General features: G+C 37.8%; 1 protein-coding gene and 1 pseudogene across 1 annotated transcript; both read left to right on the plus strand.

Moving 5' to 3' along the window:
* The first annotated feature begins 5,909 nt into the window (after positions 1-5,909).
* LOC132281942 (putative Peroxidase 48) lies at positions 5,910-13,644 on the plus strand (annotated as a pseudogene).
* A 5,172-nt stretch (positions 13,645-18,816) lies between these two features.
* Positions 18,817-30,381, plus strand: LOC132281943 (uncharacterized). The gene is made up of 2 exons (XM_059783590.1): positions 18,817-19,357; positions 29,516-30,381. The coding sequence occupies exons 1-2, from the start codon at positions 18,817-18,819 to the stop codon at positions 30,379-30,381; spliced, it is 1,407 nt and encodes a 468-aa protein (XP_059639573.1).
* The last annotated feature ends 41,708 nt before the right edge of the window (positions 30,382-72,089 follow it).

Here is a 72,089-nt window from a genome sequence, read left to right on the forward strand (position 1 = left end):
TTGCCCACTTAGTTATCATTCCGGACAAGTCTGGCTTGGAAAGAATAACTTACATGTGGTAGTTGGTTAAGACTGCGATGCCATAAGACTCAAAATAGTGCCGAAGCTTCCTCTTTGCATACACTAATGCTAGTATGATCTTTTCTACTTTGTTGTACCGTATCTCGGTCGTCTTACTTGTGTAAAAGACTATGTACTGATTCTTTCCTTCTTCTCTAATCAGTATGGCATTAGTGGCTATGCCAGAAATTACCAAGTACATGATGAGAGTTTCACCAGACTTTGAAGCGGACAAAATTAGAGGTTCAGCTATGTAACATTTCAATTAATTAAGAGCCATTTGCTACTGAGGTCCCTATATATCTTTGTTCTTGGATCTTATGGCATCAAAGAATGGTTTGCACTTATCTAATAATCGAGATATGAAGCAGTTGAGAGCTGCGATTTGGCTAGTCAAAACCTGTACTACCCTGCGAGTTTTTGGTTCCTGATTTTGTATGAGGGCCTGAGCCTGAGTCGGGCTTATTTCTATTCCTCTCTTATTGACAATATAACCAAGGAACTGCCCTGAAGAAACTGCAAAGGAACACTTAGAAGGATTCAGCTTCATGTTATACCTTCTCAAAGTGTCAAAGACTTCTTGGTGGTGCTTGGGATGATCCTCCTTCTTCACGCTTTTAACCACCATGTCATCGATATAAGCTTCGACCGTCCTTCCCAGCATCTCGTCAAAGATCTTGTTAATGAGACGTTGGTAAATTGCCCTAGCATTCTTCAGTCTTAAGGGCATGACTTTGTAACAGTAGATGTCTTTCTCTATTATGAAGGTAGTTTTCTCTTCATCTTCTAGATTCATAGGGATCTGGTTATACCCGGAATACGTATTGAGGAATGTGAGTCTCTCATAGCCAGCGGTAGCGTCGACCATCTGATCTATCTTGGGTAGTGAAAAACTATCCTTAAAGCATGCCTTGTTGAGATTGGTAAAATCTATGCACACTCTCCATTTTTCATTCTTCTTCTGAACTACCACCACGTTCGAGAGCCATTGTGGATAGTGCACTTCTCGAATGAAGCTTGCTTGAAGCAGTTTGCATACTTCTTCATCAATGATTCAATTGTGCTCTGGAGTAAACCTTCTGTGTCTTTGCTTAACTGGTTTGAACGTTGGATCAACCTTCAGGCTATGGCATGAGATTGAAAGGCTGATTCTTACCATGTCCGAATGATCCCAGGCAAACGCATTTGCGTTCCGTCGAATGACATCAACTAACGCTTCTTTATCTTCAGTTGTGGGGGAAGAACCCATATAAGTGATTTTTCGTGGATCGCCGATAACAACTTTAACAGCTTCAAGAGATTCCTCGGTAGGCTTCGTAGTTTTGGCTTCTTCCTCTGGTTTCAGATACTTGAGTGAAGGGCTCTGTAATTACTATTTGGAAGTACCTCTGGGGATTCCATCTGGCTGGGACTGCTTAATCATCTTCTTTACTTCATTCAGTATCAGCATGTAGCATTCTTTGGTTGCGACCTGATCTCCCCAAAGATTAATAACCTCCTTATCGTCTGGGGACAAGCATCACATCACCTGATAAAGGGTGGACGGGACCCCGTTCATTTGATGGATCCAACCTCTTCTCATAATGAGATTAAAAGAAGGGTGGATGTCTGTTAGAACAAATTTTTCCTTTAATGTCCTTTTTTGCTACAGTGACAGATAGATTAATTACCCTGGGGTCCACCTTTGTGCCATCGAACCCCATCAAAGGACTAGAGGTGGGTCGAATTGATGATGACGGGATCTCCAATTGCTCAAAGATCACCTTTGTGATAATATTGGCACTGCTACCTGGGTCTACCAATACTCTTTATTCTTGTAATTTGCCACCAGAAGACTGATGACTAGCGGATTCTCGTAGAGAAACTGAACTCTGGATAAATCTCCATCGCTGAACCTAATAGTGATACTACCTGAAGTGATAGTGTTTACCGAGGATAGCTTCCTTAGCTCGTGAGAAGTCCTCAGTCTGGATTGGTACACCTCTTCTGACTCTTGGTCGTCTTCTAACCTCCCATGTATTGCATGGATAACCTTTACTTGATTTCCCTCTACTTTTCGAGGATTGACCTCCCGAGGCTTCATGTACTCTTTTGGTGTGAGGTAGTCTGCCAACTCACCTTTGGTTATCATGTTTTCCACTTGCCTCCTAAGGGATCTACAATCATTGGTTATATGCCCGTAATCCTTATGGTAGGCGCAGTGCTTGCTCTTGTCCCTTTGCTCCAAGGGTTACCTCATTGGCTGAGGGGCTGCCCTCTTCTCAGGTACCTGAGCGATCGGTGCTGAGGCATGCTGCCTTCTTTGACTTTTCAAACTTGAAGCTTTTTCCCAAGGCTTATTTTTTACTGTGACGAGGGTGGCATGCTGTACTCGATGGGCTACATTCTCCTCAAGTCGAATGTAGATATGTGCCCTAGCATTGAGAGTCTGCATGTCTGGAGGGGAATATTTGACTAGGGAGGTATGGAACTTGGTACCCTGAATCATACTGATCTTAAATGTCTCTATAGCAGTCTCAAGATGATAATCTGTTATTTCTAAGGCCTCTATGTTAAATCTGGATAGGTATTGTGCTAAGAACATAGCGCATAAGGTTTTGTAGTTTGCGATGGATTTGTGTGGCCTATTATTGAACCATTCCAATGCAGCTCCCGTTAAACTAGTCGAAAAAACCTTACACATGAACGCATCATTGTGATTGTCTAATGCCATCTTCTGTAAGTAATGATCGAGATGACGGGAAGGATCTCATGTGTCATCAAACTGAGTGAAGGAAGGCATAATGAATTTCTTTGGTCTGTCAGTATGGTATATATCATCGGTGAACGGAGTTTTCACCAGAAAGTTCTTATGCTCTCTGGCCATCTCGTCTGAACCCTTAGGAGCCTTTCTCATCAAAGGCCTCCTATATGCCAGCACCATCCAAAATACCATTAGTCCATACCGTAAGCTTACGGCTGGACTCGGCCTGTTCGTCCTGCATGCAATGATGATGATTGTTCGTAGCGAGCACCTTAGTCTTTGTCATCTGCTCTTGCTGAACTTCGTTAGGCCGAACGTTATTAAGCCGTGCCTCATTAGCCTGAGGCTCGTTAACTGGAGGAATGTTTTGATTGGGGGAGGTGCTGTCGCATCACTTGGTGATGGCTGCGGTGCTAACTGAGCCATCGCCGTTTGAAGGGCATCGTTTTAATATTGAAGCAATGCAATCTGAGCTGTGCTAGCTTGTTCACCTGACAAAGTGTTTCGAATTGGTGCAAGAATTATTCTCGCATCTTTTGCATCAACTCCATCTGTTGATCATCTATTACTACGGATCCTCCGATTGACATTCCAGATCGTAGTAGCATAAAAGAATTGAATCAATTGTGGGAGTATATTTTTATACGTTCCCACAGACGGTGCCAAAGTGTAGGTGCAAAATTTCAATCAACTAAAATAGTTAAAAGGAAAAAATACAACTCACCTAAAGAAAATAATAGACAGCAATAATTATTTAGAGAAAAACGTATATTGCTCAATGATCTTTATTGGAGGTCTAGGCCTCTATTTATATACAAAAAGATGGTAGAATTATAGTAGGACTCGCATTGCTTGCCCTCTAATACATTCCATATACAGTGTTCTTTCCTATAATGTCGTTTCCTTCTATATTTCTTTCCATGCCAGATTTCTCCTTTTGTAGAACTTCCTTATATGAAGGATCCATTATTTGGTAGGACTAGTTCTGTCTTTAAATGAATCTGGGCCGAATACAACTTGGTCCAACTGACTTTATTAACGGGCTGAAAGTTCAACATTGGTGATCTTGGGCCGTTAGTGATTTTATCTGGGCTTGAATAGGGCTAGGCTTTTGTAACCCGCCAAGAGATAAAAAATAAAACTTCTGTTGTGGCTACGTGGCTGGCTTTTATTGGAGGGGGATTTTTCCCTCCACACTTAGCATTATGTAGGGAAAGTTAGGGTTGATCCTAATTGCATAATAGATGGAATACAATATACTATTCAGAAGGATCTTGACTATATTGTGAGTAGATTGAAAGTGGGAATGGCAAAGAAGATGGCTTTAAAAATTATTAAGGGTAACCATAAAGAACAGTTTGCAAGAGCTAGACATTATTGTAAGTTGATTCTTAAAACAAATCCTGGAAGCGTTGCTCATGTAAGAACAATGTCATATAGTGATGAAGGTTGTTCATTCTATAGGATGTTTTTGTCCTTAGAAGCAATGTGGAGATGATTCTAAGAAGGATGTAAACCATTTATTGGTCTGGATGGATGTTTCCTTAAGGGACCCTATCAGGGCCACCTGTTGTGTGCAGTTGGTAGGGATGCCAACAATGGTTTCTTCCCTATTGTAATTACTTGTGTTGGGTCAGAATGTAGAGACACTTGGGAATGGTTCTTAAATGAACTGATGGGTTTGGTTGGCAACTATGAAGACTTCAGATTTATCTCAGATAGACAGAAGGTATCCAACTTGTTTTCATATCATATATTTTTAATATCATATAGTTTTAATATCATATATTATATTCTTGCATATATTTATTTATTGATTTATGTTTTTTTAGGGACTGGTTGAAACATTTGAAAACAGGTACCCTGGAGCAGATCTTAGGTTTTGCCTGAAGCATTTGTATGATAATTTCAAACTCAGATTTAGAGGTGGTGCAAAACTAAGGACTTTGTATTAGAATGCAAACACTGTATACACTGACTCTTAGTTTGAGCTTACAATGCAAGAAAAGAAGGATGTTGACAAGAATGCATTTGACTGGTTAATGAAAGTATCTAAGGAGGTGTGGGCAAGGTCATCATATACTGGGAAGAGTAAAAACAGTTTATGTGTTAACAACATGTGTGAGTCTTTCAACAATTACATCGGCAAAGCAAGGTTGAAACCCTTAGTGTATATGTTTGAAAATATTAGAAAAGAACTAATGATAAGGTTTGAAAAAAATAAATAGCTGATGGATAAGGTAAATTAATTGTTATGCCTAAGGATTGTGGAAAAGTTATAAAAGAATTCAGAAGATATAAAAAGATTGCATGTTGAGGCTGCTGGAAATGGCAAGTATCAGGTGGAAAACATTTCATACCTAGATGCAGGGGTTAGTGATTACATAAATGTCTTAGATAAAACCTGTTCATGTAAGTATTGGGATATTAGTGGCATACCATGCCCCCATGCAATTGCTGTGGCAGTATTTAGAAGGGATGATCCACAAACATATGTTAACCCTTACTACTATAAGGATTCTTACTTCAAGTGTTATGGTCATGTGATAACACCAGTCTCATTGAGGAATACGAGAAGAGAAGTTGGCACTTCCCGTATATTGCCACCACCTATTAAGCCTCAACCAGGAAGACCTAAAAAAAATAGAAATAGAGGTCCAACTGAGGGCCCTAAAACTAATGTTGTAGGGAAGAAAAAGGAAAAATTGTGGTGCACTAGATGTCTTCAAAAGGGGCACAATGTAAGAACTGGTAAGTTAGCTGAACCTGTGAAAAGACCACGTAAAAGTAATGGTGGAACACCCCCACTTCTGAGGTATACAGGTGGTATAGGTGGTGGTAGGGATGAGACTCTTAGTACTAGGGTTGGAAGAGGTGGTGCCAGTGTTGCAAGTGACTCTGTTGGTACTAGTATGGGTGGTAGAGGTGCTAGTAAAGATAAAGGTAAAGGCCTTGCTAGGGGTGGCAAAAGTAGAAGTGGTGTTGTTGCCACTACTGCAGGGATTTTGATGCTACTAGAGCTGTAGCTAGGGTTGCAAGTGATAAGGCAGGTGCTTTTAGGGCTGCAAGTGGTTTCATGGCTGCTGCTAGGAATGCAGGTTAATTTATGGATGCTACAAGGGCTACAAGTGATATTATGGCTACTGTTAGGGCTGCAGGTGGTTTAAGGGTAGCAAGAGGTGGTTCTAGCATAAGATATCATGTTGGTGATCATTCACAGGTATATAAATTCTGTAACTATCAACTTCTTTATCATAAGATATGATAACTATTAACTTGTTTGATAACTATTAACTTGTTCTAGTAGGCATCATCATGTTCTATCAAATCTGTAACTATCAACTTGTTCTAGCAGGCATCATCATGTTCTATCAAATCTGTAACTTTCAACTTGTTCTATAATTTTTTTTTTTTAATAGGCATCATCATCTAGCCGCCAACATCAAGTGGTTGAAATAGATTTCCCATCAACACAAGGCACACAAGATTGATTGGTGATTAAGAAAATTTTTGTGAATGAGGTAAGTAAGTGGCTTAAGACAAATCTATTTTTTCAAGTTGTTGTTGATGGAACATCAACTGATGGCTGCCTTTAATTTTTTTGCAGGTTGATGGATCTTAAACTCATACTTGCAAGTGAACCTCAATATTTTTATAAGATAGACCTCATACTTTTTGTTTATGGACTTCTTTATTGATTGATGTAATATTTGTAAGAGGATCTTAAAGTAATGGTTGTAACTTTGCAATTGATGATGTTATTTTTATGGACCTCATAGGTGGTTGTAAATTTGCAATGGATGATGTTATTTTTGTGGACCTCATAGGTGGTTGTAACTTTGCAATGGATGATGGTTGTAACTTTGCAATGAATGATGGTTGTAACTTTGCAATAGATGGAGATGATTTTTGTATGATGCATAGTCCTTTTAAGCAGTAGGTTATTGTAATGTGAATGGAATGCAATGTTATTATCATATTGTCCTTTTGAGCAGCAGGTTATTGCAATGTGGATGGAATGCAGAGCAGGTTATTGCAATGTGGATGGAATGCAGTGTTATTATCATATTGTAAATAGGTTATTGCAATGTGAATGAAACAATGCCATATGCAATGTGAATGGAACAATGCCATATTCAATGTAAATGGTTCAATTACAACATAATGCAACCATTTCATTCCACCTCTTACATTCATAAAACATGAAACACAATACAAAAACAGAAGTTCCACCACTTAATAAAACAGAAGCACCAGATAAACAAAACAACTCTTTATCTCCTTAACAAAGAACACACCACAGCAAAAACACATAAGATGATACAGGCTGCAATAAGAACCATCATAAATTTCACTCTTTCTTCCATAGCTTCTACATACAACCTCAACTAAGTAAGATCATATTCTAATACCCTTTCAACATGTTGTCGAGTCTCAAATAAGTTGCCTTCAATTTAAATGGTTTCTGGTGAAATTGGATAACACCATCTCTAAAATCCACATTCTTTGTTGCGACATTTATAGTACAGCTTTCCCAAATTGTTATTATCGTTCTTCCCTGTTACCAATACTTCAGCTAATTCCCGACAATCACAATAAAGATTCTTATACCTCAAATTTTGACTACCACCAGATCGAATGCTCGAGGCTGACATTATGTGATTAAAATCTACAAATCATACCAAAATTGAATTTTTATATATGAATATATATAAATATTATGCATTGAGAATAAATTTTTGTACCAAAAATTACAAATCCTACCAAAATTGAATTTAAATATATGAATATATATAAATAGTATGCATTGAGAATAAATTTTTGTACCTTCAATTGTGGTGTTGAATGCTACGAAGATGGATTACAAGGCTTTCTTTCTAGGCCTTCGATTGCAGAGAGTAAAAAGAAAGTTGGACTTACTGCTTTCCTTTCCTTTTAGGGCTTCGATTGCACCCAGTAAAAGGGAATGATTGCACACAGTAAAAGGATTTCCTTTCCTTTTAGGGCTTCGGAGCTTCGCGGCCTCCCCCTTCCCTTTCCATTTAGGGCTTCAGAGATTAGGGCTTAAGAGATTTGCACACATGACAGTACACAAGTTTATATATATACATATATATACATAGTGCACACGCTTATATATATAATATAACACAGAGGACAGGGGAAGGGGTATTTTAGGGGAAAAAAAATTTTTGATAAGCTCGTGTTGGTCACGCGCTACTATCCAAACAGTTGGTTAACGGGTTTGAACGAAAAGGGAGCAATGTGATGATGGTTTATAGTTGAAGGGGATATTTAATTTTAGTGGGGGCATTTTGGACGAAAACATTAGTACAAGGGAATTATGTGATTTTTCCCCCTTTTTTTTTTTTCTCATTATGTTTCTCTCTCTAATATTTCAAGCATTCTAAAGAAACAAAAAGTGGTGAACGATCTGGTTGGTGTTGCCGGCGGTAGGGGAGTTCAATTTGGGTCTCTCTCTTAGTCTCTTTTTCTTTCTCACAAGATGAAGACCCATTTTTCCGTACAAAACAAAGAAGGGTAAAGTGGAACAGGAGAGGGAAAAGGGTGGTGAATGGTGGATCCGAGAAAAGCGAACGGAATCAAAGAGGTAAATAAACAAGTCGTCGGAGCAGAGGAGGACCGCTGGTTGGGAAGCTGATGAAAACAAAGATGGGTTGTTGGCTGGAGATTCAACCAATTATATGTATTGTGTGAAAAGAGAAGATGATTTTAATTGATAAGAAGTAATTGCAGTAGATGAAATATTGAAACAGAGAAGAGAAGAAAACAGAAGGAATACAGCACTTAGAATTTTCAGACAACCAGCATATACATGGACTACAACCCACCTTCCTATATTTATACAATGACTTGTCTTCCGATTTTCAAAGTACCCTTTACTGTTCTAACATTGGCAACTCAAACACGACAATAATGAGGTCTAGCACTAGGACTCTACACATACAAAGGCTATCAAATCATCTGCTGATGTACAACACACAATTTATTCAACATTTAGCCTACAAAGTCCTCTTTACTGTTCAACTCAAACATGGACTTTGAACTTCTAATTTTGCACTAATCAATAACAGCCATCATTCAATGTAGACTTTTTATTTTTCATTTCAACATTTTAACACGGTCCCGTGTTAATATGGAGATTGCCGGACAGATAAGGGTTTTGCCAAGGCTTGAGAGCTCGCGCCGTTGCTTGAGGGCTCGTTGGATTGAGCTTAGTCGTGGTTGCTTCGAGCTACGCGGTTGGGTCAGTTGAAATTAGGTCCGGTGTTGCTCTGCTCTGGTTTTGATCTGCCTGAACTTCCTCTATCGTCTCGTTTAAGCTTTTCCGGTTGTCAATGGAGCATACATTGCTCGTCAATACATATGTATACATATTCAGGCCATAGACACCACATATTCAAACTTGTTTCACCGCCGAACACTTTGCCGTCGCCTTAATACAGACCGCCGTCCGCCGTTCTGTTCATCCATGTTCGCTGCCAATTCTGTTATTTTTATTCTTGTTCGCCGGTTCTGTCAATCCGCGCTTCTCGCCCTTCAGACCTTTATAATCGGCGTCGCTGCCAGTATCGAAGCTGTCTTCTGGGTCTAGCTCACTAATTGAGTATCGACCCTGGACCCATCTTTCCTTGCTCGCCGAACAATCCTGCCGCCTTCTTCACCGCCGTTCAGTCGCTTAATCGGTCAGTTCAATCTCACCGTCCAGCTTGCCGTTTCTCATTATTTCTTGCAGGTAAAACAGCTTCAAGACCGGCGAGGGCGGGCCACGGTCGGGGCTTGACGAGAAAGTGTTGATGCATCAGGTGTTATGGGTTTGTTGATATGAGAGCATCATTGTCCTTTCTGGGTTTGGGTGGTGTTCTCTGAGATTTAGAGAGAGGAGAAAAAGAGAGGAGAGAGGAAAAGATTCCAAAACTTTAACAAGTGGACTGTCACGTAATAAACCACGATTCTGCCCAGAAGATCGGTCTAAATTGTCTGCCTGCTTACCACGACCCATAAAATTATGACCTTCAATACTCTTCAATGTGACCACTTTCTTCAATCTTCATCGCTTTCCTTCTCGACTCCACTTAATTGTTAAATCTTATAATCGTCTATATGTGTGTGTGTGTGTATATATATATAGGGAGATTCATATACTCCATATATGAATCAGTCGAGATCTAGGGTTTAACGGAATTGCATGTGTTGCTTCGGTTCCAAATCCATTTATTTAAAGAACAATAATATTGTACATCTAGAAGGGCTGCAAATTACCTAAGCGGAGCCTTAGGTTATTAATTAACCAAAATTTTAAATAAGGCAGACGATGAGATGAATGAAACGATAGAGAGGAAAAGGAAACAGTTGTAAAAGATTAGTATTAGGTAGTAGAAGATAAGTTTGGTAGCTTAGCTTAGGTAAAATATTTATTTATTGTATGATCATTATATACGCTATATATAGCTTCAAATATAAGCTATATATATATATATATATGTATGTATTCTTCAAATAAGTTATATATTAATCAACTAAGGATACAAATTCCCTCGCCAAGGCAAATGTTAATGAAGGGACGAAGATGGAAGAAAAGTTTGACATTGAAGATGTCGAAGGGCTTTAATTTTAGTGATTTCAAGACATCTCCTCACTAAAATTAAATCCCTTCAACGTCTTCACTTTCTTTAATATATCCTGCCAATTCCATCAATATCATCCAGTTAAGTACTTTCTTTCTTTTGTTTGGCCTCGCCTGCATATATATATATAGTATATTGTGTAGGATTATATATACATGCTTCTTCGATTTCTTCATAAAAGTCGTGATATTATATATATAATTAATATGTTTGCATGTCGAGGCATAAACTTTTTTTTTCCTAATCAATTCATCCAGCTACTTAATTATATCCTCAATTAATTGATTCAGACTTTCTTCAATTATTATTATTTATCAGCTTCTCGATCGACTCGTTGGAAGATGGGTACGTTCATTAATTAATATTTTTGTGTTTTGATGATCGATTATTTTCAATTGTACCAATTCATATTATTATTTTTTTGATAAGTAATTGTACCAATTCTTATTAAAAGCTGATCGAGATGGTTTTGTTTAATTTTCTTATTTCATTGGTTATTTATTTGATTAATGCAAAGACAAACAAATTTTGATTTTTTTTTTTTATTTTTATTTTTCTTCTAAGTATGTGGAAAGTAAGACGAGAATTAAGCCAAAGAAGATAAATTATAGGCTCGGATAAGCTAGCTGGACATTTTCAAATTAGTTTCTTTTTCTTTTTCCTTAAAGCTATTGTTCTTAGGTTTTGAATTCCTCTATATTGATATGGGTATTGAGTTGTTCTTGATTATTTGGGTTTTGTTCTTTATTTTCTTCTGGTATTGATTGAATTGTTCTTTAAGTCTGTGGTTTTTATTTACGTTTCAGGGTTGTGATGCTTCAGTTCTATTAGATGACAGGAATGGGAATAAGAATCACTCGATGGAAAAGAATGCAATTCCGAACACGACGTTCAAGGGATTTAATTATGTAAAATTGTAAATATCATCAAAGAGGACCTGCCCAGGCGTTGTTTCTTGTGCTGACACTCTAGTTCTGGCTACTAGAGATGGTGTTGTTATGGTGTGCACCACCCTTAGGCTAGTTTGGTGTGCAGGAATGAAATAGGGTGGGAATGAAATGAAGTTGAGAATAGAATGAGAATGAGAATGGAATGGGAATAACCATTCCATTCTAGTGTTTGGGTGCAAACATGGGATGCTGTAAATATGGAATGATGATTCTAATTCCCGTGTTTGGTTGAACCAATTTAAAAGTTAGAATGAAATTAATTTAACTTAAAAAAGAAAATAAAATAAATTTAACAAAAAAAATTAATTGTAAGAAAAGAAATTGGGGCAAGCAAGATTAGGGCAAAAGACGCCGTTGAGAAGAAGCATGGAAAGGGAATAAAGAAATTTAACTTATAAATAAATAAATTTATCAAAAAAATTAACAGTGGCGGGGTTGTGATGATGACGATAGCAGCGAGCAAGGGTTGTGATGATGGTGGCTGCGGAGCAAGGGTTGTGATGATGGCGGTAGCTGGGTTGTGATGATGATGATGGCAGCCGGAGTAAGGAGATGATGATGGCGGCGGAGCAAGGGTTGTGATGATGGCGGCGGCTGGATTGTGATGATGATGATGGCGGCCGGAGCAAGGAGATGATGATGATGGCGGCGGCTGGGTTGTGATGGGTTGGAAGATGATGTTGGGTGGGAAGAGGACGATGTTTATAAAAGAGATAATAATATGTTTTTTAATTTTAGGCATAATTTTTTTAATCCTAGTGGGGATGGAATGCTCATTCCGTTGGTAGAAAGATGGAATGATTTAGGTGGAATGACCATTCTCTGAGAATGGTGAAGAATGATGATTCCACTTTTAATAGCCCACACCAAACACAAGAATGGAAAGAAAAGCATTCTATTCCCTCTTATTTGATTCCATTCAACCACACCAAACATGGCCTTAATCTTTTATTTTTTCTTTATTCCATTCATTTATGGGATTCTGTAAAGTATATAACCACTTCTAAAATGCCGAATCACACTGTTTTTGTTTCAGCTTTATTTGTTCTTTAATGAAGTTTTTTGGTTCCTTTACATACATTTGCTGTTTTGTAATGTCTATTATTACTCTAATTGTTATTTCTAACGTCCAGCTATCTTATCCTAGCCTAAAATTTATCTTGATCAATTTTCAGAATATTTTAGTACTGCTGTTTTGCTTGTTTAGTTCTCTGATTTCGATCTTCTGATTTTCTACTTAATTATATTCTCTGTTATTCAGTTCTGATTCCTGCTGCTAAGTTTTTGTTGGAAATTATAGGCAGGGGGTCTACACCATCCCGTGCTGATGGGAAGGAGAGATAGTGACCAGTCCTACTTTGCAAGGGCCATGGCCGAAATTCCAAGGCCAGATGGGAATATAACAGAAACAATGCGGTTGTTTGCCCTAAGAGGATTTAGTGAAAGGGAAACTGTTGCACTTCTAGGTATTTACTAAAAAGACTTTATGGTTTTCAAATGCTCAAAAGTGTATTCTCTTGAGCAAAATGATTATGGTTGAATTGGTTCTTTTGTTTGTTAAAGGTTTGGCAAAATTGGCTGTCAATACATTCAACCTAGATTGAACAACTTCTTGGGGACTGGACAGCCATATCCATCCATTGCCATTGATTACATTGACGTTGTGAGATCTAAATGTGAAGACGGTAACAGCAGTGCCAGGAATGGTGCTCCTTCGCCCATTGAATCAAGGCTATGAGTGAGTTGACTGGGGGAGGTTTGACTTATTATCAGCAGCTGTTATCTTCTATCCCTTCTGGATCAGGGTTCGGCTCTCATTATTATCAGAGTGAGTTTGCTTAGAGGGAGAGGACTCCTCTTTGCAGACCAGCAACTTATGGCAAACGAGAAGACAGCTGAAGTTGTTAGAGACTACGCTTCTTCTGATGCAACCATATTTAGGATGGATTTTGCCAGGGCCATGGTGAAGTTGTCAAACCTCAGAGTGCTTACTGGATCTCAAGGACAGGTCCGACTCAATTGCTCATTGCTGTACTTTCTAAGAAGTAGAACCAACCAATATAAACCGTATATATTGGTGGCCATTTAGTACGCTTCAGATATACTCCTCTCTCTCTTGATGTCTGATAGAAAAAACATATAACACGTAAATGCTATTTTCATGCCTACCATGTTGGTTGCCATTTAGTACCAACTTGTGAATTATTGATGGATGTTTTGCCATTTAGTACTACTGGATTATTGATGGATGTTTGGTCAAAGAATATGAAAATGAGAATACGAGTCTCTAATCAATAGAAGTAGAGAATTACTGGTTTCTATCTTTCTGTATCTTTCTTACTCACACAATAACATCTTTTTCTTACATATGTATGATTTGTAATGTGTTTGCTAAATCTAGATTTGTATAATGTCTGCATGTAGATGATATATAATATATGTCTACATTATATATATTGAATACATAGATGGGATCTGTAGACTGTAGCTATGAATTATCCCTTACTGGTTGGTGTATAACATTAATTCGTCGTGATTACGTGCCCTTTGTTTAGGCTGAGCATTTCGAATTTGGGGGTTTTATAGTTTTTACCTAAACTAAGAAGGTTTTCATGATAAAAATTCTGTATATGAATTGATTACTGATGTTGGTTCTACCACTAATGTTATGATTTACAGATTTGCATATATCAGTTTGTTGTTTACACTTATGTTTGGGGGAGTACCTTCTGCTAAAACATTAGTTCATAACTTCTCAGCTTCTCTGTGGCCTCACGTACATCTATCTGTAGTTCTGTACTCCTACTAAGTGTGGCCTCTCACACAACATGCAAATTAGCTTAATACCTCATCTAGGCAGAGAGAGTCATATGAAACAATTAATTAGAGTCTCATATTACATTTGATCAAGTTTGTTGTGTAATGCAATGTTACAAGAGACCAAGTAGTTATTGTTTCTAAATATAATGATCATGTGCAATACATGCCCATGCTAGAGTTTGAATAGTTGGACTAAGCAGAAATGACAAGACTCAACTCAATAGATCATGTTTTTTCATTGCTGTTCAATCCATAGTTCTATTTAAGCCATGTTCTTAACCATCTTAAACCTTGTTCATTTTGATCTTCCCCTTCTCATTATTCTCCTTATTTATTTATTTATTTTATCTTTTCACTTGTGTACTTATTGATTTGTAGTGTATATTGCTAAACCAACTAGTTGGTTTTTCTCTCGTTTTGTCCTCAATTTGTGCTAATTTTACTGTTCCATGAATGTTTTCATACATATGTTGTCTTTATTTATTTAGTTATTTTGTGCTACATACCAAAAAAACAACGTCAGCATTTCTTACACGCATTTTGTGAACATATATAGAACGTTTGAAAACCCTCTTCTTTGCCCCTCCCAGGCTCTCACATGACACTCCATTTTATTTTATCACATTTTCTCTCTAATTAATTTCTAACTAGTCCCAAGATATACTATCCAAAAGACGTCTGTTTTTTTTTTTTTTTTTACTTCACATGTACTTTTCTTCCACACTTTGGCTCGAGCCCCTTTCATTCTCGAGGTTATACCATTAGGTTAGATACCTTTGGTTAATTCCTCCTACTTTCTTTTACTTCCATTTGTAAATTCTCCTCCTTAACCTATAAGGAAATCTTTGTTGGAAAGGTTTTTAACTATTAAAATGAAATACCTCTGGTCTTAGGAGTCATGTAACAGACCAGTTTTTTTATGTAAAATTTCCTTAATTAGAAGTTCCCTGTTTGACAGACGAAACCAATTAATTCCATTGTCACAGGACAGAACATAAAAAATTGGATCATAAAACAATTGCCAATAAGCAATTAGTTATCATCAAAGACATCCATGTGGATCAAAACTTAAATCGTCATGCATCTAATGACAATATACATCATACGAAATATTCCTTTGCTACACAACAGAACATCAATAATGGATCATAAAACAAAACAACTTAAGATTTGTACTATATGACACACAACACCAAGTGAACCTCAAAACACAATCCTAAATATTCAATCAAAAGAAAGACATGCATATGCTATGTTTGAGAGTATCAAATTTAAGCTGTATGACAATGAAACATTCATTCATTCATTATAATCTGACCACCTTAAAGAAAAGAAGCAGCAAGCAAGCATATATATATATAATCTTACAGACTATATTATAAAATAACCAAATATGCAGGAAAAGAAAAGATAATCATACCAAAGAATATGGTACCCTTAATTTGATGATGGTGATGGAATAGCCACAATTAAGAAGTGAGAAAGTGAAGACCCAAGGGATTTAATTTAATTGATATGATCAAGGCCGGCCCTGAGATCGATCAATAAATTAAATCCTTGAGGGTCTTCAATGTCACACTTTTCTTCAATCTTCAATGGCTTAATTTCATCAATTTCTTCTCTCTCTTGCACGTAGTATTTGCCTCCGACGGCAGGTATTCCGGCCCATGAACACCTTGCCCAATTTTATTTCATCGCCTCTTTATATACATACATAGGTGTAGGGTTTACGTTTCCTCTCAGCCTATATTTGAAGCTATATATACACACCGATTATAAATATACATATACATTCATATATGGCGTAGGTTTTACGTTTCCACTTAGCCTATATCTGAAGTACAATACTTACCTACTCACTGGTGACTAGAAAGTAGATGGTTACCCATGATATCATGGACAAAAATTAGTAAAACACGTGTCCTTACAATATAAAATAATAAAAATTAAAAGATTTAAGAGGTTATTTAGATTAAACCCAATGTGATCCAATTCAAACTCTCTTCCCCTCTCTCAACGCTACTCATTTTGTCCGGGAGTGAATGAGAAGGGGATTTTATCGAAAAAAAACATTTTAAGTTAAAATTCTTAAATAAAATAATATTAGAAGATACAAACAAAACTCTGAATGATAAATAAAAAGAATAATTATAAATGTAATAATACATAGATATTTGCTTTCTGCCAAAAGAAAAAAAAAGATCATAAATAAGTAATAACAATCTATATGAAATCATGTGAATAAGAATTTATGTAATTTAGTGTACTTTAGATAAAAATAATTGATAAGTATATATAAGAATTATCTATTAAATACCACTATTAACAGATTAAGGTTTTGGCGGAATAGTTTAAGAAAGAGAAAGAGATGGAGAGTTAAATTAGAATTTGATTTGCATCCAAACATCCATTTGGATTGAGCGGATAAGCATTCAAATTTTTTAATTTTTATTATTTTCTATTTTAGGGACACTTGTCACATTACCTTTGCGCTACATCAGGAGGAGTAAGCATGTACTTCCTACTCACAAGTATTGTCCATATTTGAAGCTATATATGCTTGTATATATGTAACGTAGCGTATTAAATACATAATCATACAATAACAGCTATTAAACTTATGATTTATCTACAACTGTTTCCTAATTTTCCTCCATCCTTTCCCTATCCCTCTTTGCCAGGTAAAAAAATAAATAAATAATTAACACAATTATTATATTAATTTGTATTTATTATTAATACTGTCATTATAATACATTAATGCAGGAAATTAATATATAATATGATATTAATAGTGAGTAGATCATGTTTACAAAATTACATAAAGAAGGATAAAGTGGGAAAAAATTAAAAACCTCAAACCCAATATAACATTACTTTAATACTTCGGACCGTCAAATCTCATGATAAAGCAAATGTAACAACCCCATCCTAGCTAGACACAATATTATCCGTTTTTGGCTCACCCAAATCAGAGATTTTTCACGGGTCACTATCCTGGTACTACTCATCTAGGTTAAGCAAACTAAAATAGATGGATGAGTTATATTCTCTAATACTTAAACAAAATTCTAATACAAAACTCTGACTTTCCATTTCAAAAAAATTTAATTTCTAAATATTTTTTTTTATTATTCCATAGTAATATATTAAATATTTTTAATATTCAAATATTAAATATCTAATCACACACAAACTAATCTTTTTATTTCTTAGTGTTTATTGAAACATTACTTACACAACATGTCACATTTTTCTTCCACAAAAACAAAAACAAAGAAAAAAGAAAAAGAAAACATGTCACAATAAAATCATATTTGTTTTTCATTCTTGAGGGCCATTTTGGTCAATTAATAGGAAGTTATAAAGGTAATTTAATGAATCACATAGGTCCATTCAAAATTCAAATGGCAAGTATGTACTTCTATCATGGTTAGAGTGATTTTATCAAACCTAGAGGTGTCATTGTATAAAAAGTGATTAAGTTGTAGATGACTCTTTAATTCAAACCTGAGGGATGTCAATACAATTTACCCAAAAACAAAATTAAATAAATAAGGTTAACCGAGGACAAATTTTCAACATGATGACACTTGCTAGGGGTTGCCCATTTGCTCTCCTATGCTTGTGGATCAAATTGTTAGGTTACAGATTTATATTTATGATGATTATAATTTAATTACCCGTGGATAGGGGAAGATCGTTAAAGTAACGCGCTATCTCATAAGATTGAGATAGGCTCTACAGACTAAGATAAAGACTACGACTAAGATAAGGGTTACAGATTACGATAAGAATTACAGAATACGATAAGGATTAGGCCAACAGATTATGATAAGGATTAAGGACGACGTGGATGTTACGTAACATCCTGACCCAAGTCCTATAAATAGGGAGGGCTAATCGACGTTTGGAGGTACGCAAAAAACCCTAACTCAAGTTCTTGATTTCTCTTAAGAGATTAGTTCACACATTGACTTATTCATCGGAGCATACTCCACCGGTAACACACCGGTGCTTATAGGATCTCATTTTCTTCTCTCTGTTCAGGAAGTTAGATCAGATCCGGGTTGCGCAGAATCCATCTTCAACAGTTGGCGCCGTCTGTGGGAACTTATTTTTGTTCTCTAAACAAAGCATGGTTCTATTACGATCTGGTCTGGCTGCTGGCGAGGGCGAAGGGTTGCAGGCTTCTGATGCAGGGACTTCAACGGGGCAACCCCCCGTCGTCCCAAATGATCAGGAACGCGTCGCAGCGTTGGAACAACTGGTGAACCAGTTAGTCCAGCAAAATGCGATGATTCTGCAACGCTTAGCCGCCCCCAACGAGGAGAGAAACAGTGAAGTACCCAACGATGACTCCCGTAGGGTTAACAACGATGTTGAGCTTAGTCAAATAGGGGGTCAACAGAGGAGCCATCACCATCGGTCCCCTGAATGGAATACCACCAGGCTCCGTGGAGATACTTCTAGTTATGTTGGAGACAAGACTGAGGACGCCACTCAGTTCGATCTAGAGTTGCAGGATCTGAAAGCCAAGGTTGACGATGTCATGTAAGCGATAAAAGGGAAGGGCCAGGCTGCAGTGAACGATATGGTACAAAAGACTAACCTAGCTTTTAGCCCAGCTGTTATGAGTTGTCCTCTACCTAAAAAATTCAAGATGCCAACTCTTGAGAGCTTCGATGGGACGCGGGACCCTCTCGACCATTTGGAGACCTACAAAGCTCTTATGTATTTGCAAGCCGTACCGGACGATATTATGTGCAAGGCTTTCCCTACCACACTCAAGGGTTGGGCTCGTCTTTGGTTCAATAAATTAAAGCCAGGCTCCATTGAAAACTTTGAAGAGTTGAGCAAACAATTCATAGGACACTTCATTGCTGGGCAGAAACACAGGAGACCAGCAACACATTTACTTAATGTGAAGCAGCAGAAGGGAGAGTCCCTTCGTGATTACATAAGTCATTTTAACACTGAAATGCTGCAAGTTGAAGAGGTGGACGACAAGGTTGCCCTCACAGCCTTTATGGGAGGACTACAAACTTCTAAGTTCCTATTTTCCTTATCAAAGGAAGCCCCTACAAGCATGACAGAGTTGATGGTTAGAGCGCGGAAGCACATGAACGCTGACTGTAACACCCCCACATTTTCCACGCATAAGTTGATCAGGCTTATACACGAAAAACGAGGGATATCAAAAAACAATTGGCAATATACAAGCATGGAATACAAAATGATGATAATAAAAGAATTTAGACAGGAAAGGAACACTAAATAATACAACATCCATCCATCCTTTATTTAAATACAGTACTCCATTACAACTTGGAAATCCTATGTCAAGGATCCCTAAATATAAACCTGAGGGTTCAACGTCAAAAGCAAATAAAAACTGAAACTGAAGTAATACGTAAAACTTCTACCCTGAACTGGATCGTAAGAGTAGATGAGTTCGGATGGTGGTCCCACACTGCTAACCTCAACCTTGGAACGGGTACTGACCGTATCCTGAAATAACAACAATGGTGGGTCAACCCCACGAGCAAGTCCTCTCTACTATGACCCAAATCAGAGAATCAAATAAATTAATCACTATGAATCGGATGAGTACTATATCTGTATACATCCTAAGGGAACTATCCAATGTATAACATGACCTCAACCAGAATAGACGGTGATCACTTAGACTCACACTAGGTGGTTAAGTGTCGCCTTTCCCTACCCGGGAAATCAGCAATTATACATGGTGCACGGTACTGACAACACAGACTATAACGAACTACACAGTGATAACACCTCCCAAAGTACTGATGAATATACTGAGCGTATCAATTGGGCAACACATGCCAACAATATTAATAAATATACCGAGTATGTCAGTTAGGCAACACATGCCAATAATATTAAACCACATACCCCGACAGCCACACATCTGTCTATAGCAACGAATGCATAAGGTATAAATGAGTCTAAACTTATTAGCCAGCTCACATGGTTCTATATGGCAACACATCCATATAATATAAATGCGACATAATTTAAACAGTCCATTTATTCTCTGAAATGCACACAGCATAATAATCATGGTTTATATACGATTAACAATATAACTATTCCATAATATATAATGGATCATTTATATGAATGAAACCAAGCACTAATTAACTTAACATTAATGGTTTATTACAGTTTAAATAAATAATAATACCATTTATAGTCGTTTAACTTCATTACATACGTTTACTAGCGATTCACCCTTTAATTGATACAATTAATATTTAGAAATATTAATCGGACCATTATAATAGTTAACGAGAAATAAAATAATAATATAATGTCTCGTTAATTCCAAAAATGCCAACCCGAGGCCCAAAATGTATAGTGAAGGTCCTGGTAATGACAAAACAGTCCCTAGGGGTATTCTGGACTTTTTCAGCAACTGCAGAGGCCCTTCACGCGCCCCCACGCGCCTCCCAGAGCTCCCCACACGCGCCGCCAAGCTTTTCCACTCTCCCACGCGCTCACACGCGCTTCCACGCGCGTTTGGAGAGTTCCACGCTCGCGCACGCGCTCCCACGCGCGTCTGGAATTAGTCACGCGCGCGCACGCGCTGCCACGCGCGCACTAATGGTTCCTTGCTAACGCAGCGACCTCCGGTTGGTTGGCTGCATCATCTTTCCTACATGCGCGCCACACAGGATCAATCCACCTACCTTCCCTCCATCCAACGCTCACGGATCCGGGTGTACCGCGGTAACATGGACCGCGGTGCACCGGATCAATCGCTGCTATTTAATGGTCCAGATGCGCGCGTATACCCTCCTATGGTGTGCCGCATCACACCGGATCACTCCGGTCATCTCCCCCATTGCCAGCGACCGGAAAACTCGCCGGAAGGTCGCCGGAAATTGCAGAAAAGCCCCGAAAAAATCTAGAAAATTCTAGAAAAATCCCTAAAGCTTTATTTAATTATTTTCGGCCATGATTAATTTCATAGGATATTAAATAAATATATACCATCCTATATAATTAAAATTTCATTAATTTAATAAGATAAAATTTATAATTTATTAATCTACTAACCTTGGCTCTATGCATACAAATAAACTAAACAATTAATTTATTAATTCAAAGGGGAAAAGTAGATAATAACTTGCCTTTTTGGATTTAAAATAAATCCGCCGGTTGCGCGTAATCGGGTAAATTCCCTACACCGGTCCAGGCTCCTTTCTTTCTCTCTTTTCCTTTCGGTCTTATACAAGAACTCACTTTTATTATTTCCTTCTTCAACTTATGTGAATCCTCAACTAAAGGGCTAACTTCTATATATACATAACTTATATAATTTAAATATTACAAATATCTATTTTTGCATTTAATTAACCACATTCCCAACCATAAGGCTTTAAGGCTAGCAAGCCAAGTCAAGCAAGATGTCCTAAGGTAAATCCTATCCTAAGATTTAATTTCTTCATCATTACATTGATTTAATACTATTATTATTTATTATAAATATTATTATTATTTTTATTATTAATAAACTGTTATAATTATTACTATTATAAATATTATTATTATTAAATACAAATTAAATAATATTAATTAATCTAAAACATAACCAATAAAATGTCTAAACTAATCATTATAATATATAGAACAAAAAAATCAATATTACATGCACAAATAAATAAAATTAATTAACTAATTTAACATATATAATTAAAAGGTGAATAAATTTACACATTAAAGAATTAACCTAACACAAAATTAATTTAAATAAACTCTTTAAAATTACGGTGTATTACATTCTCCCCCCCCCCCCCTAATAAAGGAATTTCGTCCCCGAAATTCACTACATACCTGTATTAAAAAGCTCTGGATACTTGGCACGGATAATATCTTCCCGTTCCCAAGTAGACTCTGTAGCACTATGATGACTCCACTGTACACGTACTAATGGAATAGTCTTCGTGCGCAGTATCTGATTCCTACGATCGAGAATACAGTAAGGTTGTTCCAAATAGGTTGCATCGGGTTGCAACTCAATTTCACCCACATCTATGTGTTGATATCGATCTTCTTTCCGTAGAAATTTTCGCAGCATAGATACATGAAAAACATTATGTACCCTATGAAGATTATCTGGTAGAGCCAGACGATAAGCTACTGCCCCAATCCAATCTGTAATCATAAAAGGACCCACAAAACGAGGCGATAACTTACCCTTTGACCCAAACCGCATTACTCCCTTCAGGGGAGAAACCTTAAGCAAAACCTGATCTCCAATCTTAAACTCCAAAGCACGAGTTCGACAGTCAGCATAACTTTTCTATCTGCTTTGAGCTGTACGCATCCGATCCCTAATGATAGCGATCTTTTCTGACGTGTCCTTAATAAATTCAGGACCCAAAAAGCTGTTCTCACCAACTCCAAGCCAACAGACAGGAGACCTACACGGTCTACCGTACAAAGCCTCAAATGGTGCCATACCAATAGTTTTCTGATAACTATTGTTATAAGCAAACTCTGAAAGCGGCAAATATTCCTCCCAATTGCCCTTAAAATCAAGAACACATGCCCGCAACATGTCTTCTAAAATCTGATTAACTCGCTCAGTCTGTCCATCTGTTTGAGGATGATAAGCAGTGCTAAGATAAAGTTCTGTACCCAAAGCCTGCTGAAAGCTCCTCCAAAATCCTGATACAAACTTCGGATCTCTATCTGATACGATGGATAATGGTACGCCATGAAGTTTCACCATTTCTGCAATATAAAGCTTAGCATACTGTTCTGACGTAAAGTTTGAACGAACAGGCAGAAAATGAGCGGACTTGGTCAATCTATCAACAATGACCCAAATAGAGTTGTGATTATGCTGTGAAGTAGGTAATCCCTCTATGAAGTCCATGGAAATACTCTCCCATTTCCACTCTGGTATGGGAAGTGGCTGTAACGATCCTGGCGGTCTCTGATGATCAATCTTAATCATCTGACAGGTGCTACATTTAGAGACAAAGATAGCTATGTCTCTCTTCATGCCGACCCACCAAAACTGGCGTTTCATGTCCTGATACATCTTGTCTCCCCCTGGATGTACAGAGAACTGAGAAGTGTGTGTCTCTCTCATCACAACATTTCTCAAATTGTCAGCTGAAGGCACAATTAAACATCCCTTGTACCTCAATCCTCCATCAGTCCCTATAGAATAAAAAGGAACATCTCCGGAGGCTAACTCCGAAACCCGATCAATACACTGTTGATCTGAGAGTTGCGCTTGAATGACCTGATGAATGATAGAAGGAGTTACTACCACACATGCCATAAAAGCGTCTGCTAACTCATCAACATTCTTCAAAGCATCCCACTCTGTTGCAAACAAAGCTGAAAGGCTGACATAGGGTCGGCGGCTGAGTGCGTCTGCTACAACATTCGCTTTCCCTGGATGATACTGAATAGAGAAATGATAGTCTTTCACGAACTCCAACCATCTGCGCTGTCTCATATTCAGTTCCCTCTGTGTGAACAAATACTGTAGACTTTTATGATCGCTAAACAATCGAAAAGTCTCCCCCAAAAGATAATGCCTCCAAATACGCAAGGCAAAAACCACTGCTGCGAGCTCTAGATCGTGAGTCGGGTAATTAAGCTCATGAGGCTTAAGCTTCCTAGACCCATAAGAAACTGGTCGCTCTTCTTGCATCAACACACAACCCAAACCCTTCAGAGAAGCGTCGGTAAATACTAAATACTCGATTCCACTCTGAGGTGTGGCTAAGACAGGTGCAGAAGTTAACTTACTCTTCAATTCAGCAAAAGTAGTCTGACAAGAATCATCCCATACAAATGGTACATTCTTCTTAGTCAGATGAGTAAGTGGACCCGCAATTTTGGAAAATCCCTGGATGAACCTGCGATAATACCCCGCCAATCCCAGAAAACTGCGAATCTCTGTCGGTGAGGTAGGCTGTCCCCACTCCATAACGGCCGCAACCTTGGCTGGATCTACTGCTAACCCTTCTTCTGACACTACATGACCCAGAAATTTGACCTATTTCTGCCAAAATTCACACTTCTCAAACTTCGCAAACAACTGATGTTCTCGAAGTGTCTGCAACACTGTGCGTAAATGTCTGGCATGGTCCTTCTCCGACTTAGAGTAAACCAGAATATCATCAATGAAAACAATGACAAACTGATCTAAGTACTCTCTGTATACTCTATTCATCAAGTCCATAAAGACAGCTGGAGCGTTCGTTAAACCGAAAGGTATAACACAAAACTTATAAGATCCGTACCTTGTGAGAAATGCTGTCTTTGGAACATCTTGTTCTCTGACTCGTAGCTGATGATAACCAGACCTCAAATCGATCTTTGAGAAGTAAGTAGCTCCCTTCAACTGATCAAACAGGTCATCAATTCTGGGCAACGGGTACTTGTTGCGAATAGTGACCTTGTTCAGTTCTTTGTAATCAATACAAAGACGAAGAGATCCATCCTTCTTCTTGACAAACAGTACTGGTGCTCCCCATGGTGAAGTACTCCTGCGAATAAATCCCTGGCTGAGCAACTGCTGAATTTGATCCTTCAACTCTCGCATCTCCACTGGTGCCATTCTGTACGGCGCCTTAGCAATAGGCGTAGTGCCTGGAGGTAAATCAATAACGAAGTCTATCTCTCGACTCGGTGGCAAGCCTGGAATTTCCTGGAATACATCCTGGAATTCCTGTACTACTGGGATACTGTCCCGAGATACCGCAGCCGCTTCCTGTGAGTCCTCCTCAAGAACGAATAAATAAGTGCTAGGCCCTCTATCAGGTTGTGGTACAACAAGAAGATACATCGCCTGTCCTGGTATAGAAAATACAATAGACTTTTCGTAACAGTTAACCTGAGCATGGTACTGAGATAACCAATCCATCCCAAGTATAACATCATACGAATGCATATCTAACACTAACAAATTTCCAAGAAATCGAAGCCGGCCCATATCTATAAGGATATCACCGCTACACTCTCTTAAAATTGCGCCAACTCCCAATGGTGTATAAATATTAAGAGGTTGGTCACATAACTGAGTCGTCATACTAGATAAGATAACAAAAGATCTAGACACAAAAGAATGTGATGCACCAGTGTCAAACAGTATACGAGCAGTTCTACCATGTATAGAAAACATACCCTCAATAGCCTGAGGAGCCTGCGCATTATGTGGCATGAAGTTATAAACTCTGCCATGATGCAACTGCTGTGGAGGTTGTCCCGGAGGAAATGGTGGTGCTGGAAGTGCTGGAAAATTCTGAACTTGCCCACGTGGCATCGGTGGGGCCGGTAGAGGTAACAGCTGATTAAGTCTCGGCTGCCCATACTGTCCCTGCTTAGCTTTGGGACACATCTTGGCCGGATACCCAATCTCTCTACAGTGATAACGTCATCCCGTAAAAGGACCTGCCTGCCTCCTCTGTTGACTTCCCGACCACTGTTCCTATCCGGTCTGAGGTACCCCACCTTGTCTACCCTGATTAGGGACTCCATCCCTCTGCACATCTGGGTTTCCTTTGTTTTTCTTCCAAGGTTGATGTCCTTGAAATCTGCCCCGATCATTGGACTTTGTACCACTGCTGCTTCCTTTCTCCACTGTCTGGTAGTCTCGGTTAGTCCGCTTATCTCCCTTGGACTTCCGGTAATCACTCCTCATCTGGCAGTGCTGTAAGGCGGCATTAACCACCTGGATATAAGTAGTATATGCAGGACTACCTATGATCACCACTTTAATCAGCCATATTAACCCTTTCACAAAGCGGTCTCTCTTCTTTTCTTCCGTATTGACCTCCTCTGGTGCAAATAATGACAAATTAATGAACTTCTGTTCATACTCAGCCACAGTCATATCCTCCTGTTGCAGATCCAGAAATTCAGTCTTCATCGCTGATCTTACTGACATAGGAAAATACTTGTCATCAAAGCGAGTCTGAAATTCAGCATACGTCAATCTGGTCCTCTCATCGACAGTAGTAATAGACTCCCACCACTGCAATGCATTGCCTATCAGCATAAACGTAGCTAGCATCTGTTTCTGCACTTCGGTACAGATTACCATCCGAAGATGACGCTCGCTCTCCTGTTTCCACTAATATGCTAACAAGACATCTGTGGACCCCGCAAATGTCGGTGGATTCCCTCTGATAAATGAGTGACGAGTTTTGTCCCATGACATTGGCTGTGCCACTGGTTCAGGAACAGGTACTATCGGAGGAGGTTGCTGGTTTCGTAGAGCAGATGCTACTCCTGCTGCTACAGCTCGTGCAATAATATCAACAACTTGAGGGGAAAATTCCTGATTCTCATTTTGAGTTGGGGAATTACTGCAATGACGGTTCGCATTCCTTGTCCCACGCCGAGACATCCTTCTTTTGAATTCAGAAAAATCTAACGTCAGTACATTATAATGGACCGACTAAAGAATACAAAGAACCCTGATACTTAGGCTCTAATTATCAGAATACACAACGCGGAAGTATAGTAATCACAGATCCCTAAGACACTCGAACCTGGAATTCTCTGATACCAACTGTAACACCCCCACATTTTCCACGCATAAGTTGATCAGGCTTATACACGAAAAATGAGGAATATCAAAAAACAATTGGCAATATACAAGCATGGAATACAAAATGATGATAATAAAAGAATTTAGACAGGAAAGGAACACTAAATAATACAACATCCATCCATCCTTTATTTAAATACAGTACTCCATTACAACTTGGAAATCCTATGTCAAGGATCCCTAAATATAAACCTGAGGGTTCAACGTCAAAAGCAAATAAAAACTGAAACTGAAGTAATACGTAAAACTTCTACCCTGAACTGGATCGTAAGAGTAGATGAGTTCGGATGGTGGTCCCACACTGCTAACCTCAACCTTGGAACGGGTACTGACCGTATCCTGAAATAACAACAATGGTGGGTCAACCCCACGAGCAAGTCCTCTCTACTATGACCCAAATCAGAGAATCAAATAAATTAATCATTATGAATCAGATGAGTACTATATTTGTATACATCCTAAGGGAACTATCCAATGTATAACATGACCTCAACCAGAATAGACGGTGATCACTTAGACTCACACTAGGTGGTTAAGTGTCGCCTTTCCCTACCCGGGAAATCAGCAATTATACATGGTGCACGGTACTGACAACACAGACTATAACGAACTACACAGTGATAACACCTCCCAAAGTACTGATGAATATACTGAGCGTATCAATTAGGCAACACATGCCAACAATATTAATAAATATACCGAGTATGTCAGTTAGGCAACACATGCCAATAATATTAAACCACATACCTCGACAGCCACACATCTGTCTATAGCAACGAATGCATAAGGTATAAATGAGTCTAAACTTATTAGCCAGCTCACATGGTTCTATATGGCAACACATCCATATAATATAAATGCGACATAATTTAAACAGTCCATTTATTCTCTGAAATGCACACAGCATAATAATCATGGTTTATATACGATTAACAGTATAACTATTCCATAATATATAATGGATCATTTATATGAATGAAACCAAGCACTAATTAACTTAACATTAATGGTTTATTATAGTTTAAACAAATAATAATACCATTTATAGTCGTTTAACTTCATTACATACGTTTACTAGCGATTCACCCTTTAATTGATACAATTAATATTTAGAAATATTAATCGGACCATTATAATAGTTAACGAGAAATAAAATAATAATATAATGTCTCGTTAATTCCAAAAATGCCAACCCGAGGCCCAAAATGTATAGTGAAGGTCCTGGTAATGACAAAACAGTCCCTAGGGGTATTCTGGACTTTTCCAGCAACTGCAGAGGCCCTTCACGCGCCCCCACGCGCCTCCCAGAGCTCCCCACACGCGCCGCCAAGCTTTCCCACTCTCCCACGCGCTCACACGCGCTTCAACGCGCGTTTGGAGAGTTCCACGCTCGCGCACGCGCTCCCACGCGCGTCTGGAATCAGTCACGCGCGCGCACGCGCTGCCACGCGCGCACTAATGGTTCCTTGCTGACGCGGCGACCTCCGGTTGGTTGGCTGCATCATCTTTCCTACATGCGCGCCACACAGGATCAATCCACCTACCTTCCCTCCATCCAACGCTCACGGATCCGGGTGTACCGCGGTAACATGGACCGCGGTGCACCGGATCAATCGCTGCTGTTTAATGGTCCAGATGCGCGCGCATACCCTCCTATGGTGTGCCGTATCACACCGGATCACTCCGGTCATCTCCCCCATTGCCGGCGACCGGAAAACTCGCCGGAAGGTCTCCGAAAATTGCAGAAAAGCCCCGGAAAAATCTAGAAAATTCTAGAAAAATCCCTAAAGCTTTATTTAATTATTTTTGGCCATGATTAATTTCATAGGATATTAAATAAATATATACTATCCTATATAATTAAAATTTCATTAATTTAATAAGATAAAATTTATAATTTATTAATCTACTAACCTTGGCTCTATGCATACAAATAAACTAAACAATTAATTTATTAATTCAAAGGGGAAAAGTAGATAATAACTTGCCTTTTTGGATTTAAAATAAATCCGCCGGTTGCGCGTAATCGGGTAAATTCCCTACACCGGTCCAGACTCCTTTCTTTCTCTCTTTTCCTTTCGGTCTTATACAAGAACTCACTTTTATTATTTCCTTCTTCAACTTATGTGAATCCTCAACTAAAGGGCTAACTTCTATATATACATAACTTATATAATCTAAATATTACAAATATCTATTTTTGCATTTAATTAACCACATTCCCAACCATAAGGCTTTAAGGCTAGCAAGCCAAGTCAAGCAAGATGTCCTAAGGTAAATCCTATCCTAAGATTTAATTTCTTCATCATTATATTGATTTAATACTATTATTATTTATTATAAATATTATTATTATTTTTATTATTAATAAACTATTATAATTATTATTATTATAAATATTATTATTATTAAATACAAATTAAATACTTTAATTAAATAATATTAATTAATCTAAAACATAACCAATAAAATGTCTAAACTAATCATTATAATATATAGAACAAAAAAATCAATATTACATGCACAAATAAATAAAATTAATTAACTAATTTAACATATATAATTAAAAGGTGAATAAATCTACACATTAAAGAATTAACCTAACACAAAATTAATTTAAATAAACTCTTTAAAATTACGGAGTATTACACTGACGATGCTATGAATGCACGAAAAAACAAAGATGGTGAAGATAAGAGGTCGGATAAGAAGAGGCCAACACCTAGCACTAGGGAGGAAAGGGAATTGAAGTACAAGAAATTCTCAAACAACCAGGCTGACAAATCGTTTTGCCGCCCAGCGAGCCCAGGCAAGTATAATAACTATACCCTCCTAGATACATCTGTAGAGCAAGTCTTTCTGCAGATTCAAGATAACGCATCATTGAAATGGCCACCAAAGCTAAAAGTTGATCCAACAAAGAGGTCTCGAGATAAATACTGTAGGTTTCATCGGGACCATGGACATAACACAGAGGATTGTTTCGACCTCAAAAACCAGATTGAGAACCTTGTTCGTAAAGGTCATTTACGCAAATTCACAACTAGAAATGGAAAAGGAGGCTCCAACCCAGACCGGGAGGGCCGAGATGATCGCCCTCCTCAACACCAACCAATGGGTGAGATCAAAGTTATATCGGGTGGCTTCGCTGGTGGTGGTGAGACGAGTTCAGCTCGGAAGGCTCATGTTAGGAGAATTCAGAGTTTTTCAGAGGTGAATGAAGTTAGAATGACAAGTCCTCCAACCAAATTACCTCGAGTTGAGGAGCCGGTCATAACCTTTTCTGAAGAAGATGACAAGGGAATTCACCAGCCCCATGATGACCCTCTGGTAGTTTCCATGGTCGTTGCTAATTTCACTGTTCGACGAATACTAATAGACAATGGTAGCTCGGCTGACATACTATTTCTTAGGGCGTACGAGAAATTGAAAATTGGCCGAGAGAAGCTCCGACCCATGAAGTCACCACTGGTGGGATTTTCAGGCGACAAAGTATATCCACTGGGGGCAGTTACCCTTCGAGTTACTGCAGGAGCCAATCCAAAGTAGGTCACTATAATGGTGGACTTTGTAGTGGTGGACTGCCCATCATCATATAATATTATCCTGGGGAGAACGACATTGAATGCTATGAAAGCAATCACGTCCACTTACCATCTCCTGATGCGTTTCCTAACTGAATATGGTATGGGAGAGATAAGAGGGGACCAAACAATGGCTCGAAAATGTTATGTCACCTCTCTCAGAAAAATAAAATCGCAAGAGGCATTTATGATTGAAGGGCTGGAAGGGAAAGATAGACCAGACTTTCATAGAACGGAACCTACAAAGGAGCTAGAAGAGGTCATCCTTGGTGAGCCCAAGAAAAAAGTGAGTATAGGGTCTTTACTCCCCCCAGGTATCAAAGATGAACTTACTCAATTCCTCAGGAAGAATCAAGACGTATTTGCATGGGTACATGAAGACATGTCGGGTATAGACCCCACTATCATGGAGCACCGCCTAAATGTAAATCCTGACTTCAAACCTGTCAGACAAAAGAGGAGGACTTTTGCTTCAGAAAGGAATCAGGCTATATCAGAAGAGGTGGAAAAGCTCTTAAAAGCCGACTTTATTCAAGAGGTGTACTACCCCGACTGGCTGGCAAATGTGGTCCTAGTGAAGAAGGCAAATGGAAAATGGAGTCTATGTGTAGATTTCACCGACCTTAACAAAGCTTGCCCGAAGGACAGCTTTCCTCTCCCAAGAATCGATATGCTCATTGAGGGAACGACTGGACACGAACTATTAAGTTTCATGGATGCATATTCTGGATACAACCAGATATCTATGTACACCTCAGATAGAGAAAAAACGGCCTTCATCACTGATAGAGGTTTGTACTGTTACAAAGTAATGCCGTTTGGGCTCAAGAACGCTGGTGCAACATACCAGAGGCTAGTGAATGCAATGTTTAAGCATCAAATTGGTAGAAACATGGAGGTATATGTTGATGACATGTTGGTGAAAAGCTTAAAAGCTGAAGACCATTTGACTGACCTGCAGGAGACCTTCGAGGTACTTAGGAGTCATAAGATGAAACTCAACCCCAGTAAGTGTGCCTTTGGGGTTTCCTCAGGAAAGTTCTTGGGATATATGGTAAGTAGAAGAGGAATTGAGGCCAATCCAGAGAAAATCCGAGCAGTCATTGACATGAGATCGCCAAGATCAACTAAGGATCTACAATGACTAACAGGGAAGATTGCTGCCTTGAGTAGGCTAATCTCTCGGTCAACTGACAGGTGTCTACCTTTCTTTCGTGTGCTAAGGAAGGCTTTTGAATGGACCCCAAAATGTGAGCAAGCATTCAAAGAACTAAAGCAATACCTTAGTTTTCCCCCACTACTGTCTCGAACCATACCGGAAGAGGAACTATACATATACCTTGCAGTCTCCACGACAGCTGTCAGTTCAGCTCTGATACGAGAAGAAGAAGGGGTCCAAAGGCCAGTATACTTCGTGAGCAAAGCACTTAGGGGTGCGGAGGAAAGATATCCAAGAATGGAACAGTTGGCCTTTGCTTTAATTATGTCCGCCAGGACGCTGAGACCATACTTTCAAGCGTATACGATAGTGGTCCTAACAGATCAACCCCTTCGACAGGTCCTACACAAGCCAGAAGGCTCTGGTTGACTGATAAAGTGGTCAGTAGAGTTAGGGGAGTTTGACATTCAGTATAAGCCAAGAACAGCAGTAAAGGCTCGGGTGTTGGCTGATTTCTTAGCTAAGTTTACCCCTCCAGAATAGGAGAAACAACCCCAATTTTTGACAGAACCAAGTTTAAGTGAGCAGATGGGCCCAGTCTGGGACTTGTTCGTGGATGGGTCATCTACTGCTCAGGCTAGCGGAGCCGGGCTTGTTCTTGTCTCCCCAGAGGGAGAAAATATACAGTACGCACTTCGGTTTGGTTTCAAAGCAACCAACAACGAAGCAAAGTACGAAGCCTTGATAGCAGGATTAAAAGTGGCAAATGCCCTAGGGGTTGAGCGATTAAAGGTGTACATCGACTCCCAGCTAGTCGCTGGACAAGTTCAAGCGGAATATGAGGCACGAGACGAGAAGATGAAGAGTTATCTACAAAAGGTGAAGGAATTAAAGAATCACTTCCAAAGATTCTCAATTCATCAAATACCACGAGAAGAGAATAGGAAAGCAGACGCTTTAGCCCGGCGAGCTACTGCATTAGAACCTGAGATCAATAAGAATATACCACTGGAATATTTGGATGAACCATCTATTGAGTGTGGAATGGGCAGATCCTATCATCAGATATATCAAGGATGGGGTGCTACCAACAGACCGAACAGAAGCTCGAAAGGTCAAGATGCGGGCAGCTAGGTATACGTTTATCAAAGGGGTGCTCTACAAGAGAAGCTTCTCTATGCCGTATTTACGATGCATTTCTAGCGAGGAAGCTGACTACATTTTGAGGGAGATCCATCTAGGAGTTTGTGGAAACCATACTGGGGGTAGGTCACTTGCAAACAAGGCCATCCGACAAGGATACTATTGGCCCACCATGTAGAAAGATGCACTTGACTTCGTTAAAAAGTGCGACAAGTGTCAACGATTTGCCAACATCCCGAGACAACCATCAGAGGAGATGACTCCCATGTCAGGACCATGGCCATTTGCTCAATGGGGAATGGACTTGATTGGCCCTCTCGTCAAAGGCAAAGGGCAGACTAAGTATGCCATTGTTATGGTTGATTACTTCACTAAATGGGTAGAAGCTAAGCCTCTGGCCAAGATCACAGAGAACAATATAAGGAAGTTCATATGGAAATCAATAGTTTGCAGATTTGGGATTTCTAGAGTGATTGTCACAGACAATGCAAAACAGTTCGATAACTCTGACTTCAAAAATTTTTATTCTGAGCTCAGGATTCAAATTCATTTCTCATCGCCAGGACATCCCCAGGCGAATGGACAGGCCGAAGTCACTAACAGAACAATCCTTCAGATGATCAAGACTCGACTTGATGCTGCAAAGGGACTGTGGCCTGAGCAGCTGCCGAGTGTACTGTGGGCTTACCGTACTACTGCAAGGACTCCCACAGGGGAAACCCCTTTTCTTTTAGCGTTTGAAAGTGAGGCAGTAGTACCTGTAGAGATTGGCCTAACAAGCTTTAGGATGGAGCACTATGAGCCCAAGCAGAACGAAAGGGAGTTGGAAATAAGCTTGGACCTAATCGAAGAAAGGAGATACCTAGCCCGAATTAGGATGGCTACCTATCAATAGAAGGTTTCCAAGTATTACAATGCTCGGGTCAAGCCTAGGAGGTTCTCAGTAGGAGATTTAGTACTCCGCAAAGTTAGTCAGGCAACTAAGGATTCAACCATAGGGAAACTAGGTCCCAAATGGGAAGGGCCCTACAAAGTTACGCGATATCAGCGACCAGGAACATACTGGTTGGAGGACTTAAAGGGAAAGCCATTGCCTCACCCATGGAATGTTGAGCATCTAAAGAAATATTATCAGTAAACAATTTCAGTTTAGTCTCAATTTATTATTTATTTTTGCTAATACTTCTAGTTGCAATAATTACTTCATTCTCTACGAATGAATGTCTTCAATAGCCTTGTTATCAACTTTGGCTTTAATAAAGTATTCCCTACTTAGATCAGTTGTTTCAAATAATTCATTATCATTTTGATATGTTAAGATATTCATGTTAAATGGGTGAGCTGGGTGAAGCTCATAATAATCTACTTCCCTTGTTAAAGGGGTGAGCTGGGTGAAGCTCATAGCAATCTACTTCCCTTGTTAAAGGGTGAGCTGGGTGAACCTCATAGCAATCTACTTCCTTTGTTAAAGGGTGAGCTGGGTGAAGCTCATAGTAATCTACTTCCCTTGTTAAAGGGGGAGCTGAGTGAAGCTCGTATACATCTACTTACCTCATTACATAGACGAGCTGAGTAAAACTCGTCTTAATCTACTTTCCTTATCAAAGGGATGAGCTGACCAAAGATGTCAATAAAATAACATAATGCGGCAGTCGCAATGGCAAACCATAACTGTCCTTCCTACTTATCAACCCAATTGATTGTAAAGAAAGAGAAGTTTCAAGCACAAAGAGAAACATGGGAGCAAATAAATGAATGGCTACACATCTATCCTATTCAGAATCACTCGCTTCATCTAGTTGAATGACAGAGAAGTCTTGGTCTGCAAATTCAAAAGCAGCACGATTTCGAAAATCTTCGAAGCCGTCAAAGTAGGCCTTCGACATAATCTCCTTGAAGGTGGGTGAGGCTTTAAACTCACCCACTGCATTGGCTCTTTCCACCATTAGTTTCTGGGACATCTCCTTGTTGAGTTTTTGCACATAAGATGCATGACAAGCTCGTTCTGTTTCTAACTCAGCACGCAGTGCTTGTAGAGCGACCTTATGTTTATCACGTTCCACTTGTAAATCGGCTTGGTGTTGGGAGCGAGTAGAAGCCAACATATTGGTGTAATGCTCTCCTCCTTTTACAGCTAGACACGACAAGTAATACGCGTGTGTATTCACCTGTACGCACATGGGAATAAAAAGTTACAATAAAAAGGAAAAGAAAAACTAAATAAATACAGAGGATGGTGCGAGAGTTAACCCGTGCGAGATCATGCATGAGTCGGTCTACAAGCTCAGTTGGAGGGCGTGAATTCAGATACATCATATCCTCCTTCGACAAAGACTCGCTTATCTTCTTAAAAGCAAGTTGAGCATTGCCTAGAACAGATGTTGCTGAAGAGTAAGGATCTGAGGGGAGTACCGCTGCTTCAATAAGGAATGGCATAGTCCCATCCATAAGCTGATGAGGGAATTGCGAGTCGGATTCGTGTGGAGAAACAACTAAAACAGGTAAGACCCTTTGTGCTGTAATAGTAGGCTTCTTTTTTTTCCTCTTGGTGAGGAAAGTAGGTGGGAAGTCACTTGAGCCTTCTTTGAACTGAGCTAGAAGCCTCTTATTAAGTTTTCGGGATATAGTTACAGAGGACTTGCCAACTGGCTGAGGACCAATCCCATGGGTAAACAAAGTTTGAGGTGTCACGAGTGAAGACCAGTACTTCACTGGGTAGTTAAAGGCTTCCTTTATTCGCTGGAGATCATCAGATGAAACAGCAATCTCTTTAACGCCTGAAAGAACAACTACTCTGTTAATAACTCAAACAAAATTTACTTTGAGTTTTAAAACATAAGAGGGTATCATTATGGACAACTCACCGGTGGAATTCTGATTACACCACGCACGAGGAATGGAAGTCCCTATCGTAGGAAAGCACTTTCTTCAGGAAAGAACTCCCAGCCATCACCAGAAACGAAAAAGAAACTGCTTTTCCATGGTTTGTGCTTAAGGGGAATTCCAGAGATAAGAATTCTGTCTCGTAGGGAGAAGTACAACCAGTCACCCCTTTTGGGAATGTAGCAATGAAGAAACTCTTGGATAGTAAGCGAGGTATTACAACAAGCTCGCCACAGAACTAAACAACCCATCATTGTTTTCCAGGCATTCGGGGAGAGTTGAGTCGGAGCAAGATTAAGGTGACGCAACAGTTCCCTAATAAAAAAAGGGATTGGAAAACGTAATCCGGCAATGAAAGCAGACTCATAGAAACAAATCTCAGTTGGGTAAAAGGAGGACGCTCTATCATCAAGAGAAGGAAGTCTGAGAGTAACACTGTCTGGAATTGAATAAGTTTGCCTGATCCGATCCAGATCCTGTGAGGTAAGGGAGCCTGCTATATCCTGTACCAGATGTGTCTCTGACGGAACCGAATCAGATTGGCGGTGTTCCTCGTCTGACACAGTGTTAGATTCTGGGTAAAACATGCTGGCAGTAACACACGCTACTGTATGCAAGAGCCTAGCTTCATAGTGACCTATAAAATTTTCTAACTTTGGTCTTAGTATACTGAGTTGGAGGAAAAAGCAACAACGAATTAAATAGAAGCAGGAAGAAAACGAGGGCATGGAACTTACCACATCACTACGACTGGCACTACCTGGCTTTCTGGATGATGGAAGTAATTTGAATGAATTTTACTCGAACCATCTCAGTTTATAGCAGAAGAACGTAAACAGATAAGGAAAGTATTTCTGGTGGAATTCTAATAGAAATCTGTTTCGTAAGGGACAAGCAGCTCTCAGCGGGCTATTTTGCGGGCTATTTTACTTTTACAAGGTAAAATAGGATTCGGAGTTCGAATAGGACAACCACACTGGCAGCCCTGCATGAGTTACCTATGTGCCAAAAGGTAGGCTGCCAGCATGGCAGCCTGCCATATATACAAACTGTCAATGTGGCACTACGGTCCTGCCAATGAGGAACTACGATAAATATTTCAAAGGCAACTACGGTCCTACAAAAAAAAAAAATAGGAAAACAAAAAAATTTTCCTAGCTCGACCCCCGACTGTATCCGCGAAGTGGCAATCTAAGTCAAGTTAATGGATAAGGCTCTACTATTTCATAATCAAACCAACTTATTGTAGAAATACAGAGTGAACGATTCTACAATTCCAGCTATTTGTTATTATGTCATATTTGGGAATTAACGTTCCGGTGGTTTGACAAGCAATCCTCCGAAACGGGGGGCAAGTGATGATTATAATTTAATTACCCGTGGATAGGGGAAGATCGTTAAAGTAATGCGCTATCTCATAAGATTGAGATAGGCTCTACAAACTAAGATAAGGACTACGACTAAAATAAGGGTTACAGATTACGATAAGAATTGCAGAATACGATAAGGATTAGGCCAACAGATTATGATAAGGATTAAGGACGACGTGGACGCTACGTAACATCCTGACCCAAGTCCTATAAATAGGGAGGGCTAATCGACGTTTGGAGGTACGCAAAAAACCCTAACTCAAGTTCTTGATTTCTCTTAAGAGATTAATTCACACACTGACTTATTCATCGGAGCCTACTCCACCGGTAACACACCAGTGCTTGTAGGATCACATTTTCTTCTCTCTGTTCAGGAAGTTAGATCAGATCCGGGTTGCGCAGAATCCATCTTTAACAATTTATATGGTAGAGATCTGCTGGAAACAGTTTGGTCAATAGACTAGGGATTGAAAAACTGATTCGATTCAAGGATAAAGTGCAAATATATAAAAATTCTAATATAAAAAATGTGTCAAAAATTAAGAATGTACAAACAATTGGTTAAATTGGTAAATCGAACCGGATCATAGGTTTGGTTGGATTTTTCACTGTTGGGTTTGTTATTGGTTCCAAAAACATAAAAATATTACGGCATGAAATCCTACAAAATCAAATTGAATTTTATAAATTGTGTATATATTGATATATTTTGTATTATATAAATATTAGAATAATGCAATTAGTCTTTTAACCATTCTTGTAAATTCCCGCTAAATAATTAGACAAGATACGTCCGTGCAATTAGCAAAGGTGCAATTAATTGACATGGTAAAAGGAACTTGACTATTGAGTCGTCTACCCTAGACCCCAAGTGTATTTTAGTCAAGCCCGAATGCAAATCAAGTAGGCTGAGTCAAGTATCAAGGCTTTTGGAAAAATTGACTATTTCTTTAACTCGGATTAGTTGCATACATATGTTTTTTCTCCTGATGTCTCCAATGTGGGCTGGGAAATAGCTTTTCAGTTTCCTGTATGTTAAATTTGTTGAAGGTCATAGTTTTAATCCAATGAGAATTCGAGATATTTGTTCTAAAAGCAAATATTGGATATTTTACACGAGAAGCGAAACAAAAACAAATCAGTCTTGGCATTCATGACTTCACCAACCCTTTTTGAGTTTGGATAAGTACAATTAAATTTATTGGCACTGTTTATCACCTTGCTGGTTTATTATTCCTTCTCTCTCTTTGTACAAATGTACTGGTGCTGTAGATATATACTTTGATTGATTATAATAGTATCTGTTTAGTAGACCATCTGGTATATTATATATATGTAGCAAAGAGGTGGTGGTAACATCATGGTACATGTGGTTAAGCTACAGCAGACTTGAGATCAGAATACTCTCCATTCATTGCTGATTTTTACTGGTGCATCTGGGGGATAACAATCAATCTTTACTTTAATCCGACTCTATGGTACGCGTGTCCACTAGATGCACCAGTGGAAATCTGTGACAGTGGAGAGACATGAGGCAATCCTGGTCTGCAGACTTTTCACAAGTCTTTTACTATTTTCGGAAGCAATTTTTGGAAAATGACTACAAAACAAAAACTTATGTTTTATCTTGTTATTGGCCTTGAGATCATATTTAGGCGTGGCTCAATACAATATGAAGCTTTAGGGCAAAAAAAAAAAAAAATAAAGTAGTCTTTTTAATTAAATCTATTTATATATTTATGCCAGTTAATTATTTGTTTAGTGATTTTTAAACCTATCACTAAAAAATTTTCAAACTCTAATTGGCTATGTACTTTCTAATAGTCATATTTAACAATGCAAATAAAAATTATAAACAAAATATATAATTTTATGATAACAAAAATTAATAAAACTATAAACTAATTTAAGTTATAGAATAATAAAAACTGATATCGAATAATTTGGTTTAATACTCCAATAAATTCTTTAATAGAATATAAGTATATTCAAAATCTTCTTCTGGAGTGAAATTGTAAATTGTAACTGTGGAGGAAAAAAAAAAAAATATAATGAGAGAGGAGAAAAAATATGTGAGGAATAAAATAAAAAAGAGAAAATAAAAATTAATAGGAATCTTAGAAAAATATAGAAAGTTTCACCAATTTTCACTTAAATATATATTTAATATTTAATTATAATGTGTGTGTATATATGCTGATGTAATAAGGATGAGAAAGAGAGAGAGAGAGAGAGAGAGAGAGAGAGAAAGAGATAATAATACTAAGTTAGAAATATTTTGCGCATACTATTAAATTTTGTATTTGCTGAGGTTTAATGATATAAGAAAATAAAATATTTAGGTAAGTTATAATGTATAAAGCAAAAAAAAATTTTAGGGCCTCAAAAAATAAAGAATAGAAATCTTTTAGGTCAACTGTCAAATTTCTCTATACGTTGAAGTTTAATAATTGAAGAAAATACTATAATTGTTTTAGGAAAGTTATAATATATAGAGAAATAAAAAATTATAGGGCCTTCTTATTGGTTGGGGCCTTAAGCAACCGCCTAACTCGCCTAAGGCTCGAGCCGGCCCTGATCATATTGTAGTTTGTATTTTCGAGTATTTTGCTGTTCGAGGTAACAAGTTTGAAGAAATTGTTGGAAACAGGGGCATTAAAAACATAAACTTTGGAAGAGATTTTGAATAAATTCCGCTAAGGATTTTTTGCGGATTTATAGACGAGCGCGTTCCTCTCTGTAAGGAGATGAACGTGGTATATTTACTTTTTTAAATTCGTTTCCAGGTGAATGAGAAATTAGCTCCAAAGTAAGGTGTTTGATAAAGCCTAAATGGGTTTGCAAAATGTGGAGAATATTTGTCCTAGATCGAAAAATTATTAAAACCAATTTAAGTTTAAATAAACCTAGTATGGGATTTGGGTTTGGGCCAAAGAGCACCCAAGGTTTTAAGAGGGGGAGGACCTAAGCAAGCTTGGGTCCAAACCAACTACCACACACACGCGCGCCGCCTACCCGGTCCAAGGCGGGGCGGGGCTTGATTGTGAAATATGTTTAATTTTTTATTAAACAAAATTTGGCTTGTATGATTGGATTTTAATTTTATTTTTGCTGGGTTTATTAAGATGGCCAAATTGGCCTGTTTGTTGGGCTTTATAATGGATTAAAATAGTTTTGGTATTTAATTTAAACTAAAACCATAAAACAGTTTTTTATAAACCATTGTGAACCAATGGTTGCACCCTTTTGCAAAATAAACTACCTGCAGTTTTTCAGAACTAATTTGAACCAATGGTTGCACCCATTCGAAAAAGGCACTATCTAGCCTATAAATACCCCTCCTTGGGTTCATTCCAAATTACACTAAAATTCAAAGAATTCTTCTCTTCTTCTGAATTTTCTTCTTCCTCCTTCTTTCTTTAGTCTGTGGGTTCGAGCCTTAGTCAGTCACTCTGAGTCTGAGTTCGAGTCAGAGAGTACTACACCGATCCGGTTTGCCTATTTCTTTGGTTTGCAGTGCTACTACCGAAGAAAGACAAGTCATTGTATCTTGGGAGATAGATGTCACTAAGTCTGGTAACACCATAGCGGGGCGAATCTGTCTTAAGGACATAGAATCAAATTCTACCCTCGACTTTTAATCAAGTTCATGTATTTTATAGTTTTATTTTATTATATTAAACTATATATTATAAGAAATTATATATTTATAGATTATTATTTTATATTTACATATAATATTTAAATAAATAATACTATATTATATAGTATAATTAGACCATAATTTCAATAGCAATCTTAAGGCAGATTCCGCTTATACTATAGTTTAATTATTTAAATATTGTGGTTATTTTATTTCTGTAAATTTGACTGTGGTTTGTATATTTAATATTTAATTAGACAAATGGCAAGTACGAATACTACTATGCCTAATGTTCCTGTTAGTCATAGGGAGAAGCCCGAAAAATTCAATGGGGCGGAGTTTAAAAGTTGGCAACAGAAAATGATGTTCTACCATACAACTCTGAAACTAAGCAAGTATCTAACTGAGACTGCCCCTGTGCTAGATGAGGGTGAGACTGACATTACCAAGCTAGGAGTTGTTGATGCATAGAAGCATGGAGACTTCCTATGCAAGAACTACATCCTTAATGGATTGGACAACACTTTATATAATATTTACAGTCCAATAAATACTGCAAAAGAGCTCTAGGAGTCACTAAACAAAAAGTATAAAATAGAGGATGCTAGCTTGAAGTAGTTCGTGGTCGGACGATTTCTGGACTTCAAAATGATCGACTCCAAGACAGTCATGAGCCAAGTGCAGGAGCTCCAATTGATCCTACATGAGATACATGCTGAGAAGATGACATTGAGTGAATCCTTTTAAGTAGCTTCAATTATTGAAAAGTTACCACCTACTTGGAAAGATTTCAAAAACTACTTGAAGCATAAGCGCAAGGAAATGGGGATCGAAGACCTAATTGTCAGGCTAAGAATTGAAGAAGATAACCGCACATCTGAAAGGAAAGCTGGGAATTCTTCAATGGTGTCAAAGGCAAATATAGTGGAAGCTAGACAGAAGAATAAGAAGATGAAGTACTCTGGCAAAGGTCCAGCCAAGGACACTACAAGAGGTTCACTAAGAAGTGCTTTATATGCGGCAGGCTAGGACACCAAGCTAAAGACTGTTGCAGCCACAAAGCACAACACAACCCCAAGAAAAAGACCACTGAAGTGCATATTGCTGAGGAAGATAAGTTGATAGCTAATATGTCAGAGCTAAATCTTTCAGCTGTGGTTTCTGAAATCAACCTGGTGAGCGACAATAGAGAATGGTGGGTGGACACAGGAGCCACTCATCATGTTTGCTCTGAAAAGAGGATGTTCACTACCTATGAAGCTATAGATAATGAAGAAAAACTCTACATGGGGAACTCTTATACTTCAAAGGTTGAACGACAAGGAAAGATCAAGCTACTAATGACCTCAGGAAAAGAGCTCACTCTTAATAATGTACTGCATGTACCAGACATCAAAAAGAACTTAGTCTCTGATTCACTTCTAAGTAAGAATGGGTTCAAGCTGGTCTTTGTATCTGATAAATTTGTGCTGACTAAGAATGGGGTGTATGTGGGCGAAGGGTATCTAAGTAATGAACTATTTAAGTTCAATGTAATAACTGTTGTACCCAAAGCTATTAATAATAATAATAATAATAAAGCTAATGCTTCTTCTGCTTATATGATTGAATCATCTGATGTGTGGTATGGTAGGTTAGGACATGTTAATTATGATATGATTCGTAGATTAATTAACATTAAGTCTGTACCTAAATTTAGTATTGATTTAAATAAAAAAATGTCAAACATGTGTAGAAACAAAATTAACTAGAACATCATTTCACTCTATAGAGCTAAGTACTGAACTTCTAGCATTAATTCACAGTGATATATGTGACTTTAAATCTGTGCCAACTAGAGGTGGGAAAAAGTATTTCATTACTTTTATTGATGATTACACAAGATACTGTTATGTATACTTGTTAAGAAGTATAGATGAAGCCTTGGAAATATTTAAACATTACAAGAATGAGGTTAAGAATCAACTTGGCAAGAAGATAAAGGTGTTTAGAAGTGATAGAGGTGGTGAATACGAAGTACCATTCACTAACATTTGCTCAAAATATGGTATTGTTCACCAAATTACCGCTCCTTATTCATCGCAACAGAACGGTGTTGCTGAACGCAAAAACCATACCTCAAAAGAAATGATGAATGCTATATTGATAAATTCTGGTTTAACCCAGAATTTGTGGGGGAGAAGCTTTGCTCTCTGCTAATTATGTTCTCAACAAAATACCTCAAAAGAAAACAAATGTGATACCTTATGAATTATGGAAAAGTCAAAAACCTTTCTATAAATTCTTAAAAGTGTGGGGATGTTTAGCTAAGGTTGTGGTTCCTAATCCTAAGAAAGTTAAGATAGAACCAAAAACCTTTGATGGTATTTTCATAGGCTATGCACAGAATAGTAGTGCATATCAATTCCTTGTGCATAAATCAAACATGCCTGACATCCATGTCAATACAATTATTGAGTCAAGGAATGCCTGTTTCTTTGAGAATATATTTCCTTATAAAAATCCTTTTAAAAGAAATCATGATATTGCTAATAGCAATATACAAGAGAATATAGACCAAGAGTCTATAGATGATGAAAATAAGGAAGAACCTAAACATATCGAAAGAGCTAGAACGTCTAAGTCATTTGGTCCTGATTTTCTGACATATATATTGGAGAATGAGCCACAAAGCTATAAGGAATTTATGTCTTCTCCTAAAGCTTCTTTATGGAAAGAAGCCATAAATAGTGAAATTGAATCCATCATGTAAAATCATACTTGGGAGCTGGTGGATCTTCCTCCTAGTACTAAACCTTTAGGGTATACGTGGATTTTCAATAGGAATATGAAGCCTGATGGTTCAACTGATAAATATAAAGCCCAACTTATTGCTAAGGGATACAGGCAAAAGGAAGGCTTGGATTATTTTGATACATATTCACCAGTCACAAGAACAACATCCATTAGATTATTACTACCTATTAAAGCATTGCAAAATTTAGAAATACATCAAATGGATGTTAAGACTGCATTCTTGAATGGTGAATTAGAGGAAGAAATCTATATGGAACAACCTAAAGGTTTTATAGTTCCAGGAAAAGAAAAGAATGTGTGCAAGCTTGTAAAATCCTTATATGGATTGAAACAAACACCTAAACAATGGCATGAAAAATTTGACAAAGTGATGTTGTCAAATGGTTTTAAAATTAATAAGTGTGATAAATGTGTTTATGTGAAAAACACTCAAAATGGATATGTCATTGTGTGCCTATATGTGGATTATATGCTAATAATGGGTAGTAATGATGTTATAATCAAAACTACTAAAAAGATATTAACCAAAAATTTTGATATGAAAGATTTAGGCATAGCTAATGTCATACTAGGAATCAAGATTTCTAAAACATTTGATGATTTAGTATTATCTCAATCTCACTATATTGAGAAAATATTAGAAAAGTTTAATAAGGAAGATAGTAGTCTTGTAAAAACTCCTCTTGATGTAAATCTTCATTTATCGAAAAGTACTGGTCCTAGCATATCACAACTTGAGTATTCTTGCATTATAGGAAGCTTAATGTATTTGAAGAATTGCACAAGAGCAGACATAGCATACTCAGTTTATAAATTGAGTAGATATACAACTAATCCCGAAAAGTACCATTGGACTGCAATAAACAGCGTTCTAAGGTTTTTAGATATAACATAAGTTATGGATTACATTATTCTAGATATCCAGCAGTACTTGAAGGATACAGTGATACTAATTGGATATCAGATACGAAGAATTATAAATCCACAAGTGGCTATGTCTTTACTATTGGAGGAGGTGTCATATCTTGGAAATCTTCAAAACAAACTTGTATTGCCAGATCCACTATGGAATCTGAATTTGTTGCTTTGGATAAAGCTGGTGAAGAAGCTGAGTAGCTTCATAATTTCTTAAAAGATATTCCAAATTGGCCTAAACCTGTGCTCGCTATATGTATACATTGCGATGGTCAATCAGCAATTGGAAGGGCACAAAGTAATATGTATAACGGTAAGTCTCAACATATACGTCGACGACATAATACCGTTAGACAATTGCTCTCAAGTGGGATAATCTCAATAGATTAGGTCACGTTAAAAGATAATTTAGAGGATCCGTTTACAAAAGGTTTGACAAGAGAACAAGTGTATAGTTCATCCAGGGGAATAGGATTAAAGCCGAAAGCTAACGAGTCATCTTAATGAAAGCCTAACCTAGTTGACTGGAGATTCCAAGATCTAAGTTCAAAGGGAAAACAGAAATTCTGAATGGCTCACTAAAAGCACTGGGAAGATTTAATCTTCTATCCATTACTAAGATGAGATAGTGTTTACCTACAGTGATAAGTAGGATAAACTATGGTTTTTATGACTCTTATAACCTTGAAAATTCAAGTGGGGTACAGTAGGATACTCTTAATAAGAAGTCACCAATATTATTGTGAAGTGGGGCCGCTTCTATGAGAACTTCTAAGGCTAAGTTTTCTAGAGCACTCATGAAATACCAGGAGTTGTTCAAGGCCATATGAACACAACCGTGAGAACCAACTTTGTGTGGGAATGAACTGTGTGTTTGCTGTTGTCTTGGTTTACATCAACGGCTGAACAGTTCAAGACATCATGTTCAATGGTTTGCCAGTAAATCCGATAGTAATACACTAGGGAAGGTTCAAGGCCAAAAGCTACCTATCTCGATGCAGTTACTTTCCAATAGTACTCTATCTTGTGTCTGTATCTTCTTCATTTGCAATTTAAGCAAATTTTCATTCATGTGGGGGATTATTGGAAATAGGGGCATTAAAAGTATAAACTTTGGAAGAGATTTTGAATAAATTCCACTAAGAATTTTTTGCAGATTTATAGACGAGCACGTTCCTCTCTGCAAGGAGATGAACGTAGTATATTTACTTTCTCAAATCCGTTTCCAGGTGAATGAGAAATTAGCTCCAAAGTAAGGTGTTTGATAAAGACTAAATGAGTTTGCAAAATGTGGAAAATGTTTGTCCCACATTAGAAAATTATTAAAACCAATTTAAGTTTAAATAAGCCTAGTATGGGATTTGGGTTTGCGCCCAAGGGCACCCAAGTTTTTAAGAGAGGGAGGACCTAGGTAAGCTTAGGTCCAAACCAACTACCACACGCGCGCGCGCCGCCCGCCGGGGCTGGGACGGGGCGGGGCTTGATTGTGAAATATGTTTAATTTTTTATTAAACAAAATTGGGCTTATATGATTTGATTTTAATTTTATTTTTGCTAGGCTTATTAAGATGGCCGAATTGGGCTTGCTGGGCTTCATAATGGATTAAAACAGTTTTGGTATTTAATTTAAATTAAAACCATAAAATAGTTTTTTATAAACCATTATGAACCAATGGTTGCACCCTTTTGTAAAATAAACCACTTGCAGTTTTTCCAAAACCATTGTGAACCAATGGTTGTACCCATTCAAAAAAGGCACCATCTAGCCTATAAATACCCCTCATTGGGTTCATTCCAAATCACACCAAAATTAAGAGAACTTTTCTCTTCTTCTAAATTTTTTTCTTCCTTCTTCTCTCTTTAGTCTATGGGTTCGAGCCTTAGTATTTGGGTTCAAGCCTTAGTCAGTCACTCCTATCTGAGTTCGAGTCAGAGAGTACTACACTGAGCCGGTTCGCCTAATCCTTTGGTTTGCAGTGTTACTACTGAAGGAAGACAAGTCGTTGTACCTGGGAGATAAACGCCACTGAGTCCATTAGTATCATAGCAGGGCGAATCTGTCTTAAGGACATAGAATCAAATTCTAACTTCGACTTTTAATCAGGTTCATTTATTTTATAGTTTTATTTGATTATATTAAACTATATATTATAAGAAATTATAAATATATAGATTATTATTTTATATTTACGGATAATATTTAAATAAATAATACTATAGTATATAGTATAATTAGACCATAATTTGAATAACAATCCTAAGACAGATTTCGCTTATACTATAGTTTAATTATTTAAATATTGTTATTATTTTATTTCTGTAAATTTGACTGTGGTCTGTATATTTAATATTTAATCAGACAAATGGCAAGTACGAATACTACTATGCCAAATGTTCTCGTCAGTCATGGGGAGAAGCCCGAAAAATTCAATGGGGCGGAGTTAAAAGGTGGCAACAGAAAATGATGTTTTACGTTACAACTCTGAATCTAAACAAGTGTCTAACTGAGACTGCCCTAGTGCTAGATGAGGGTGAGACTGATATTACTAAGCCAGGAGTTGTTGATGCATGGAAGCATGGAGACTTCCTATGCAAGAACTATATCCTCAATGGATTGGACAACACTTTATATAATATTTACAGTCCAATAAATACTGCTAAAGAGCTCTGGGAGTCACTAGATAAAAAGTATAAAATAGAGGATGCTGGCTTGAAGAAGTTCATGGTCGGATGATTTCTAGACTTCAAAATGATAGACTCCAAGATAATCATAAGCCAAGTGTAGGAGCTCCAGCTGATCCTACATGAGATACATGCTCAGATGATGACATTGAGTGAATCATTTCAAGTAGCTTTAATCATTGAAAAGCTGCCACCTACTTGGAAAGATTTTAAAAACTACTTGAAGCATAAGCGCAAGGAAATAGGGATCCTAATTGTCAGGCTAAGAATTGAAGAAGATAACCGCACATCTGAAAGGAAAGCTAGGAATTCTTCAATGGTGTTAAAGGTAAATGTAGTGGAAGCTAGACAGAAGAATAAAAAGAGGAAGTACTCTGGTGAAGGTCCCAGCCAAGGAAACTACAAGAGGTTCAGAAGTGCTTCATATGCAGCAAGCTAGGACACTGAGCTAAAAACTGTTGTAGCTGCAAAACACAACACAACCCCAAGAAAAAGACCACTAAAGTGCATATTGCTGAGGAAGATAAGTTGATAGCTAATATGTCAGAGTTAAATTTTTCAGCTGTGGTTTCTGAAATCAACCTGGTGAGAAACAATAGAGAATGGTGGGTGGATACAGGAGCTACTCGTCATGTTTGCTCTGAAAGAGGATGTTCACTACCTATGAAGCTATAGATAATGAAGAACAACTCTACATGGGGAACTCTTCTACTACAAAGATTGAAGGATATGGAAAGATCAAGCTACTAATGACCTCAGGGAAAGAGCTCACTCTTAATAATATGCTGCATGTACTAGACATCAGGAAGAACTTGGTCTCTAGGTCACTTCTAAGCAAGAATAGGTTTAAGCTGGTCTTTGTATATGACAAGTTTGTGCTGACTAAGAATGGGGTGTATGTGGGCAAAGGGTATCTAAGTAATGGATTATTTAAGTTCAATGTAATAACTGTTGTACCCAAAGCTATTAATAATAATAATAATAAAGCTAATGCTTCTTCTGCATATATGATTGAATCATCTGATGTGTGGTATGGTAGGTTAAGACATGTTAATTATGATATGATTTGTAGATTAATTAACATGGAGTCTATACCTAAATTTAGTATTAATTTAAATAAAAAATGTCAAGCATGTGTAGAAGTAAAATTGACTAGAACCTCATTTCACTCTATAGAGTGAAGTACTGAACCTCTAGCATTAATTCACAGTGATATTTGTGACTTTAAATCTGTGCCAACTAGAGGTGGGAAAAAGTATTTCATTACTTTTATTGATGATTGCACAAGATATTGTTATGTATACTTGTTAAGAAGTACAAATGAAGCCTTGGAAATATTTAAACATTACAAGAATAAGGTTGAGAATCAACTTTGCAAAAAGATAAAGGTGTTTAGAAGTGATAGAGGTAGTGAATACGAAGTACCATTCGCTAACATTTGCCTAGAACATGGCATTATTCACCAAACTACCGCTCATTATTCACCGCAACAGAACGGTGTTGCTGAACGTAAAAACCGTACCTTAAAAGAAATGATGAATGATATGTTAATAAGTTCTGGTTTAACCCATAATTTGTAGGTGGGAGCTTTGCTCTCTGTTAATTATGTTCTCAATAAAATACCACAAAAGAAAACAAATGTGACACCTTATAAGTTATGAAAATGTCAAAAACCTTCTTATAAATTCTTAAAAGTGTGGGGGTGTTTAGCTAAGGTCGCGGTTCCTAATCCTAAGAAAGTTAAGTTATGACCAAAAACCTTTGATGGTATTTTCATAGGCTATGCATAGAATAGTAGTGCATATCGTTTCCTTGTGCATAAATCAGACATTTCTGACATCCATGTCAATACAATTATTAAGTCGAGGAATGCTTATTTCTTTGAGGATATATTTCCTTATAAAAATCCTCTTAAAAGAAATCATGATAGCTAATAGAAATATATAAGAGAATATAGACCAAGAGTCTATAGATGATGAAAATAAGGAAGAACCTAGACGTACCAAAAGAGCTAGAACGTCTAAGTCATTTGGTCCTGATTTTCTGACATATATATTGGAGAATGAGCCACAAAGCAATAAGGAAGCTATATCTTCTCCTGAAGCTCCTTTATGGAAAGAAGTCATAAATAGTGAAATTGAATCCATCATGCAAAATCATACTTGAGAGCTGGTGGATCTTCCTCCTGGTACTAAACCTTTAGGGTATAAGTGGATTTTCAAGAGGAATATGAAGCCTAATGGTTCAAGTGACAAATATAAAGCCCGACTTATTGCTAAGGGATACAGGCAAAAGGAATGCTTGGATTATTTTGATACATATTCACCAGTCACAAGAATAACATCCATTAGATTGTTACTAGCTATTACAGCATTGCAAAATTTAGAAATACATCAAATGGATGTTAAGACTTCCTTCTTGAATGGTGAATTAGAGGAAGAAATTTATATGGAACAACCTAAAGGTTTTATAGTTCTAGGAAAAGAATAGAATGTGTGCAAGATTGTAAAATCCTTATATGGATTGAAACAAACACCTAAGCAATGGCATGAAAAATTTGACAAAGTGATGTTGTCAAATGGTTTTAAAATTAATGAGTGTGATAAATGTGTTTATGTGAAAAACACTCAAAATAGATATGTCATTGTATGCCTATATGTGGATGATACGTTAATAATGGGTAGTAATGATGTTATAATCAAAATTACTAAAAAGATGTTAACCAAAAATTTCGTTATGAAATATTTAGGCATAGCTAATATCATACTAGGAATTAAGATTTCTAGAACATTAGATGGTCTAGTATTATCTCAATCTCACTATACTGAGAAAATATTAGAAAAGTTTAATAAGAATATAATAGTCTTGTAAAGACTCCTGTTGATGTAAATCTTCATTTATTGAAAAGTACTGGTCCTAACATATCACAACTTGAGTATTCTCGCATTATAGGAAGCTTAATGTGTTTGATGAATTGTACATGACCAGACATAGTATACTCAGTTAATAAATTGAGTAGATATACAAGTAATCCAGAAAAGAACCATTGGACTGCAATAAACAGGGTTCTAAGGTATTTAAGATATAACATAAGTTATGGATTACATTATTCTAGATATCCAGCAGTACTTGAAGGATACAGTGATGCTAATTGGATATCAGATACGAAGGATTCTAAATCCAAAAGTGGTTAAGTCTTTACTATTAGAGGAGGTACCATATCTTGGAAATCTTTAAAATAAACTTGTATTATCAGATTTTACTATGGAATCTGAATTTATTGCTTTGGATAAAGCTGGTGAAGAAGCTGAGTGGCTTCGTAATTTCTTAGAAGATATTCCAAATTGGCCTAAACCTGTGCCCGCTATATGTATACATTGTGATAGTCAATCGGCAATTGGAAGGGCACAAAGTAATATGTATAACGGTAAGTTTCGACATATACGTCGACAATATAATACTGTTAGACAATTGCTCTCAAGTGGGATAATCTCAATAGATTATGTAAGGTTAAAAGATAATTTAGCGGATCCATTTAAAAAATGTTTGACAAGAAAGAAAGTGTATAGTTCATCGAAGGGAATGGGATTAAAACCAGAAAGCTAACAAGTTGATAAGCGCCGAATATTGTATATTCAAGCGCCCTAAATTGCATTAGCTAAGTTCTTTATTTGTGTATTTTATATAGATTATCTCCAATTGTATGTTTTTGCACATTTTCAGGTTAAATTGCAAAAAGGAAGCAAAAATGATGCTTTGTGGAGTTTTGAACAAAGGAAGGTGCAATGCTGAATTCTGGCAGCAGTGAAATCCGGATTTGCTCACCATTTTTGACCTACCAAACTCGAGAATTGGACTTCCATCATAACATGAAAGATTTAGATCTCTGAATCACCTTTCCAAATCTTTAAGAGGTTTGTCATTCGGAGTTCGGAGAAGAGAGTTATGATCTTCTTATTAGAGGTGCTCAGAACTGCCTGGCAGCAATGAAAGTCTGCCTTGTTCTTCAATTTCGACCAACCAGACCTGAGAATTGGATCTCCACCAAAACATAAAGTTTTTAGAACTCTGAATTATCTTTCCAAATCTTCAAACGGTTTGTCATTCGGAGTTTGGAGCACAAAGTTATGGCCATTTTACCAAAGTAGGTCCGGGCAGAGCAAACCAAGCATAGGGCATTCTGCCCAATTTTCGAGTGCTCGAGGCCCTATTTCGAGCACTCGAAATTAGGGCAGAATTCTTCATGACTCAGCCCACTTGTGCTCAGATTTTAGCCCTTTTGGATTGCCTCCTTTATGAAGTGGTTGGAGATGTTGGTTGGTAGCTTTTGGGGTGGATAAGTGATCTAGATAAGGGAAGCAAAGCCACTCATTATCTCTTAAGCTTCATTTTGAGAAGATAGGGGAGGAGGATAGAGCAAAGGAAGGAGAGTTCTTGGAGCAAGAAAGGGAAGCTCGAAAATGGAAGGAGGATCCATGGTTCTTCTTCATTCTAAGGCTCCCATGTGTAACTAACTCCTCCTCTAGGGAGGTAATGGAACCCCTCATTGTAAGCATGCTTTACTTTTGATTCTAGTTTAGGAAAAATAATGTATTTTTGTGGTGATTCCATAATCTAGAACTCTTACTTGATGTAATGAATTGATTTTGATTTAATGATCATGTTGGACCTACTTTCTTGTTTTAGAATGTATGTTTTCATGGTTGTATGGTTTACATTTTCATGGTGACAATGAAGATGAGATTTTTGGAATGGTTTTAATGGCATGTTGTTGAGAGATTTGATAGGCCATAGCTTAGGTTCTTCCTTTGATGGCTTATTCTTAATTCTTAGCTCCACGTGCTCTTATCATGTGATTGATGGCTTGACAATTTCTAGCTTAGTGAACATGTCTTAAATTACACTTTAGTTTAGGTAATTGAGCATGTAAAATCTTTGATAAATTGTTCTTGCCTATTGATTCCATGAATCCTTTGAAGGTAATGTAGTAACCATGAGTAACAACTTATCATAGCCACATATTTATGTTGCTTTTCCCCGAATGAATCATATTCTAGCATGTTTATATTGTAGGTGGTGAAGTTACTTCCCTAGTCTCTTTTACCCACATTTTATCTCTTTTAAATTCTTGCAAGTTCTTAATTTATGCATCTTTACATTCCTATCTTTAGTGACAAACAAACACTCTATACCTCTTCATCATCCTAAGAATGACTCTAGACACTTAGGTTGCCTTAGACTAGCGCAGTCCCAGTGGTTCGACTTACCCGACCAATAGCCCTATTTTACAATGATTCATGCTATTGCGAAGGTTGATGTTTAATTGACCAACCGATCAATTTTTGGCGCCGTTGCCGGGGACTTGCATACGGTTTAGCAACCAAAGTTTTAGGGTTAAACTTAGTGTGATTGTTAATATTGTGTTTTGTGCATATTTCTCATGTGGTTTAACCATTTGTATGTTGTAAGATTCTAGGGACTCGACTCTCGCCGTGGGAACGCTAGCAAAGTGTAAGTCTAGAGGACCCTAGGTAAGCTTCTTGACCTTTTAGTTTCGTATTGTTATATTTTGTGCATGTGTTAAGCTTAGAAGTAGTTAATTTATTTGCAAGCCCTTGTTGAGGCTATATTATTGTTTTAATTTCGTGTTCAAGCATCGGTCCTTGTTGTGGCCAATTTACATTTTTGTCTTGATAATTGAGGAAAAAGGGATCATTGCATGTGGATGTTTTGGTGAAGGGTTGCTATTTAATTGTGTTGTATATATTTTGTGTGAATTCACCTTAATGTATCTAATCAAGTGGCTGAATTAGTCCTTAATGGGGAGTAATTTTCCTTCAACTCAATTTTACACACCACATGAGTTTTGTGCCTTTTGCTCTAGTCATACACATCATACAAGAGAATGTCTTCCAACGAGACAATTCTCGGACTTTTATCTAGAGCAACCAAATGAGAATTTCTCTGAACCGGGTAGTGATCCATACTTCAATGGTTATAACTCGGGTAGGGGAGATCACCAAAATTTCTTGTGGCATGACATGGAAAATTCAGCCCCACAATCTCATGGGTAACATTTTCAAGCCAATTTTCAACCCAATGATCATTATTTCCAGCCCTCTTCTCCTTTTCCACCGTCTCCATTGGATGAGCTAATTGTTGCTAACAAACAAATGATGGAGTCTATGCACACGCAAATGATGGACTCCAACAATCAACTATTGGCTTCCCTTGCTAGCATGCAATCCACAGTAGAGTCTATTAATCAAGTGGTACCATATCACCAGTCCTAAGTTAGTGCAATGATAGATGACCAAATATCTCAAATTCAATAAAGGATTAATGCTAAAAATCATGAAGAGGAGGAAACATTTTCATTTGAATTTATGGCCAATCCAAAAGAAAATTCTATGAATGATGAGATTACTCCTAGTAACTTTCATCATGAGAATGATCAAGTGGTTATTACATGTGAAAATGATGAAATGGTGGTTGAAGATCAAATTGTTGCCCCACATCAAAATGAAGCAATTGTGGCTCAAAATGGGAAAAATAATGATGTAGAGATTGTCTACCCTATTCCAAAACAGCCCCTACATAATCTTTTGCTTGATGCACCTCCTTTAATGGAGGATCCTCTAAAAGCTTGCTTAGCTCATTTCAATTATAAGGATTTTGATGTTGACAATTCTATTTTGGAGGTAAATTCTTTGTTTGATATTCCTCCACCTATTCTCTCTCTTCCTTGGGCAACATAAAATGTATCCCTCTCTTGGGAGCTTGCACTTCCTCTCATTCCTTCTCCTGAGTTATCTCAAGCTATTGAGCCCGAACCGCCGGATAAGTGTGAGGAGGATGTTGAAAGTCTGAAGGATAACTTGTTGAGCATTCTCGTGCTCAATATGACCCTTCATAAGTCGTTGCTTGGTGCACCTTCACCTAATCCATCTTCCCATAATCCAAATAAGCCCCATAATCCAAAGTTCTTCATTGAGGATGAAGAGTGGGTTGAGGTCTTTTCGCTACCTTTTTTCTACTTTTGTTTTCAAGCTCTTCCTCCTTCGCTTTTAAAAGAATTATCCTACTTGGGGAAGCTTGAATCTCTTGAGAGACATGGTATAGGGTAAGGAGGACTAACCTGATCTCGGTGTGTCTAGCTATCGAGATTTTTGAGGATTAGTACCTACTCTAACTTCGTCTAGCTATCGACATTAAATTTAGCAAAGCAAGGGAATAAATTCTTTCGATGTTCCAAGCTTCTCTACCTTCTTAAATTGCTCGTGCCTTGAAATTTTCTGGGAAATGGTTTCGATAAGCCAAAAATTTGATTTTTCTGAAATGGTCTTCAGTTGTGTTTCGCAATTTTAGACTGGCCTCTTAGACCTTCTCAGCTCTAATTTTCATTCCCAGAAATTTCCATCGCTTTCGAGCAATTTCATAGGATCTTTGGCATGCAACTCATGTGCAATCTCTCATTTTTAATGCATTGTTGAAATGTTCTTAATCTCATCCATGCATTGAAGAGATGTTCCAAAGCTTGAAAATTTTCTCAAAATCATCCATGCATTGTGTGAGGTTTCAAAAGTTGGGAAATCTTCTTGAAATCATCCATGCACTCATTGAAGAAAAAAAAAAAATTGCACGGTTTGAAAAATTTTCTAAATTTTCCATGCATTGCAATGAAGTGTAGAGTTTGACAATTTTCCCTCCTTGCATTAGAATGGATTGAAGTTCAAAAGTTTAAAAATTGTCCATGCATTAGAAAGAAGTTGAAAAGTTTTCAAAATTTTCCATCCATGCGTTACATTGGAATGAATTTGCAAAGTGTTAAAAAAATTTCTGAAATTTAATTCATGCATTATGTGATGTTGCAAAGGTTCAAAAATTTTCCTACATTCATCCATGCATTGGAAATGTGTTGCATTTTGAAAATTTTGCCAATTTGATTCATGCATTAGCAAGATGTTGCAAAGTTTGACACATTTGTTTCAGCAATTGTATCCATTCAAAATGCTCACTGGGCCAAGATTCTAGTGCTCGAATGATCTAACCAAAATTCCATGAGCTACTACCCATTTTGGAGCACCCTAAATTCCATTTGGATTGCTCCAAATGTCTTCACCATCAATCCCAAGCTCACTGCCCATTTTTGGAGCACTCTAGCTTCCATTTGGATTGCTCCAAATTACCACACCAACTTGCCAAAGTCACTGCCTTCATTTTGAGCAATCTAGCTTCCATTTTAGAGTGCTCTAATTGTGAACCAATCTTGCATGCACCACTGCCCAATTTTAGAGCACTCTAAATTCCTTTTGGATTGCTCCAAATTTTCAGCCCAACTTCCGCAGCTACTGCCTCAGAATCGAGCACTCGATGGCCAAGCTTCGAGTGCTCGAAGCTTCACCAATTCCATAGCATGCCTCTGCCAAAATCTCGAGCACCCCAAGCTCTTATTTGGAGTGCTCGAGCTTGCTCACCCAAGCAACCCACCAACTCAATCAACCAACCTGCTAAAAACAACCCAAGCAAACCACAACCCCTCCACCTCTCGGCCACTTTCCCACCATGGACAATCAACCCAACACACCACCTTCCTTTTCTCTCCTCTCAACCCCAACACATCCTTCTCCAACACAACCACCCAACCTTCTAACACCAACCTACACAACCCCTCTCGGCAAACCCACTTCCCTCTCATACATGAACCAACCAAACCACCCCTCACCCGAACCACCACCTCACAAAGCATGCTCGAACTCAACCAGCCACCACCCTCTCACCCTCGGCCCCCAACTCTCTGCATCTCACCACCCCTCCCACAAACTTCACCACCCTACCTCACCATCCTCCTCCCAACCTCATCAACCCAAAAACCATGCAAACCACCAACTCCCACACCCTGCATGCATGCATGCAAGCCCCATGCATGCATGCCCCTCACCATGCACCAACCATGCACCAACCATACCAACCAAACCAACCTCACCTTCTCTCTCTCTCTCTCTGCAATTTCAAGCTCCTTCATCCACCCCACTCCATACCACCCCTCACCTCAACACAAACACACCGCAACCCACTCCATCACCACCATGCTCACAAGAACCAACTCTCGGCATCTCACAACCCACTCCATGCCAACCCCAAGCCACCCCACAACCTATAACTCCATGCCAACTCCCCCCCTCACCCCACTGCCCCATTTTAGAGCACTCGAAGACACACTTTGAGTGCTCGCAATCACCCACTCCTCACATAACAAACCAACCGAGCCCACTGCCCCATTTTAGAGCACTCGAAGACACACTTCGAGTGCTCGAACCAAGCCACCTCTCTTTTAAAACCAACCCACCTCACTCTTCTTTCCCTCTCTCGGCATTCTCTCCATCCTCCACCATCCTCCTCTTAAACCTTCAAACCAACCAAACACCTCTCACCCTCCTACATGAACCACCATGCACACTCCTCCACCACCTTCCCACACTCAACCCCCCTCTCGGCAAATTCACTCCCCAACCATCACCTTCCCCAACACAATTCCTCTCGGCATTCACCATAACCCTCCTCTCGGCTTCCACCATCCTCAACCCCAAACCAACCACCCTCCACCCTCGGCACCAATCAACCCACCACCTCATGCATGCACCTCCATCCTCCTTCCTAATTCCATCTTTCCCTTCTCTCCATTCTTCTCTCAAGGTATGCTTTCTCATCCTTTTTATTTTATTCTTTTTGTTATGTTGTTGTTATCCTTTTGAGGAGTATGGGCATGGAAATTGTGGAGTTTGGGTGTGATTGTTGTTATGCGCTATGCTAGAGAGCATTTTGTAAAAAAAATTTTGGGTTTTCATCACTTTAATCAACCTTTGGCCCTCTTCCTTTTTGTCATGCACACTACCTGTTCGACACAATGCCTGAACCAGCTTCAACTCTCTAAATGGCCCCATTCTTGGCATTGTTTTGTTATCCATTGTAACCTTATGACTAATGTGTGCTAACTTATGTTTTGTTTGGATTTTTACTAGACTTCATATTTGTGTTATTCATTTTCTTTTAGTTTTTCATTCCAAAACCTATGCTTTTACCTGTGTATATTAGTGCTGTTTTGGCAGGTCTTCGGGTCCAAGTTTGGGGGACGCGTTTGCGCATTTGCATCGATGGATATTTTTGCATTCGTCACTCTACTTGGTAATATTGTTCTTTTACCTTCTTTGCTCTTTTTTTGTTTCACTTGTCTACACACATTGAGGACAATGTGACATTCAAGTTTGGGGGTGCAATAGGACATTTTTGGTTTCACATTTTTGCTAAGCAATGATAGTATGATTTGAACTTGTCGGGGATGAAGCATATGTTTAATACCTTGTGTATAGAAGCAATTGACATTTTTGAATATAAAGAAAAATTTGAGTTGAAATGATCATGTGGATTCAAATCAGTCTATATAAATGTCTCAATTAGATTCTCGCTGGATTTGACACTCTTTTAAGCTTCACAATGCACAGATGCACATTGGAAACTTAACTGTGAGGCATGTAACTTGATTGACCTTGACCTTGACCTTGGCCTAGTTAATTTGATTTGATGAACCTGATAGATGAATATCTTTGGCATGATTTAAGTTGTCTAAAAAAAAAAAAAAAAAAAACTGAGAAAGAAAGAAAAAAATGACCAGTTAACGTTTGTAGCCTTTCCAACTCGAGCTATTAAGCCCTAGGAGTGTCTCTACACTTAGCACCCTAAAGCCGTCTGGTTTGGGAGTTGTTGGCCTAACGCTTGCTACAAGGGTTGGTTAGAAAGCTTAAAAGACTTAAACATTGCACGGTCATTCAAAAAAATTGTAATAAACATGGTTCGCTAGAGTTCGTAGCCTTTCCAACTTGAGCTATTCAGCCCTTTGGAGTGTCTCTACACTTAACACCCTAAAACCATCTGGTTTGGGAGTTGTTGGCCTAACGCTTGCTACATAGGTTGGTTAGAAAGCTTAAGGGACTTCAGCATTGCACAACCATTTTATGTTTCGCTTATGAGTTGCAATAAATTGTCAACAAGCAACAAAAGTTGTCTTGTAAATAAAATTATGCCTTAGGGACCTCATTTAAAGGGGAATTCAATGATTTAAAAACTTGTGCTTGAGAATTGGAAAAGAAAGTAAAAGCCACATGTTGAGAATCCAATTTACTTTCACTGAAGCTAGAGTTAATTTCCATTCAAGAGACGATAATGGAGTTATTTATATAGACTTTGGTGTTGATGCATGTATGTGGAAATGTATTTAGCCAATTTTTGTATCAATGCTTCATATATGCAAGGTAGTTTTCCCATTGACCCCATCTCCAGTTTTTGTCTGTTTCAAGTTGTATTTGAGCTATGTATCTATTTTATTTTACCATGGTAGATATTTTTGTAGTAGCAGTCCCATGTTTGTCATTCCATTGAGTTTTGCATTTTGGTTTTGCTAAGGGACTAGCAAAATGTAAGTTTGGGGGTGTGATAAGCGCCGAATATTGTATATTCAAGCGCCCTAAATTGCATTAGTTAAGTTCTTTATTTGTGTATTTTATATAGATTATCTCCAATTGTATGTTTTTGCACATTTTCAGGTTAAATTGCAAAAAGGAAGCAAAAATGATGCTTTGTGGAGTTTTGAACATAGGAAGGTGCAATGCTGAATTCTGGTAGCAGTGAAATCCGGATTTGCTCACCATTTTTGACCTACCAAACTCGAGAATTGGACTTCCATCATAACATAAAAGATTTAGAGCTCTGAATCAGCTTTCCAAATGTTCAAGAGGTTCATCATTCGGAGTTTAGAGCAGAGAGTTATGATCTTCTTATTAGAGGTGCTCAGAACTGCCTAGCAACAATGAAAGTCTGCCTTGTTCTTCAATTTCGACCAACCAGACCTGAGAATTGGATCTCCACCAAAACATAAATTTTTTAGAACTCTGAATTAGCTTTCCAAATCTTCAAACGGTTTGTCATTTAGAGTATGGAGCACAAAGTTATGGCCATTTTACCAAAGTAGGTCCGAGTAGAGCAAACCAAGCATAGGGCATTCTGCCCAATTTTTGAGTGCTCGAGGCCCTATTTTGAGCACTCGAAATTAGGGCAGAATTCTTCACGACTCAGCCCACTTGTGCTCAGATTTTAGCCCTTTTGGATTGCCTCCTTTATGAAGTGGTTAGAGATGTTGGTTGGTAGCTTTTGGGGTGGATAAGTGATCTAGATAAGGGAAGCAAAGCCACTCATTATCTCTTAAGCTTCATTTTGAGAAGATAGGGGAGGAGGATAGAGCAAAGGAAGGAGAGTTCTTGGAGCAAGAAAGGGGAGCTTGAAAATGGAAGGAGGATCCATGGTTCTTCTTCATTCTAAGGCTCCCATGTGTAACTAACCCCTCCTCTAGGGAGGTAATGGAACCCCTCATTGTAAGCATGTTTTACTTTTGATTCTAGTTTAGGAAAAATAATGTATTTTTGTGGTGATTCCATAATCTAGAACTCTTACTTGATGTAATGAATTGATTTTGATTTAATGATCATGTTGGACCTACTTTCTTGTCTTAGAATGTATGTTTTCATGGTTGTATGGTTTACATTTTCATGGTGACAATGAAGATGAGATTTTTGGAATGGTTTTAATGGCATGTTGTTAAGAGATTTGATAGGCCATAGCTTAGGTTCTTCCTTTGATGGCTTATTCTTAATTCTTAGTTTCATGTGCTCTTATCATGTGATTGATGGCTTAACAATTTTTAGCTTAGTGAACATGTCTTAAATTACACTTTAGTTTAGGTAATTGAGTATGTAAAATCTTTGATAAATTGTTCTTGCCTATTGATTCCATGAATCCTTTGAAGGTAATGTAGTAACCATGAGTAACAACTTATCATAGCCACATATTTATGTTGTTTTTCCCCGAATGAATCATATTCTGGCATGTTTATATTGTAGGTGGTGAAGTTACTTCCCTAGTCTCTTTTACCCACATTTTATCTCTTTTAAATTCTTGCAAGTTCTTAATTTATGCATCTTTACATTCCTATCTTTAGTGACAAACAAACACTCTATACCTCTTCATCATCCTAAGAATGACTCTAGACACTTAGGTTGCCTTAGACTAGCGCAGTCCCAGTGGTTCGACTTACCCGACCAATAGCCCTATTTTACAATGATTCGTGCTATTGTGAAGGTTGATGTTTAATTGACCAACCGATCACAAGTCATCTTAATGGAAACCCAACCTAGTTGATTGGAGATCCCAAGATCTAGGTTCAAAGGGACAACAGAAATTCTGAATGGCTCACCAGAAGCATTGGGAAGATTTAATTCTCTACCCATTACTAAGATGAGACAGTGTTTACCTACAGCGATGAATAGAATAAGTGTAATACCCCTAATTTCAAAAGGATAGTCCTGGTATTTATTTTGTTGGTTAAATTGCATTTGTTTATTTCTTTGGTGTGGTTTAATTGTTTTAGTGCATTTAATTATTTACTTGCTTTAATTTAATTATTTAATTGGTTTAATTGTTCTGGTACTTGAATTTAATTGATGGGTTTAATTGTTTCTGTTTAGTGTAATTACTTATTTGAATTATTTCACTGAGTTAAATTAAATTAATTGCTTATTATTATGTCATTTGTTTGTTTTACCATAATTGGTTAACTAGGTTATTTAGTTATTCACGGTGTAGGTATTTTATTTATCTGAATTTAGGGTTTTATGTTTCTAGTTCAGCCGACGTTCTATGGGCCAAGTTATTTATGGATTAGGGTTAATGTTTAAGTCTATAAATACATACACGTACTGGGGTTTAGGGTTTTAGACAAACATAAGGTTACGTCTGTAACACAAGGGGCTACTAAGAAACGAAGCGTGAACTTGGGGAATTGGCAGAGCAGTTCAAGGGAGAATACAGAAACTGTGGAATTAGAGTTTCAAAGTCTGAAACTCAAGACAAGTCTTGTTCTTCTCTATCTCTTTAATCTGTGTTCTGTGCATGTTTAGGAAGACTCCAGGGATTAAACTAAGGCTTAATTATAACCTTTATGCTTGTTTAATCAATGTTTAAATTCATGGAATTAAACCTGTTCTTGGTTGTTTCAAAAAGATAGTAATAAAACTGTAACTTTGTAACTTTGCTTCGTTGTGTAGTAATTTGTTTTAAATTCAAGCTGTGATTGTATATCATTGTTTATAATCAATCTGGAACTGGATTAGACCTTAAAACATGTATTAAAAGTTATTACAGAGAACTGGTACTCATAAGAATCGGAGAAAATGACGAAACGGACGGAGGCTGCTAAGGGGAAAAGAGAGCAGGCTCTTAAAACCCCTTAGAGCCGGCTCCTAAAAGGTGGAGCCAGCTCTTGGATGTTATGGAGCTAGCTCTAAAGAGCCTAGAGCCAGCTCTGAAGAAAAGAAGAGCAGGCTCTTTAATTTCTAGAGCCTGCTCTCTCTTAAAACGTCCAGAAACTGAGTTTTAGGGACTTTTTGGCTGAAATTTGATTTTCTAAAATTATTTAATGGCTACTGGATGGTGTAATTCATTGCTCAAGACTTAAAAAAATGTTGATAAGCACGATCACAATTAGTGTTGGGGATGGGACTCACATAAGGTTAAACAAAGAACCCGTACGTGTAAAATTGGCTAATTAATCTAAATTGGTTTCTATTTTGGAATTTAGTTTCTATGCACGATTTTATTGCGAATCATATTTTCAATTGTGGTATAAGCATATAATAGTTTAATTTTGGTATGCTTGGATGGAGTTAACTGTTGATCTAACTTTGTTATAGAATGCATCAGTTGTGGTACCTTTTGGAGGAGTAACTTACATAATCTTACTATGTAAATTTAAAGGACTGGAACTGGGATTCTAAAGTTGTTATGGGATGCATAATTTAGTTATACACATGTTAAACTGTATTTATGCAAATTTTGGAGTATGGTTGATGAGTATCTAATACTGTTTTCGCCAACTATGTTAACTGGATAAGCTAAATGTACAGTCTTTCCATTTATATAAAGAACTGTAATGAGATATCTAAATGTTATATTGGATGTATAAATTAGTTGTATACATGCTAAACTATATTTATGCTTATTCTGGGATGTGGTTAATAATTAATTATACTGTGTTATTAACTACGTAAACTGGAGGATGGTATGCACCGGTATGGGACGGTGTTATACTAAGTACGGATTAGTTCAGACTCTAAGCCCTACCTAAATTTTAAATTAAGGTATGGATTAATCATAAAGGTTAAGTCCATCAACTACATGTGTTATATCAATTGTGAATTGAATGACCTACTATGGTTTCAGGGTGGATTTGTTATACATATATCAGACCACTACACAAATGGATGGTATACTGTAGTAGGGGGAGTACGGACTTTATATATATATTATATGGTGCCGGAGTATGAGATTGAGTCTCATGACCATGGTTTGGGGGTGTATATCGCCTAGGATGGATAACTGGACATAAGTGTTGTTCCCTGGTAGGTCTAGGTTCTCATGCCCACCTTAGGGTGTGTATTCGTATGTTGCCTTCTATTCAGGCTGAGACAGACCTACTGGACTAGTGAATGTCCTTTAGTGTGTACTATATACTTATATGGACTACTCTAGATATTGTTGAGTCTTTCTAGGATGTATCAGCGTATCGGATTACTGTTTGGATTGTAGTAGATCAGGACTTGCATGTGGGCCTGATCCACTTCTTTATTTTTCAGGTGTTCGTCAGTTCTAGGGTTAGAGCTTGGACGTGCAGAGCAGATACAGATATTCATTCCTCTGACTATGTAGGAATCTTCTCTATGTTAGCTTTAGATTTTATTTCTATTATTTCAGTTTTGGTTTGAGAATCTCTAATAAGGGGTCCAATGGATGGATTCCCAAGTTATAAACCTATGGAGTTTGGATTAACATATTTCAATAATTATATTATTTTAAGGATTTCCAATTAGCATTCTTTCGGCTTATTATTTTTATTTCTTATTTTATCTTGTATTCTGTGTTCAATTACATATTGATTGTTTGGTATTTTCCTCGGGTTTGGGCCTGGGCCGATCAACCCATGTCTCGGATCCGAGGGGTATCGCAATAAGCTATGGTTTTAATAACTCTAATAACCTTGAAAATTCAAGTGGGGTATAATAGGATACTCTTAATAAGAAGTCACCTATATGAGTGTGAAGTGGGACCGCTTCTATGAGAACTTGTGATACCCCTCGGATCCAAGACATGGGTTGATCAGGCCCAACCCCAAACCCGAGGGAATATTAAACAATTAATATTTAACAAACACAGATGACAAAAGATTTAAGAATTACAAATTAAAATTGGAAGAATTCTAAATATAAAATCCTCAAATAATAAAGATTAATAAAATCTAACTCTCTAAAACCTCCAAGAGTACAACTCGGGAATCCATTTAGTGGACCCCTAAACAAAATCCCAACTGAACATAACCAACTGAAAATAAAAGCTAAATCTAAACATGGAATGAAATCCTACGTGGTCGATAGAGTGGATGACCGTCTCTGCTCAGCACGAACAAGCCCTAGGCCTGGACTGTCAAACACCTAAAAAATATAAGAGTGGGTCAGGCCTACGAAGAAGTTCTATCCTAACTACAATCCAAACAGAGACCCGATACACAGATACATCCTAGATATCTCAACAATATCTATCTAGCCCATACATACATATATCCACATTAAGGGACTTTCACTGGACTACAAAGGGGTCTCAACCTGAATAGAAGGCAACATACAATACGCACCAGAGGTGAGCATGAGTACCTAGACCTAACAGGGTACACCTCAACCGTCATAGCTAACTATGCATCCTAATGTATATACGCTCCCTAACCAACGATCTTGAGACTCAAGCTCATATCGTGGTACCATAATCATATATATAAAGTCCGTCTGAAACCAAAGTATGTCAGTCTCTTATTTATTGATTTGACATAAGACTTGTAAATAAGCTAGTCACTTAACTTACTCAGTCGATTTGACTTAACCGCAAATAACAATAAATCTAGGTAATCATTGAATTTACTCAGTCGATCTGACCTAACCACAAATAACAATTAATCCAGATAGTCACTCAACTTACTCAGTCGATCTGACTTAAATATAACTAGGATTCAATTTTTTACAATCCATTCCCTTATTCCAATAGGGTAGGTCTTAGCGTTTTGAGCTAAACCATCCCTAGTATGCCACCGTCCCATACCGGTGCATACAATCCTCAACATCTATGTAAATTACAAAACATAAATAATAGTTAAGCAATTTAAAGTCCAAAATCATAATCCAGATAATTGCAGAATAGTGTTTAATATTTCAGCAATTAAAATCCAAGCGTTAATCCATGTAATTGCTGAAAAGAGTTTAATATTTCAACAATTAAAATCCAGAGCATGCATAGATCAAATCTAATAAATAAATGACCCTATCATGTATTCAAAATAAGATTTATAATCATACTATATCCCATTAAATTGCTAAAATTAAACTAAGTATTTAATTTCCCTCCATCCGTTAACAGTTTGAAAAGTGGTTTAATTTTATACTGTTCGTTCCATTAACTTAGAGGTAAAGCTTATTCAATTAGAGGTCTTAAAAACACCCAAAATTAAATATTAAATTCCCCAGTAAAGTCCCAAAATAGTTTGGGAAAAACCAATTGCTCCAACAGTACCCGGCAAAAACTCCAGAACACACAGACTTGAGAGAGCCTGCTCTCAAAACTGGAGAGCAGGCTCCATTGAAGCATGGAGCCTTCTCCATACACTTGGGAGCCTTCTCCATACACTTGGGAGCCTTCTCTATTCACTTGGGAGCCTTCTCCATACACTTAGGAGCCTTCCCATTCACTTGGGAGCCTTTTTCATACACTTGGGAGCCGTTTTCTTCAAAACTGCTCATCTTCTTCGCCTTCGGCGAAGTTCAGAGCCTCCGTATAATTTTATTCAACTATCTAGGGTTCAATTTATGTCCCAGAATTTAATTATATGCAGGTGTCATACATCATCGACATGAATTAAAACCAGTTTAAAAATCAAATAAATCATGATTAAAACAAGAACATGTATAAACCACTAAACCTTTTAATTCAAACCATTTAAATTTACTACAACCATACTTATAAGATCAGTTTTAACATTAACTAAAACCCTGGAGACTACCTAGGCATGCACAGAACACAGGCCAAGGGGAGAGAGAAAGAAAAAAACTTGTCTGTGTGGTTTTGGAATCAAAACCTTGTCGTCGTCTTCTTAGGTTTTCCGACAACGTCCGATTCACTATCAATCTCCTATTGCTCAACATTCCCGTCCCCTAAGTCCGTCCTTTAATCCTCAGCCGAAACCCCGATTGTAAACTCTCTGTTTTTCCTCACAACCTCTCTCTTTTTATCTCTATTTCTCTGTTATGTCGTTCTGTCTTCACTGTGCTATGAATAGGGTTCTCAAACCCTAGGCAGACGTACTGTTCTATATAAATAAGCTTTAACCAAAACCTAATTCCAATTGTAATGAGAACCAGAAACCCTAACTAAACCCTAATGGGCCCAACGTGAATAACAAAAGAATTAAAACAAAACCCTAAATTACAATTAAAGCATTTAACTTATTAAAATAATTACGTGCATGAAAGAAAAATAATAATAATACAATTAATGTAACTACAGAAAATCAAAATACAATTAAACAATTAATTAATTTAAATAAGCACAATTAAAGAAAATAATTCATTTAAATAAAATAATTAATTCAAATAAACATGCAAATACACAATTAAACAATTAAATATGCAATTAACCAATTACAAATGTAATTAAATCATTAATTAAAATATCAGGACTATCTTTTTAAAATTAGAGGTATTACATTCTTCCTCCCTAACAAAAGGAATTCCGTCCTCGGAATTCGCTCTTACATTTTTTCAAGATTTTAGGAAATTGCGAGCGAATGACATCCTCCCGTTCCCAAGTAGACTCAACCTCATTGTGATGACTCTACTGAACACGTACTAAAGGGATAACCTTATTACGAAGAATTTGATCCCGACGGTCGGCAATACGACATAGTGGCTCCAAATATGTTGCATCCGGCTGGAACTCAATCTCCCCAACATCGACATGCTGATACCAATCCTCATCTCGTAAAAATTTCCACAACATGGAAACATGAAACACATTATGCACATGATCCAAATTATCCGGAAGTGCCGGCCAATAAGCGACAGCTCCAACTCGATCCGTAATCATGAATGGACTGACAAACCACGGTGACAACTTCCATTTCTTCCCAAAGTGCATGCCACCTTTCATAGGCGACACTTTGAAGAGAACCTGATTCCCAACCTAAAACTGCAACGCACGAGTACGACGATCTACATAACTCTTCTGCTGACTCTGAGCGGTGCGCATGCGATCCCTATTAAGAGCAATCTTTTCAGAAGTGTCCTTAATGAACCCAAGACCCAAGAATCTGCTCTCTCTAACCTCTATCCAACAAACTGGCGATCAACATGGTCGGTCGTACAGTGCCTCAAATGGTGCCATACCAATAGTCTTCTGGAAACTATTATTATATACAAACTCCACAAGTGGAAAATAATCCTCCCAGTGGCCCTTGAAGTCAAGGACACACGAACGAAACATATCCTCTATGATCTGATGAACCCTCTCAGTCTGGCCATCAGTCTGAGGATGGTAAGCAGTGCTAAGATGCAACTCTGTGCCCAAAGCCTGCTAAAAACTCTTCCAAAATCCGTACACAAAGCTTGAATCCCTGTCCGATATAATAGACAATGGAATACCATGCAGCTTCACAATCTCTGTAATGTAAAGTCTTGCCAACTACTCCGAAGTGAAGTCAGTGCGAATAGGCAAGAAATGAGCTGATTTAGTCAATCGATACACGATGACCCAAATGGAATTGTAATCCTTGAAAGAATTAGGCAATCCCTCCATAAAATCCATAGAAATGCTCTCTGTTGGCCTAAGGATTTTATCTAAAGGTCAATATTATGTTTTGATGATTACAAACCATTAATGATGTTTAAGTACTAATGTTTTCATTGAGTGATATATAGTTGATCAATATTCAATCCTCAATGTTGAGCTAGAAGATCCATTCAAAGCATTACAAATACTCAAGCTATGGATTCAAGGAAGCCTCAAAGTTGCAAGAAATTGAAGAAAAGTTCGGACTTCAAAGATCACACAAAGCATTTCAAAGAAAGAAAGCAAGTCTTCATCAAGCCTAAACGATCATGGTCAAAAATGAAGAAAAGGGGTAGATAAGATGGTGAGAGCTTAAGATTTAATGTCAAAGGATTCTTGAATTCATTTGAAGCTCATCTCTATAGGACCATGCATATCATATATCATATGCTCCTACATCATTAGCAATAGACTTTGAACTTCAATACACATATATTTAACATATGAAGTCTTTGCTAAGAATGAGTTAGTTCAAGCTTACATAAGCTTTGAAAGAACTCAACTTAAGCTAGAAATGCTAGGACCATGCACATTAATCACAATACTTATTTTGGTCTCTAGAAAGAAAAGGAAAAGGCATTGAATTTTATATTTCATCTTTAAAGCCTTTATTGCCATAATTTGGTAAATGACTCTAGGACACAATGCACTTGAAATTTAACATCTTCATATGTCCCTAGACTCCTAGAAACAGGCCTTGAACTAAATTGAATCATTCATCAAAGTCCTAGGTGCTAGAAAAATGAATATCTCAAAAGAAGCAATTTTCAGCCTAGAAAATTTCCAGACCAGCTTGCATTCAAAGTGCCAGAACTATTTGTGTAGTTGGAATTTTTACATAAGGCCAGTGGAATTAGAAAGCTGACTTCGAGCTCTTGAGTTTAGACTCAAATTTCACCTAAAAAGGATTTGAATTGAGAGAGATATAACCATCACAAGATGACTGATTCTACTCTGCGAAAATTCTGACTAGGTTTCACTAAAATAGCCATAACCATTTCTGTGTTTAGAATTTTTGAGCAAGTCTAGTGGCATTAGAAAGCTGACTTCAAGGCAATAAATTCATACTCAAATTTCACCTCATTTGGAGTTTCATGGACTGAGTTATGTCCATTTGAAGTCATGCACTTTTTCTGTCCAATCTAATTTAGCAGCAACCTTCATGAAGCAAGAGCCACCTCTATAAGAAATAGAGCCAGCTCTCTCAAGGCTAATAGAGCCTGCTCAATGAAATTTAGAGAAGGCTCAATGGGAATTAGAGAAGGCTCAAAGAATAGAGAAGGCTCCATGAAAAATTAGAGAAGGCTCAATGAAATGGAGAAGGCTCCATGAAATAAAAGAGAAGGCTCTTTCAATTCCAGTAGGCTTTTTAAAGAAAAATTAGAGAAGGCTCAAAGAAAAGAGAGGGCTTAATTAAAAGAAAGAGAAGGCTCTTTTCCACAACTTCAGTATTTGAGAGGGCTCAATTAAAAAGAGAAGGCTCAATTAAAAGAAAAAGAGGGCTCTTTTTTGTTCCAAGTAAGCTACGAAAAATGCATCTTCAAAATAAAGAGCAGGCTCAAGTTTTTACAAGAGCAGGCTCTTTCTAATGAAAATGAACAAAGAGCAGGCTCACATTTTTACAAGAGCAGGCTCTTTCTAAAGAAAATGAACAAAGAGCAGGCTCTCTTGTTTACAGAGCAGGCTCCTTCTGGGGTTTTGAACTGCAACAGAAATATTTTCATTAATTGATCCCAACAACCTGTAACAGCTATATTGAGTCTCAAAATTCTATAAATACAGAGGGCTAGCATGCTGAATGCACCTACCATTTTTGAGAGACATTACATTGCAAGAGAGCTTTTGTTCTCATCTTCTCTTCTTCTCTCTCATTTCACGCTTATTCTATTTTTGAGAGATTATAGTAAAAGATCAAAAGGGCTTTTGCTCTTGTTTTAATCTTCATAGAGTTTCTGCTCTATTATACTACTTGAGAGAGCATTCAAGAACATTCATTCAAGTGCATCCAAGAGACCTTTTTGCTCTACCATTATACAGAGCTTTTGTTCTGCATTTTTTCCTTATCATCTCTCATACATTTCATACTTAGAGTTTGAGCTTCACTTGACTTCATATATACTCTATTGTGAGGTTTGATTTGTATCAGTTCTTGAGAGGATTTCTTGTACTACAAATTCTATCTACAAATCTGCTGTAAGACTAAGAGGAAGAGTTTCCCTTAGCAAAGAAATTGTAAGGGCTGGTGTGGCCTATGTAAAACTAAGAGAGGTGGTCTCTTAGCAAGGATATTGTAAGGATTGGTGTGACCTAAAGGAAGACTAAGAGAGGTTTTCTCTTAGCAAGGAGTTACTTCTAATCAAGGTTTGCTCTCCACCCGTAAGGAGAAGCTATATTGGATTGGGAAGTCTCAAGAGGGATCTTGAGCCGAGGAGTAGGAGTTTTCCGAACCTCGTAAAAATTGCCGTGTTATAGTTTGCAATTTCTCTTCCCTTATCTCTTTTATAATTGTGCTATAAATTATTTACTTTCATATCTTGATTTCATATGTTGATTATTGCACAAGAGGTTATATTGTTAATTAGAAATTGTATTTCTATAAATTACGAAAATTGGCCATTGACTCTATTCACCCCCCCCCTCTAGAGTCAATTCTTGAGTAACACTCTCCTATTTCCACTCCGGTATAGGTAATGGCTGTAAAGCTCCTGGTAGCCTCTGATTATTAATCTTAACCATCTGACAAGTACTACACTGAGAAACAAAAAGAGCAATGTTCCTCTTCATACCTATCCACCAAAACTGTCGCTTCATATCCTGATACATTTTGTCTCCTCCTGGATGAACTGAAAACTCAGAATGATGAGTCTCAGTCATCACATCCTTCCTCAAATCATCAGCAGAAGATACCACCAACTGTCCCTTGTACTTCAAACCTCCATCAGCCCCAATATAGTAAAATGGGACCTCCCCAGAAGTTATCTCGGCAACTTTATCAATACACTGCTGATCCGTGAGTTATACTTTCAACACCTTGTGAATAATAGAAGGTGTAACTACCATGCAAGCCATGAAAGCATCTGACAACTCATCCACCATCTTCAAAGCATTCTACTTAGTAGTGAATAGAGTAGAAAGACTAGCATCGAGTCGGCGACTAAGTGCATCCACCACCACATTCACTTTCCTTAGATGGTACTGTATAGAGAAATGATAGTCCTTTACAAACTCCAACCATCTGCGCTGTCTCATATTTAGCTCCTACTGAGTGAACAAATACTGCAGACTCTTGTGATTGTTAAATAATCTGAAGGACTCACCCAACAGATAATGCCTCCAAATACGTAAGGCAAAGACCACAACTGCCAACTCCAAATCATGTGTTGGATAATTAAGCTTATGAGGCTTAAGCTTTTGAGATCCATAGGAAATCAGTTGCTCATCCTCCATCAAAACACATCCAAGACCTTGCAAAGAAGCATCCGTGTACACAAGATACTCAATCCCGCTCTATGGAGTAAACAAAACCGGTGCAGAAGTCAACTTTGTCTTTAACTCATCAAAAGCTTTCTGACAGTGCTCATCCCACACAAACTGTACACCTCTTTTAGTCAGATGAATGAGTGGTCTTGCTATCTTGGAGAACCCCTGGATGAACCTACGATAATATCCTGCCAAACTGAGAAAACTCCGAATCTCGGTAGGTGAAGTAGGCAGTCCCCACTTAACCACTACTGAAACTTTGGCTGGATCTACTGCTATTCCCCTTTATGACACTACGTGACCCAGACTCTTCACTTCCGTCTGCTAAAATTCACACTTCTCGAACTTGGCATATAACCAGTGCTCACGAAGCGTCTGTAACATTATACGAAGATGTCTAGCATGATCGTCCTCTGACTTTGAATAAATCAAAATGTCATCTATGAATACAATGACAAATTAATCTAAGTAAGCCCGGAAAACTCTGTTCATTAAATCCATGAAAACTGCAGGTGCGTTCGTCAATCCAAACGGCATGACACGAAACTCATAAGATCTATATCTAGTGAGAAATGCTGTACTCGGAATGTCGAAGCTGATGATATCCAGACCACAGATCAATCTTAGAGAAATATGTGGCTCCCTTCAACTGATCAAAAAGATCATCAATCCTAGGTAGAGGATACTTATTCCGAATAGTCACCTTGTTCAGCTCCCTATAATCTATACACAGGCAAAGCAAACCATCTTTCTTTTCCACAAATAGTACTGCCAGGGTGAAGTACTTCTTTGAATGAAACCCTGGCTAAGTAATTGTTGAATCTGATCCCTCATCTCTTGTATCTCCATCGGTGCCATCCTGTATGGTGCCCTAGCAATAGGCGTAGTGCCTGGATCTAAATCAATTACAAAGTCAATCTCGCGACTAGGTGGCAACCCTGGAATCTCCTGAAATACATCCGAAAAGTCCTGTACAATTGGTATGCGATCCAAAGACTCAGTAACTTCCTCCTCTATTTCCTCCTCCACATAGAAAAAATAAGTGCTAATAACCCCGTTAGAACGTGGCATAGCGACGACGTACATATCTTGTCCGGGTATGGTAAAAACAACAGACCTATCATAACAATTAACTTGGGTTTGGTAGTGAGATAACCAATCCATCCCAAGTATTACATCATAAGTGTGCATGCCTAGGACCAATAGATTGGCTAGAAATCTGAGTCTACCAATATCTAGTGTCACCGGCCCATCACTCTCATGTTAAATGGCAGTATTGCCCAAAGGTGTAGAAATACACTGAGATCTATCGCATACCCTCATCATCATCCCAGATAAAGTAACAAAAGATCTAGCTACGAATGAGTGTGTAACACCCATATCAAATAATACACGACCCTGTAAATTATGAATAGGAAACTTACCCTCAACAGTCTGAAGTACCTGAACATCCTGTGGCATGGGGTTGTACACCCTACCATAATGTAACTATTGCGGTGCATATCCCTGAGTCTGTGGCAGTGTCGGTAAAGCCAGATATATTTGTCCCTGAATCCTTGGAACCTATGGAGCGG

The sequence above is a fragment of the Cornus florida genome, unplaced genomic scaffold (genome assembly GCF_030987335.1).
Source record: "Cornus florida cultivar Cherokee Brave unplaced genomic scaffold, ASM3098733v1 CherokeeBrave_3.0.0_Hap2_Chr11, whole genome shotgun sequence".
In the NCBI taxonomy this organism is placed as follows: domain Eukaryota; kingdom Viridiplantae; phylum Streptophyta; class Magnoliopsida; order Cornales; family Cornaceae; genus Cornus; species Cornus florida.

Excerpts from the sequence above, each read along its gene's own strand:
- LOC132281943 (XM_059783590.1), top strand. The coding sequence starts at position 18,817 with ATGGTACAAAAGACTAACCTAGCTTTTAGCCCAGCTGTTATGAGTTGT. Across the intron at positions 19,358-29,515 it reads GAAGCACATGAACGCTGACT|ATGGTGAAGATAAGAGGTCG; the intron begins GTAACACCCCCA and ends GAAAAAACAAAG.